We start from the raw sequence: 72089 nt of genomic DNA on the forward strand, positions 1-72089 counted from the left end.
TATGCAAATTTTTTCCCATTCTAAAGGTTGACTGTTTTGGTTGTTGTTTCTTTATCTGTATGGAAGCTTTTCAGTTTAATTAAGCCCCATTTGGTTATTTTTATTGTTGTTGCAATTGCCACAGAAGTCTTCTTCATAAAATCTTTTCCCAGGCCAATACCATGAAGTATTTTCACCAACATTATTTGAGGAATTTTATTGTTTCATGTCTTAAATTTACATCTTTTATCTATCTTGAATCAATTTTTGTAACTGGTGAGAGCTGTGGGTCCACTTTCAGTCTTTTGTATGTGGTTATCCAGTTCTCCTGGCACCATTTATTGAATAGGGATTGTTTTCCCCAGTGTATGTTCTTGATTGGTTTATCAAAGATCAGGTGGCTGTAAGATGTTAGTTTCATCTCATGGTTTTCTATTTAGTTCCAAATATCTATGTCTCTATTTTTGTGCCAGTACCATGCTGTTTTTATCACAATGGCCTTGTCATATAGCCAAAACTATGGTAGGGTGATACTCCCAGGTTTGTTTTTATTACTGAGAATTGCCTTGGCTATATGGCATTTCCTCTGGTTCCATACAAAACTAAGAATTATTTTTTTCCAAATCTGGAAAGTATGATTATGTACTTTTAATAGGGATTGCACTGAATCTGTAGATTGCTTTGGGTAGTACAGACATTTTCACAATGTTAATTCTTCCCAGCCATGAGCATGGTATATTCTTCCATTTGTTAATATCCTCTATTTCTTTTCTTATGGTTTCACAATTTTATTTATAGAGATCCTTCACCTCTTTTGTTAGGTATATTCCTAGGTATTTTATTTTCTTTAAAGCTACTGTGAAGGGAATTGTGTCCTTGATTAGCTTCTCATTTTGGCTGATATTGGCATATACAAAGGCTACTTGACTTGTGGACATTGATTTTATATCCCAAGACATTATTGTATTTTTTGATCACTTCCAGGAGTTGATTCTTTGGGATTCTCTGAATTTTTTCCCATTTGGATGCCCTTTATTTCCTTCTGATCGTATTGGCTAAAACTTCCAGCACTATGTTGAATAGTAGTGGTGATAGAGGACAACCTTGTCTGGTTCCAGTTCTAAGTGGAAAAGATTTCAATTTTACTATATTCAGTATAATATTAGCTGTGGGTTTGTTGTAGATGGCTTTGATCAGATTAAGAAATGTGCCACCTATGCCTAAACTCTTAAGTGTTCTAATTAGAAAGGGATGCTGAGTTTTATCAAATGCTTTTTCTGCTTCAATTGAGAGAATCATATGGTCTTTGTTTTTGCTTCTGTTGATATATTGAATTATGTTTATAGACTTGTGTAAGTTAAACCAGCTTTGCCTCCCTTGGATGAAACCTACTTGATCATGACAAATGATTTTTTAATGTGTAGCTGTAATCTATTGGCTAGGATTTTATTGAGACTCCTTGTATATATTCATTAGTGAAATTGGTCTGAAATTCTCCTTTTTAGTTGGATCTCTTTCTGGTTTTGATAACCAGGTGATGTTTTCTTCATAGAATGTGTTGAGGAAAATTCCTTCCTTCTCAATTTTTTGGAATAATTTCTGCATTAAGCTCATCTTTGAAAGTTTGATAGAATTCTGGTATGAAGCCTTCTGGACCAGGACGTTTTTGTGTTGGGAGATTTTTTTTATTGTTTCTTTGATCTCAGTTCTTGAAGTCAGTCTGTTCAAGAGATCTATCTCTTCTTGGTTAAGCCTAGGGAGAGGGTGTGATTCCAATTATTTATCCATTTCTTCCACATTGTCAAATTTCTGGGCATAGAGTTTCTTGTAGTACTCAAGAGATAATTTTTTGTATCTCTGTGGCACATGGTGTTATTTCCCTTTTATTGTTTCTGTTTGAGGTATTTAGAAATTTTACTTTTCTGTTTCCAGCCAATCTAGAGAAAGGTTTATCAATTTTATTTACATTTTCAAAAAACAAACATTTTATTTCCTAAGTTTTCTGAATGATTTTTTTTTCAATTTTATTAGTATCTGATTTAATTTTAGTTATTTCTTTTCTTCTGCTGGGTTGGGGATTAGATTGTTCTTCTTTTTCCAATTTCATAAGATGGTTCATGAGTTTGTGGGTGCATTCTCTTTCTGTTTTTGAATGTAGATATCTAATGTGATAAATTTCCCTCTTAAGACTGCTTTTGCTATATCCTACAGATTTTGGTTGCTTATGCCTTTATTGTTGTCATGTTTGAGGAATTTAATGATTTCCTCTTTTATCTCTTCCTGAATGCACTGTCATTCAACATAAGGTTGTTTCCAAGTCTTTGTAAGTTGGGTGCATAAATATTTAAAATTGAAATGTCTTCTTGTTATATTGTTCTTTTGACCAGTATAAAGTGTCCATCTTTGTCATTCTTAACTTTAGTTGCTTTAAATCCACTGTTATCCGAAAATACAACTACAACCCCTCCTTTCTTTTGATTTCCATTTGCTTGTTATACTGTTTTCCATCCCTTAACCCTGAGTCTTGATTTGTCCTTCAAGGCTAGTGTGTCTCCTGGAGACAGCATATAAATGTCTTGTGCTTTTTTTATCCAATCAGGCCCCTGTGTCTGTTCAGTGTTCTATTCATCTTATTTTGTGAATGCCTGTTGTGTAGTTTTATCCTTTACTCCCTTGTGGAAGCTAAGTTTTGACCATTAGTTTTTGGGTGTTTACTTTGCTGGTGGTCCATTGTGGTGGTAGGTGTTGAGAGTAAGTCTAAGTATTTCCTGTAGAGATGGTCTTGTTGTGGCAAATTTCCTCAGTGCTTATATATCTGCAGAAGATTTTATTTCTCCATCAATTTTGAAGCTTAGTTTAACAGGGTACAGAATTCTTGGCTTAATGCTCTTCTGGCTTAGAAGGTTTGAGTCAATAAACCTGCTGTCATCCTAATGGCTTGGTCTCTGTAGGTCAGTTCACGCTACTCCTGGATGCTTGAAGAATTTTTTTTTTTTCATCTTGACTTTTGACAAGTTCATTACAATGAGTCTTGGAGAGGCTCTGTCTGAATTGAGATAACTGGGGTTTGATATCCTTGTTAAAGGAGTGTGTCGGGATCTTTAGTAAAACTTGGGAAGTTTTCATTTATGATAGTCTCCAGTAGGTCTTCCATTCCTTTGAGACAATCTTCTTCCCCCTCAGGAATCCCTGTTATTCATATGTTTGAATGCTTCATGGACTGTCATAGTTCTCTAAGCTCCTGTTGTGCTTTGTCTCTCTTCTTTTCTGCCTCTTTAACTACCTGGGTTAACTTGAAATATTTATCCTCTAGCTCTGAGATTATTTTTTCTCTCACGGACTAAGTATTATTGATACTTTCTGCTACATCTTTAAATTCCCTGATTGTCTTCTTTATTTCCTTAAGCTCTGCCATAGACTTTCTATATTCTACATATCTCTTGTCTGACTTTTGGTTCTGTTTTTCCATTTTCTCATCCATTCTTTTTGTTATCTTTAACATCCATATTTTAAATTCCATTTCTGTCAAGTCCATTAATTCTATATAGATGGTTTCTTGGGGAAGTTCCTCTGTTTTGGTTTTTCATGTTGCTGGAATTTTTCTGTTGGTTCCTCGTGTGTTCTTCTTGTTCACCTTCTTGTGCTCCCTTTTCCTTCTCACTGCCTCCTTTGCTTCAAGTTACCTTGTCTCAGAACTTAGGTCTTGAAGTGGCTCATCCTGAGCAAACCAAGGTTTTCTCATGGCCAAAAGAACAGAAATCCTAGCTCTTGATGACAGTATGTTGCAATATGGCACTGGGGCACCAGGTGGCACTGTGGTTTTTTAGGAGACAGAGAGCACAGCCAGGAATCTCTTTGGTCCTTATTCCAAACTTAGTTGCCTTCATTGATCACCTGATTGTTTCCTCAGCATTCAGACCCAACTGGGTTGGAATCTTAAAGCTCATAAGAATCCCCCAAGGGCAGATCTCACAGTGCCCCCTGAAACTAGTTCCCAAGAGGTGCTTGTACCCCTAGCTTGTCCCAAGAGTGGAGTTCTGATCCCAGCAGGCAGAATTAAGATGGCTGTGCTGTAAGGGCCTTTCTAAGACCTTCTCATAATCTTCCCACAATGGCAGCCCCCTGGCCGTATATTCTCAGTATGGATCCCTCAGCAGCCACCAAACCTATGGCAAATCTACTTCATCAGGCATTCAAAATTGGTTGCCGTATACTGTTTGAGTCTGCCCACTTTCCCAAGCTTTCCACTCAATGCACTGTTTCTCTCAACCACTGAAAATTCTGGAAAGGCTTCCTTCTATTCTGGACTTTGTGGGTGGCCAAGCTGATCCCAGCCAGTCTCAATTACTTACCAATTTCATCATATTTCCACAGCTCCTGATCATACACTGTGTCTAGCTCACCACCTCCTGGCAGTGCTCCCTGAGCTATGAATCTGTGTAAGGTCCCTGTGCCAGGTATGATTTGATTTTCTCTTTTTCCCCAGTCACTCTTGGAGAGCTCAACTGAACGATCCTTATGGTCCATCATCTTGCTCCAACCCAACCCTTTAGTTTTTTATTTTATATATTTTTTTAAGTTTCTATTTAAAGTTTTCAGGGAAAACATGAGAAGATACTGGTCATGATTTTCAGAAAAAGGGTTTTATCTAAAATTCTCTATTCTGAGAGAAAGATAATTCTGAGTGAAATAATAAGGTATATAAATGACATAATTAAAACAGATAGTCAGAAAAGTAGAACCTTTATCTGTAAATTGACCACTAAGGAACTGTAACAAACTGTTTAACATATGGAGGTGGTCAATATAAGGACCTAGGTCTACTGGTGTATACCTACCATACTATATGAGGTGCATGTCCATTCTTTGAAAATTAGTTCAACTTCAGGAGGCAGTCGATGTAAGGAAGTGGAGAGCTTTAAAAGTTATACTATATTAAATCTCATAATTTGGAAAGATCATGCCAGTCATTTAGATCAGTCTCATTGTCATTTTCTCCATGCAACACAAGTCGTCATACTTAGTATATTCAACACCTATGTGGATCAATTGCTTATTCTCTCATTTCTTTGACCTCTTCGGCTATGAACATTACTTCCATTCAATTTTATTTTTTTACTTCTATGGCCACTGCCCAAATTTTATTAGCACCATTATCTACATTTTAAAATCAGGAGCCCAACCTTCCACTTGTTTCTATAACTATCTCTTCTTTTTCTAACTCACTGATTTGGTTTGGAATTTATCTTCACTTATAAAGAGCTTCATTTTACTCCTTCTATATATCTCTCACCCCTTCACAGCTCCATTTTACACCCAGGATTCTTATCCACATATGTCATAACTAATAAATACAATCAGCTTTAGTACTCCACTCTCCAATCATTATACTATCAAATAAAAATCACACTGTTACCTGTCTTTTTGATGTCTATATACATGTTTAAATGAAAACTGCTTGAGGCTGTGGTTCATTCAGGCAGATGATTTGGGCAAGTTACTCTATTACTCATTATCACCAACTTAAAGTGAATGTATAACAGTTTATAGTAATACTATCCCACTATATTTTCTAAATTTACTCTCTCATTATCACTAATGCATTTGCATATTACTCCCCTCCTTCAACCTCAACAATCTAGATAACTGGGATGAAGATCTTTACTCATAAAATAAAAGCTATGAGACAAACTCATCATCCTACCATGACCATCTATATCTAATTTCCTCTTACTCCTTCATTTCAAGAGACAGTTACCCTGCTTCCATCAGAGGTCAGTTTCTCCAAATGTGGACCTTAGTTTCTCAACAAATTTGTCCATTCACTGTAGCATCTTTACATCTCTCTGTCAGCTAGATAAATCACACTGACAAATAGGTCATAGTAACTCATATCTTTAAAATAATATATGTTTCATGTATTTTTAATTCTCTTTTCTTACTATTTTTTCTCAGAAACCTTTGTAGGCCACATTTACCAGAACTCCAAAAATTACAACTCTTATTTTCCCCCTGCACTCTCCTAGAAAACTTATATAATCTAACTATCTTGCACCCTTCCTTCATGTGCCTTTTTAAAGAAATATAACTAATTTCCATACACAGTAAAACCTCTGTAAGTTGACCATCCGAAGTACAGTAACAAACTGATCAACATATTGAGGTGGTTAATATAAGAAATTAGGCCCACTATACTAATATGTACATGTGGGGCATTTCAATCTATGAAAATTAAGCGAACTTGATTTTAGTATTATAGAATTATCTAAGATTCAATAAAATTCCTTAAAAGATAGTCCATTTTACTGGTGCCAGCCTTATATGTAAACACAGCTGATTTTAATTTGTGATCCTAAATATTGTAGAGAAAGTGCACTGGATTCAGATTAAGAAAACCCTTTGTTTGAATCTAATTATTTCCATGATAGTGTGGATACTTAGGTAAAATTCTTAAGTTATTTATTTTTTGTTTGTTTGTTTTTATTATGTTTTTTTTTTCTTTTGATTGGTTGGTTTCAGGTTACTGTTTTAGATCCTTTCCTGCTAAGTGGTACTTTTACCCCCTTATACACAATCTTAATATTTTTTCTCAAAAATATTTCACCATTTCATCACAACATTTTACATTTTCTTCTCTAACATGTTTACATAAATTCACATTAAGATGAAATGCATTTAGATAATCAGCTCAGTGGAGTTATTAATAACTGTTGGCATCATCAGGAAGGCTATAAATTTTCTCTGTAGAGCAGCCTTTTTAATGTTTTTATTAAGTCTTTTAATTTTTATTAAGTCTTTTTTTAATTTTTTCATTAAGTCTTTATAGATCATAAATACATTTATGCCATTTTCAATTTGTTGATTATTTGTACAAATTGGAGTGCTTACATCATACTAATCAACATAGCTTTCACCTCATTTACCCAATTCTTAAGTTATTTAGCTGGTGCTTTAGGTTGGGTTTCAAGGAGAATAGAGCCATAGTCACAGGGTTCATACTCTATTCTTTCATAATGGATTGCTATCCAAATGACAAAAGTAATAAATAAGGACAATAATTCAGCGAGGAAGCCCAGTAGAATTACAAAAAGATATGTCATCAATGTAGTTGGCTACTAAGTGAATCCAGTTTCACAGTTTGATGGAATTGTCCCCTATAGAATAAGGTCAATGATATCTTAATACTATGTATCAAAGGGGAGAAAGGGAAGAAATAATTAATTACATATTTCATATTGGTCAAAAATTTGCCACTACTTTTTCTGGACTATGATTAAGGACTAACAAAGGCATCAACAAGGAAGCATAGGAGAGAGAAAAATGGCCAGAGACATGGGTATGAAGTAAGAAACTAATTCACACCTTGTTGGGAGACCAAACCAAGCTGGAGCAAAGCTGAGGAAACTTCTTTAACAAAAGACATGTAAGCCCAAGAGGATTGGAAGTGGTACATACACTTTACATTTCTAAACTGTAAAATAGTGATATATTATCTATGGTTCTGATTGTTATAAATATTAAATAAAGTAAAAAGGGCTCGGTGTCTGCAGCTCAGTGGTTAGGATGCCAGCCACATGAACCAGGGCTGGCAGGTTCAAACCCAGCCCAGGCCTGCCACACAACAACAACTACTACTACTACTACAACAACTGGACAGGGATTGAGTACCTGTAGTACTGTAGTCCCTGTGAGTACCTGTAGTCCCAGCTACTTGGAAGGCTGAGGCAAGAGAATAACTTAAACCCAAGAGTTTGAGGTTGCTGTAAGCTTTGATACCATGACACTCTACTGAGGGCAACACAGTGAGACTCTATTTCAAAAAATAAAATAAAATAGAACAAAATAAAATAAAATAAATGAGTAATAAGTGGCACACTTGTAAAGCAAATTCTTAATAAATATTTAATATGCCTCTCATTGACCTTTTTCATCAAGAAAAAATTTCTAAAATTTGTGTAAGGATCTAGAAGAAATGAGATTGGCTATATTTTAATCATCATTGAAGCTACAAGGTGATAAGAGATATATGATGTATCATATCTTTATTTTGCCATGTATGTCTGAAATTTTTATAGACATAGTAATAAAAGTAATTTTTTTTTTTTTTGCTACAATCCTTCTGAACCCCTAGAGCAAAATGAATTTGTTATGTGGTATACTGATATCCTTTGAAGGACAATAAATCAAGTTATAATAGAAGGAATACTTAAACAGATAAAAAAGTCATTAATAATTTTTCAATATAAAAAAAGATTTTGTTAAAATTTATAAAATAAAAACAACTCTAATTTCAAAGGTAAATCAGTAGACTTTAGTCATCAGAATATCAATGATCATCTCATCCCCTTCTTATTGGTCAAAATTATAATAAATCTTTCCATTTCCCAGTCTTCACTTTGTACAATGCTGAATTAATTATTTATCCTTCTCTGAGCCTGCATATTACTGCCACTAAATATTATTGTGATATCTTATATTTCAAGTATATACACATATATATGCATAAATATATGTATATATATATTCATCACTTTTCAATTATATTGCAAACAAATTTCATAGTCTAGAACTTCATCTTTTTTATCCAACCACTGATACAGTATTTCATCAGATGATAGATCAATAAATTTTGTGCTGTTCTTTTGAGACTTTCTGGTACATGGGAAGAGGTACTTTATTGAAGCTTTAGTTTGCAGTAATGAGGTTGAGTGTTTTTCTGTTTCCATATTCAGATATTTCTTCTGTGAAGTACATTCAAAGGTTTGGCCAACTTGTTTTTATCCTAAGATCATAATAATTTCTAGCTATTTTATCTTGCAGAAGCTGAATTATCTTCCCTTTCATATATAAGATTACAATGTTAAATTTTTTTGTGTGTGTTATATACAAACGTGTTAATATCAAGTTTCATTCATCTTTTCAAATTATACTAGTTATAACAATACTATAAGTATATAGAAAAAAATATTTTTCACTGCTGCTTTGCAATGGTAATTTTGATGTAAACGAAGTAACTATACATACCCAGGCCAGTTTATGGATTCCTTCTTTGTGTTTTATTGGTTTGTTTGTATATATTTGGGCCCATGTAACATTATCATAGTTATTAGAACAAATAAAATAGAAAACACCATTTTAGCAAATTCTTCAATTTGGATTTATTATTTTTGCCTTTTACATTTCTATACACATTTTACAATCAGTTTCTATATACATTTGATATCAATTTGCCAATGCTGATACTTTGCGATTTCAGTGAACATTGAGTACAAAGATCAATATGGAGAGTACTGACGTTTTTATTTTTATTTTTATAAAATTTATATATTATTAAATCATAGCTGTGTACATTAATGCAATCATGGGGCATCATGCACTGGTTTTATATAACATTCAACATATTTCCATCACAATGCTTAACATAGCCTTCCTGGCATTTTCTTAGTTATTGTGTTAAGACATTTATATTCTACATTTAGTAAGTTTCACATGTACACTCGTAAGATGCAACATAGATGTGGTCCCAGTAGTGTAATGTTGATGCTGCTTCAATTGCCTGGGGGGTCCTCCTCAAAAAATATTCGCCCAGACCGATTTCTTTAAGAGTTTTCCCTGCACTTTATTCTAGTATTTTTATAGTTTCATGTCTTAAGTGTAAATCTGTAATCCAGTGAGTCTATCTTAGTTAATGGTGAAAGGTGTAGGTCCAATTTCAGTCTTCTACAAATCGCCAGCCAGTTAACCCATCACCATTTGTTAAATAGGAAATCTTTTCCCCACTGAATATTTTTAATTGGCTTGTCAACGTTCCAATAATGGTAAGTAGCTGGATTCATCTCTTGGTTCTCTATTCTGTTCCATACATCTACCTCTCTGTATTTGTGCCAGTACCACACTGTTCTGATCACTATTGATTTATAGTATAGTCTGAGGTCTCATAGCATGATTCCTCCTGCTTTGTCTTTATTTCTGAGTAATGTCTTGGCTATTCGAGGTTTTGTTGGATTCCATATGAAATGAAGTATTATTTTTTTAAAGATCTTTAAAGTATGACAGTGAAGCTTTAATAGGGATTACATGAAAATTGTATATTACTTTGGGTAGTATGGATATTTTAACAATGTTGATTCTTCCCAGCCATGAGAATGGTATGTTTTTCCATTTGTTAATATCTTCAGCTATTTCTTTTCTTAGAGTTTCATAGTTCTCTTTATAGAGATCTTTCACGTCCTTTGTTAGATAAACTCCCAAATATTTCATCTTCTGTGGCACTACTGTGAATGGAATAGAGTCCTTGAATGTTTTTTCAGCTTGACTATTGTTGGTATATGTAAAGGCTACCAATTTATGTATGTTGATTTTGTAACCTGAGATGCTGCTGTATTCCTTGTTTACTTCTAAGAGTCTTGTGGTAGAATCCCTGCTATTTTCCAGATATACAATCATATTATCTGCAAAGAGTGAAAGTTTGATCTCTTCTGACGCTATATGGATCCCCTTGATTGCCTTCTCTTCCCTAATTGTGATGGCTAAAACTTCCATAAGAATGGTAAAGTACAGTGGAGACAATGAGAAACCTTGCCTGGTTCCTGATCTGAGTGGAAATGATTTCAATTTAACTCCATTCAATACAATATTGGCTGTGGGTTTGCTAAGAAGGTCTCTATCAGTTTAAGAAATGTCTCTTCTATATCAATGTTCTTAAGTGTTCTGATTATGAAGGGATGCTGGATATTATCAGAAGCTTTTTCTGCATAAATTGAGAGAATCATATGGTCTTTATTTTTTAATTTTTTTATGTGCTGAATTATATTTCTAGATTTATGTATATTGAACCAGCCTTGAGACCCTGGGATAAACCCCACTTGGTCATGATATAATTTGATTGATGTGTTGCTGGATTCTGTTTGTTAGGATCTTGTTGAATATTTTTACATCCATATTCTTTAGTGATGTTGGTCTATAATTTTCTATTCTTGTTGTGTCTTTTCCTGGTTTGGGGATGTGTTATGTAGTATTCCTTCTTTTTCTATATTTTGAAAAAGGTTGAATTATATAGATACTAGTTCCTCTTTAAAGGTTTAGTAGAAATCTGACATGGGGCCATCTGGTCCCGGGCTTTTTTTTCTAGGGAGATTTTATATGGTTGATGCTATTTCAGAACTTGATAAAGGCCTGTTCAATATTTCCAGTTGATTCTGGCTAAGTCTTGGAAGCCAGCGTGCTTCCAAGTATTGGTCAATTTCCTTAAGATTTTCATATTTCTCAGAATAATGTTTCTTGTAATATTCATTGAGGATTTTTTGAATTTCTGAGGAGTCAGTTGTAATTTCATCATTGTCATTTCTGACTGATAAAAATGGAGATGTTAGTCTTTTTTTTCCTGGTTAGATTAGCCAAAGGTTTATTTATTTTATTGACCTTTTCAAAAAAAACAATTTTTTGATTAGTTTATCTGTTGTATAATCCGTTTGTTTTCATTTTCATTTAATTCTGCCCAAATTTTGGTTATTTCTTTTCCTCTGCTGGGTTTGAAGTTGGAATGTTCTTCCTTTTCCATTTGCTTGAGATGTACAATTAAGTTGATAACTTCCTCTCTCTTCATTCTCTTGAGGAAGGTTTGCAGTGCTATAAATTTTCCTCTTAGGATTGACTTTGCGGTATCCCAGAGGTTCTGATAATTCATGTCTTCATTGTCATTTTGTTCCAAAAATTTGGTAATTTCCTTCTTAATCTCACCTATGACCCTACTATCATTCAACATAAGATTATTTAACTTCTATGTTTTTGTAGGAGTATGCAGAATCCTGTTGTTATTGAGTTATAGATTCCTTTTATTCCATAGTGGTCCAAGAAGTTGCAAGGAATAATTTCTATTCCTTTAAATATACTGAGATTAGACTTGTTACCTAAGATGTGATCAATTTTGTAATATGTTCCATGGGCTCCTGAGAGGAAAGTGTATTCAGTTTTGGGGGGATGAAATGTTCCATAGATGTCTGTTAAATCCAAATATTGAATGGTTAAGATTAAATCTAAAATTTCTTTGCTCAGCTTCTTATTGGAGGATCTATCCAACACTGCCAGAAGGGTGTTAAAATCTCAGACTATTGTGGAGCTGGAGGAAATCAAATTGCTCATGTCTGTTAGAGTTTCTGTTATAAATTGAGGTGCATTCTGGTTGGGTGAATAAATATTATTAATTGAAATCTCATCATACTATTACCCTTAACATATATGAAGGGACCATTGTTATCCTTCCTTACTTTTGTTGGTTTAAAGCCTATTGTATCTGCAAATAGAATTGCAACACCTGTTTTTTTCTGATTTCCATTGCCTGGAATACAGATGACCATCCCTTCACCATGGATCTATATTTATCTTTAAAGGTAAGATGAGAATCTTATATGCAGCAGATATCTAGCCTGAGTTTTTGTATCCAGTCAGCCAACCTATGGCCTCTTTAGAGGACAATTTATTCCATTCACATTAATGAAGAATATTAATGAACCTGGTAGATTTTTGGGTTTCAAGTTTTTTGAAAGTTCAGTGGACATTTTGCTCATTTCCCCACTGTGGAAGTTGGAGTTTGATCAAAAGTTTCTGAGTGAGTTTACTTTTGTCATGGAGGATTGCACTTGACATGGAGGATAGGTCTAAGAATATCCTGAAGAGCTGATTTAGTTATAGCAAATTTATTTAATTTCTCCATCATAAATAAAACTCAGTTTAGCTGGATACAGGATCCCGGGATGAAAGTTATTATTATTATTTTTTAGAAGATTAAAAGTCCATGACCACCCTCCTCTAGCTTGAAAGGTTTCAGAAGAGAGATCTGCAGTCATTCTACTATTTTTCCCCTTGTAGGTTATGGTTTTCTTACATCTGGCTGCTTTCAGAATTTTCACGTACATATTAACTTTAGTGAAATTGATTATGATGTGCCTGGGGGATGTGTTATTCAGCTTGAGTCATACTGGGGTTCTGAAACTGTCTGCTATCTGAATTTCAGAATCTCTTGGCATGTCTGGAAAATTCTCTTTCAAATTTCATGGACAAGAGCCTCTGTACCTTGCAAAGCTGCTTCATCACTTTCAGAGATTCCTATGAGTTGAATATTAGCCTTCTTCGAATTATCCCAGAGTCTCTGAGAGACTGATCTGTTTTTGTTTTCCATTTCTCTTCCTCTTTGAGTGTTTGGGAGCATTCAAAAGCTTTGTCTTCAATCTCAAAATGCCTTTCTTCTGCTTGCTCCACTCTTTTACTGAGGGATTCTACTGTATTTCTCAGATTCTGAGGACTGTAAATTCTTGTCTCAATGTGTCAAAATCTTTGGCGATTTTATCTTTGAATTCATTGAATTCCTCAGACAACTTTTGAATTGCTCCTGGAATTTCTAATTCCAACTTTTCCTCCATTTTATTAATCTTGTTTGCAATCAAACTTCTGAATTAGATTTCTGATACCTTGCCCATCTGTTTATGAATGGATCTTCAGTTGCATCTGCCATATCTCTCCTTAGGGGTGTTTATCTACTCTGGTTATTCATTTTACCAAAGTTTTTCCACCTATTCCAGCCCATGATTATTTTACACCATTTTACTAGATGAGCAGATAAAGAGAAATTGGGTTGGGGGCTCCAGGATTAATGATTAACTGGCCCTTTGCCCAAAAGGTGGGACTGGTGTCTGTACCTTTTCCCTAGATCTTTGCCAAGGACTTGTACAGTGCTATGGCCTGAGAACTGGGGACCTGCTTGGTGTGGTGGGGCTAAGTGGCTTTGTCTTGTTTTCACCTGGTTTCTTTTGAATCAGTTACTCTGGGTTGAATTCTCAGCTGTGGAGAAATACCAGCAATTAAGTTGCCCCATCCCCCACAGCAACAATTGGAAACAGAAAATCAAACCTTCCCACAACCACACACCTAGGGTACCACTTGGATAGTCCTTGGGCGATTGGCCCAGTTCAAGTGGTCCAAATCAATTGTCTCAGTCAGCACCTGTCTCAGGTGAGAGAGTTCAAAAGGTCTCTGGCAACTAGATCGCAGGGATCTGCTGACAACTCAAATATGACTCACTCTGGTGCTCTGTGAGGTCAGGAAGACCCACCCAGAAAATATATTAGTCTGGAAAGTTTGATGCCTCCTTCCCCACCTTGCACCTCTTTCACTCCTAGGGGTATGATCCAGTTCTCTCCAATGAGCAGATACTCCAGGTGTTTGAACTTGCCCGAATCATAGGGAGATCTATGTCTCCTCAGCCATGCTGCTTCTCTCTGCCACTTTTTGGCAGGGGTAGGTGAGGCCTGACAATCTCGGGTGCTTAATGGAGGCTGGGGCAGTTCACTCAGTTCCAGCCCTGCTCCTGATTGATATTACTGAAAGAACAGAACAACTTCACAGAATTTGTTTCTGTGGAGGATATTTTGCCATGCAGAACAGACACTAAGTTCACAGAACCTGCAACTCAGGTCCTGTGTGAGCCGCTGCCTGGTCTTGGCTGCAGTTTGTATTGGAGCGACATGGTTAGTTGTCAGTTCCAGCCTCTGCCTGCCCTCCTTTCTCTCAGCTAATGATCCCCTGAGGGCCAGGTGCATCTTAGGCTCAGTAAAGCAGTCCTCTGGGTCAGCCCACCCTGGAAATCTGTCAGTTCTGGGCATGTGTATTCTAGTTCCCGTGCTCTGCCCAGGCCAGTACTGTCTCAGGCAAACCCTTTACTCACGGGGCCTGTGTTTTAATCCCAGATCTGTTCTACCAGTGGCTGCAACCAGAGAAGATGCTCGGCCTCCTCTGGATGACTGGAGAGACAGGGAGTGTGACTCCGGAATATCCAGGGTTGACCCTTATTGTTGCTGCTGTGGCTGCTGCTCTGTGCCTCGAACCACCATACCTCTATGGTTCCCTCTCAGCTGACTGTCCTCTCCTTACTCCTGTGCTGCAGAATTAGCACTGACCAGCAGCAGTCCATGCCCTGTTTATACCTCTTGAGAAAATACTCAAGAATCTGGACTCCTGGGGAACAGGCTTCCAGACCTCAGTGAAGGGGATTGCTGGGAGTTCAGAATTGCAGGTAGAGAATATATACAGTTTTATATACATTTTTGCTTGGCAGGAGAGTGCCATAGCACTCTAGTTGGGAAAATAGGTCCAGTTTTTAGAGGGTCTCTCCCATGGGATATAATGGGAAGACTTTTGAACTCTGCTCACTTGTTTGTATGGAGTACTGTGAGCCATTCTCATGGAGGAAGGGACTCCTATCTGCTTGGCAATGGATTTTGTACCTTTTGTTTGCACCCTTGGAGTCATAGCTTGCCTCAGCAGGGTTGATATGCATTCTTCAACCTTCCTTCTTGGCTCAGCTCTGATCCACCGGGTTACTTGCTAAACTTCTGTTCTTTAACTCTCATTCTGGACAGGACCCTCTGTGGAAAGTTGTCTTCAGTCAGCCATCTTGCCTCCACCTCTACTGACATCTTTAAAATGTTGAGTTTTTCAGTCCATGAACAGGAAATAGTTTTCTAATTACTCAGGATTTCATTAGTTTTTCTTTATAAATAAATATAATTTCCTCACCAGAGGTCTTCACTCTTCACATGTTTTGTTAAATTTCACCCTTGTGGTTTTTTTGCATTATATAAAAATACATATATTTTTTAAATTGGCCTTCCTTTTAGTTGTTGATTCATAAAAATGCAATCTCTTTTTAAATATTCAATTCAGATATTAGTTTTCTGTTGTTATAACAAATTGCATAAATTTAGTGGCTTAAAGCAACACCCATTTGTTATCTCACAGTTTAATCAGTCAGAAGTCTGGATAAGGCATTGCTCAGTTGATCTTTTTCTAGAGCAGCAGTTATCAATCTGTATGTCGCAGGGGTCATATAGGGGGTGAATTGCTTGAACTAAGGATTTTGAGACCAATCTGAGCAAGAAAAAGTGAGACATCTTCTCTAAAAAAAAAATAGATGAACATTGTGGCAGTCACTCTGTAGGCCCCACTAATCAGGAGGCTGAGGCAAGAGGATAGCTTGGACCCAAGAGTAAAAGGCACTCTACCCAAGGAGACAGAATGAGACTTTGTGTCCAATCTAAAAAAAAAAAAAAGTAATTCACCTTTCTTTTTCTTTTGTAAATTTTTTATTTATTTATTTATTATTATTTTTTAGACAGTCTCACTCTGTTGTCCTTGGAAGAGTGCCGTAGCATCATAGCTCACAGTAACCTCAAACTCTTGGACTCAAGTGATCCTCTTTTCTCAGCCTCTCAAGTAGATGTGGGTCTCACTTTTGTGCAAGCTGATCTCCAACTCTGAGTTTAGGTGATCCACTTACTCCACTGTCCCAGAGTGCTAACATTACAGGCCTGAGTCTCTAGCCCTGGCCTTTCTTTTGTAAACTTACTGCATGGCTTTGAAGTTCAGCAAGGAATATGGATTTAGATGTTCACCCCATTCTCTTCTCTTCCTCTCTTTTTCTCATCCTTCTTGGAAATGGGTAACTATCAGAAGTTTGAAGAAGAGCTGGCATACAAAAGATAGCAGCAACATAAAAAAAGATCTTTAGCACACACATTTGTTGTCCAAACTTCTATAAGCAGTTTATATTTAAAATATCCCTGAATAGAGATTTGAACTTTGATTTCAACCATTTGAAACTATTCTTAAAATACTTACAATTCCAAACACTATATTTCTGTCTCTTCCATAAACAAATAATATAACAGTACAGTAAGCAATTCATGACTAGGTCTTTCTGAATCCAAAAACATGTTCATATACACTATTCAATTATGTCTTTTTTTATTATACCTTTGTAAGTTCTAGGGGTCTGTTTCCTCCTCAGGAATAGCCCTCCCCGTGTTTCTACATCCCAATGGCCACATAAGAAATACTTCATGTTTCCTACTTTAGGGTGGATCCCATGATAATTCTAATTCTCAATGATCTTTTCCTATGAGATGGAATAGCACTCAAATCTCACAGACTGTTCTATGTACCTGGTGGATTTATGTTCTGTCTGGTAATCATTGTCTGGTGTATCTTTACTTCATATATGCTAATCCTGAATCTATAGAAAGTTATTTTTAAGATTACTGAGACAGCATTTTCTTACCCAATTTTGTGTTAAGTTCTATAGCAGCAAGAAAATACTGACACACAGTAGGCATTCAAATAAAATATGTGCTATTGAATGAAATTGATTTGAGTGGAACAAGATTTCAATGAAAATGTCAATCTTGTGAAAAGTGACAAATTACACCTACTCAAGGCATGAAGGGAGATCAGGCATTCTTGTTTAAGTTTTATGTCCAATTTGTTCCAGTTCCAAACCCCATGACAAAAACAAAATCTCTTAATCTGTTTGCAAAATATTCCCTCCTTCCTCCGATATTGCCACTGCTACTCAGTGAAATATTGCCCCTGCCTATTACCTTTTTATAGTTGTTTTGTTAAAGTTCATACCGCAAAGATCTGTAAAAAAAAGTTTATAGCTCTAGGGATTTCAGAAAATTCTAAATAACCATAACAGGAACATGAAGCATTAATTAAAGTTACTAGAGTCTAAGTTATAACAGGAATCCTGACATTTAAGGTCCTGGTACCATTTAAATTTAAAATGATATGACAAACAGAGAGTAATTTGATGGTCATAAGGTTATAATGGATACCTTAATACCTTTGTAAAGAAAAAATGACTGTCCTTTCTCTAACCCCTACCCGGGGGCTTCAGGGGCCTCCTTCATAAAACACGATGATGCCTAAATATTTTTGCAATAACTCATATATAAGCCAATCTTTTCTTTAAGAATACTGAAAATTAAGTATCACCCCCCCCAACATCCACACACCAATTTCTAAATAAAGCAGTTTAATATTTAACAGATTTTTTTGCTGAAATTTGTGTTTTCCTTAGTTTACTGCAGGACTGCTTTTAAAGCCAGGAGATCAAGGTACATGCACAAAAGTATCTTTCCCCAAGAAGAATATGCTGATTCTTGTGTAAAGGCAGAAGTTGATATTCCTAACTCACTCCTCCAAAACAAGCAATGTAAAATGCTTTACCTAATTTGAAAAATAAACTGGAATATCAGAGGTTCAATTTCTTTTATGTATCCAATCCTAGTGCCCTTCCTAGGATGTTAAAAGTCCAAGTTATATATATTTGTTAAATGAATATTTTAAAAAGGAATAAAAATTGATCCCCAAAGCTCAAGTTCAGTTTAGAATAGGGTATAATTCTATGGCCCATTCCCACCTGGAACTTCATGAATTCTTTCTCAGCAGGGAAGATTGTTTTTACTTTATGAAATTCCACAGGATATGCGTAGAGTAACATTCATTCATAATATACCATATTTTGTCTTATAATGCTAGAGTTTGTGTGTATAGTCTTAATTCTCAAGTAAATTGCAAGCTCAGGAGCTGTAATTCAGAAATTGTTGTCTACAACACTTGGCACTTGTTTTGAATATATTAGGGTCTTAATAAATATTTGTTGGTTAATTAATCAATTTACTGCAACTGCTAATTACAAATTGACATCATTTGTCATTAACAGACACATACATGGATTACAGAAAAATCATGTGAATTTGCATATAATTAGATTAAGCCCCAAATTAGCACCAGAGAGGCCAGCCACCCTCTCCTTCAGCCCCTCCTCATGTTTTATATCTACTTATTCCTCACTTATAATTCAGCTACTAGCTTGCCTTCTATTGCTTTTCAGCTTTATGCTGTTATTTAATATCTCACCAGTTGTGTAATTTCAGCTCCTAAATTGAATAAGACATTCCCTCCAGTGAAACCCTCACCTTGACAAATATCCAAATAGTAATTATTATTCCTTTCAGGGGGTGAGCTATGGAATCATGCCTGCAATAGCCAAGGCTTGAGTGTCTAGAAATTTATGGTATACTTCTCAATGTTGTAGTTTCCATCTGTGATCATACTTCAAGCTCTCTCATTTTTTTAAAATATGATTAAGATAATTTCTTTATGAAGTTGGAAGCTCAGAGAGACATTCAGAAAGAAACTTTGTTTCATACTTTTGCAAACTTGCAAAAATTTCCTTTCCTATAATTTCAGCCACACTGAGAGGGAAAATTAATTTTGCAATGATCTCTAATTTTTTTCTAAATGTGTGACCTCCATATTAATAGGAGCAAGAGTACTCATTCATAATATCTGGTCACTGTGAAACTGACATTTACAGGGTGGAATGTTTCTTGCTCAGGACAAATGGGTATCATTTGTAAAACATGCCTCACCCAATCGTAGGCTCCTATGGATCTCCAACTACATTTTTAAACAACCATATAAACCATTCCCCAAACTGAAAGGTCTTTTCAAATATTTACTGCCTACCTATGGAATTTTTATTCTGCTGGCTGCTGCCATTAATAATACTAGGAGCTTGGAGCTAAGTGTTGTGTATGACCTCCAAGGAAAGTCTTAGTACTGCAAAAAGGAGGAGGTGGGTTCAGCATCCCATGTCCTTCCTTCTGTCAACTTCTAAGGCCTATTATAGAGGAAATGATAGAGGACTTACTTTTACATTAATTGTGATAGCCTTCAACTCTTGTATTTGAAAGCAAGTTCGCTGGAAGGATTTTTTTCCGACATAAAATGAAATATTTGTTCCTATTTTCTCCACAAAAACTTTGGATTACTCCAGTCCACTGTGATTTTTCATCTGATATCTTGCTTTTATGTTTTCTAAAACTAAGTTGTGAGTTCAATCCTCCTGTCACTGGGTGATCTTACCTCATGCTTCTAATTCTGTAGTTCAGACAAGACCAAACTTTTTCCCTAAGGTATCTGCAAATTGTGAACTTTTTTATTTCTTGCAATATTATAGTTCTATAATAAATTCACATTTTATTTTTCCCCATATCAGTGAGGGCAAACATTAAACTTTTCAAATGGTTTCCACAAAAATGTACAATCACTACACTAAAAACTTTGTGAGCTTCAATAGTATTATTGAAAAGTTTCAGATCCCCCTCTCCATCTTTCCCTTCTTTCCCTTCTCTCTCTCTCCTTCATTCTTCTCCCTCCTTATCAAAAGCAAATATGTCTATCTTTTTTCTTGCCTCCTGTAGAATATTTTTAATCCCCTTCTTGAAATACAGACACAGCTCAACTTCCTTGATCTTGCAGGATTCCATAACCTAATAGAGATTTTATTAAAAAAAAAAAACAAAAAAAAAAAAACAACTGTGTTCTTCCTCAGGGGAATTTATAAAGTGGTAAGACAGTAGAATTGCATTAATCTTATGTCATTCCTTGAGAATTCTACTTCTTTCAATTAAAGTTTAATTGCTCTGTTCTGAACAAACAAATGGTTAGTCAGACAGATAGCTTACGGTGACCTGTATCTCTTACTAGTTATAAGCCTAACTTGAGGTCAGAATTTTGACATTTTAATCTAGTACTGGACATAATAGTAAACAAATAAAGATATCTACATCACAAAGATTTGTAGTATAACTTTCAGAAGTTTTACCCCAAATCCTTGAGTCATTTTACAGAAAAATCTGTAATAATACCTCTATAAAAGGGCAAATGCTAGGATGAAAAGAGTTAGTACCAATAACGTCCTCTGGATGCTCTCTGTCACTCTCATCCCCAACATTTACTAACTGTTATCTGTAGCCTTGGGCAGGACCTGAACACTAAAACATCTTGAATCTTCATAATAACAACAGTGCAAATAGCTGTTTTCACCAATTCACAGAGTAAGACACTTAGGTATTGTGGGTTATCAAGCACCTTTTTAAAAAAAAAATCCAGGCAACATGTAGAGGAGCCAGAATTACAATGTGACTATTTATGAACTTAAGGTCCCCTGACTTTTATGCATGGCTTTTAAAGTATAGAAGAATATATATACAGCTAATTTCATGAAACATTGATATAGACCTTTATTTTTATAAAAAGCTGTCCCTTGCCTAGTCATCAAGATTTACAGAAATAGATTATTCTGTAATCTTTAGAAGCTTCCTAGTGACCTTCCTCTTCATGAAAACTACCCAACCTTAAAACGCAGTATCATAAGACATATCAATCTTATACATTTACCTGTACATTTACCAAATACTATACATTTTTAAATAACACAGACTTTTTTTCCTGTTTGGGAATATTATATAATTGAAATCATAGAATTCTTAATTGCTACCTTTGCCATAAATCAAATTTTAAATGTCTACAAATAGATAAATTATTCTGAATTTTCTATTTTCTTCTGTTGGTCTATTAAGTTACCGTAAAGCAATAATCAATTTTAAAAAAACTATTTTAATTAACAGAGTTTTACAGTAGAATTTATTTTCTGAATTTTAATTTCAACCATCTTATTATTTCTTCTCTAAGAATGTATGAATAATTTTCTATATTTTGCCTTATCACATGTATTTTAAAACCATTTTGATAACCTTTTAAATGCTGTCAAAATATAATACTGAGATTATTTAGATTTTGTTTGGTGTTTCATGGTTCTATAAATTAAGGATAATTGAGATCTATAAAATATTAATCTCTCAATTTGTAAAACTTGATCAATTTTTGTTACACTCAGATTATCTTGATTATGTCTCAGTAGTAATTCTTGGTTGTCTCTATAGAGGTTTAGCACACAATATGCTAAATTATTTTTGTAAGTTTAATGTTTATGGTGTTCTAGATAGCAAAATCTTGAAGTTTCATCTGTATGTTCTGTAAACATGCAAAACATGCAAAATACAATTAATTTTTTGATACTAATAACTTGGTGAAATGCTTATTAAATATAATAGTTTCTATAGATTCTTTTGGACTTTCAGTATATAAAACTCAAACAATATGAGTTTTACTTCTTTTTACTTCCTTATACATCATTTCTTATTCATTTGTGTGGTTATGCAAATATATGCATATTTATGCATACACATGTATGTATCTCATTTCACTGCCTCATATTATCCAAATTTAATTCTTAGTTTCTTGGGGAATGCTCTTTGTTAACAGTATGATTTTTATGATGTGTTATTGTGTATCTGTTACCTTTTTATAGAGAACCTTTATTAAACAAAGGCAGTATAGTCCAGATTAATTCTTTTCTAATTTAAATTTGTTATTATGAGTGGCTTTTAAATGTATCAGTTTTCTCCATATTTATTCATATATTTGTGTGTATGTTTGTATATCACATATTCTCTTTAATTAAAAAAAAGAAAAATTTGATTGATTTATTTTAAATATTATCAATATTTTGCCATGTATAATGTACACTTCTGCCCAAATTTTTGAGGCAAAAATAAGGATTCTCATTTATAAGTGAGTGGGACTAAGATTGTATCTATATAAATATTTATAATATTTTTATTTATGTTTATGTGTTAAAAGTGCAACTCTAGAGAGCATCAATGATATCTGTATGTAAAATAACATCCTGGAATATGATAATTTGTTTTATTGAACTTATGAATTTGCAACAAAAGAATATTTTGGCCAGTGAAGGGTGACGTATGTCTCTCTGTACACATTAGACAGGATCTAGCAATCTTGCAGATATTTACCTTTAGAATACAAAAGCAAGTGCCCATATATAAACAAATAAAATTTTTAATTAAAAAACTAAAATGAAGTCTTTTCCTGAAAGTTTGAACCAAAAATGTGGGTGTGTGTTACACTCAGGAGCATGTTACACATGGCAAAATATGGTACTCTGACCTTACATTCCTGAGGTGAAATGAATTTGTTAATGATCCTTTGCTGCTTTTATGTATTATTCAATACAGTTTTCTAACATTTTGTTATTTTTTCAAATTGTATTTGTGAGATATATTGCCTTTACTTTTTCTTCTTTTGAATTGTCATAAATTTTAGTATCAAGATTAGGATAGTTTACTAAAAGATATTATGGAATGCACCTTGTTTTTCCATTCTCTTGATAAGTCATAATAATACTGGAATTATTAAATATAATAATTTCTATTATAATATTTCTATTATAGAGGTTTAATAGAATAAAAGAAGTAGGCTCAGATTCTGGATGCTTTTTTATCTTTTTCATTATAAAATTATATTTAATTATAAATTTAATATTTTTAAGAATTGGAAGGTGATTATACATTATAATTATGCTTTAGTATGCTTTGGTTAGTAATTAAATTTATCTACTTATCATCACTTTCAATTCATTAACATAACTTTGTTCATAATGCCCTGTTATTGTTTAGTGTCCATAAAGTCTATGTCTGTGGTGAAATCTCACTTATTATTTCTGGAATAAGTTAATTAAGCTTTTGTCTTTATTAAAGAGTATTGTCCGAAGTTATTAGTCTATTCATAGAACAGTTCTGGGCTTTGACAAAACTTTATAATGCAATAAATAATTTATATTGTATTAATTTATGCTCTATATTTACATTTATTATTTTATTTTATTTTTGTATTTTGCTATTCTTTTATAGAATCCTTGAGAGTCATGCTTGCCTCATTAATTTGTAGTATTTCTTGTTTGTAATGTATGCACTGAAAAATATGTATTACTCTTTAAGTTTCTTATAAAGTTAAACACTTATTAAATGACTCAACTTTCTTTGGCTTAGACAACAAGACAAATGGGAAAGTGTCAAATTTACACAGTTCTGTTATTCAAAAATATTTCAAGTTATATAAAACTCAGCAAAAAATATATATGTAACTATCCCTGAGAGAAGTTATTTGCAAAATACATAGGTAATTAAGGACTTGTATTCAGAATACGTGAATTATTTTACAATTTAGTAATAAGAATATTATCTGATTTTTACATTAGCAAAACAATAGCATAAGCACCTCTTCAAAGAAGTTATATGAACAATATAAATGCATGTTGAAATAATTTCACATCATTAGCCATAAAAAATTAAAATCATAATAAAATAAAATTTATACACAGCAGAATGGACAATAAAAAAACAAATAGAAAATACCAAATGTTTCTGAGTATATGGAAAACGTAGAATTTTAATATGCTAGTGGGGGAGAAAATGAATTTGTAAATAGTTTTAGAAAACTGCTTGGCAATTTCTCATAAAATTTTATACATTTTGTATAATCTATGAATCCCACTCCTAGGCATTTTCCAAGATGAACAAAAATATATGTTCAAACAAAAAGATATACTAAATTGGCCTAATAACTTTATTATAATAGCAAAGATGCAAACACTAGAACCACCTCAACGCTGATCACCTGTTGAAGGGATTAATAAATTGTGGCATATTTATTAAATGGTATATTACTAAGCAATTAAAAAGAATGAACTATCAATAGATAGCTGAATCTCTGGAGCTTTATACTAAATAAAGAAGAAAAACGTAACGGATAAAACATCTGTTTCCATTATTTTGATATTAACGAATACTAAAACTGTAGGGATTGTGAACTGGTCAGTTGTTAACAGACACTGAAGGAGGGAAGGAAGCTGAGCAAAGGGGCACCAGGGAATTTGCAGGGAGATTCAGAAAAATTCTCTATCTGATTATGGTGGTCTTTATATGACACAGTGAAATAAATGTGATTATGAAAAGTATTTCATTATTATACTTCAGGAGGTAGGTCAATGTAGGTAAATAATAGTGAATACACAGGAAATAATGTTAGATAACTCACTATTTTTATAAATTTTCAGAAAATATTTTTAATGTTCTATATGGGTTCTAACAGAGTAGAAAAATAGAGTTGATATGTGTTGAAGCAAACTAATCTTTTTTGTTTCATTAAATCATAGCTGTGTACATTAATGTGATCATGGGGCAAAATACACTAGTTTCATAGACCATTTGACATATTTTCATCATACTGGTTAACATAGCCTTCCTGGCATTTTCTTAGTTACTGTGCTAAGACATTTATATTCCACATTTACTAAGTTTGACATATAGCCTTGTAAGACGCACCACAGGTGTAATCCCACCAATCCCCCTCCCTCTGCCACCTCCCCCCGCCCTCCCTTCCCTTTCTCCCTTCCCCCTATTCTCAGGTTGTAAAGGGGTTATAGCTTTCATGTGAAAGCCATAAATTAGTTTCATAGTAGGGCTGAGTACATTGGATACTTTTTCTTCCATCCTTGGGATACTTTACTAAGAAGAATATGCTCCAGCTCCATCCATATAAACATGAAAGAGGTAAAGTCTCCATCTTTCTTTAAGGCTGCATAATATTCCATGGTGTACATACACCACAATTTATTAATCCATTCGTGGATTAATGGGCACATGGGCTTTTTCCATGACTTAGCAATTATGAATAGGGCTGCAATAAACATTCTGGTACAAATATCTTTGTTGTGATGTGATTTTTGGTCTTCTGGGTATATGCCTAGTAGAAGAATTATAGGATTGAATGGCAGATTTATTTTTAGATTTCTAAGTGTTCTCCAAACATCTTTCCAAAAGGAATGTATTAATTTGCATTCCCACCAGCAGTGTAGAAGTGTTCCCTTTTCTCCACATCCATGCCAACATCTCTGGTATTGGGATTTTGTGATATAGGCTAGTCTTACTGGAGTTAGATGATATCTCAAAGTAGTTTTGATTTGCATTTCTCTGATGATTACAGATAATGAGCATTTTTTCATGTCTGTAGGCCTTGTGCCTGTCTTCTTCAGAGAAGTTTCTCTTCAAGTCCCTTGCCCACACTGTGATGGGATCACTTGTTCTTTTCTTACTTATACATTTGAGTTCTCTGTGGATTCTGGTTATTAAACGTTTGTCGGAGACATAACCTGCAAATATCTTCTCCCATTCTGAGGGCTGTTTGCTTGCTTTACTTACTGTGTACTTGGCTGTGCAGAAGCTTTTTAGTTTGATCAGGTCCTAGTAGTGTATTTTTGAAGCTGCTTCAATTGCCCGGGGGGGTCCTCCTCATAAAATGCTCACCCAGGACAATTTCTTCAAGGGTTTTTCCTGCACTCTCTTCTAGTATTTTTATAATTTCATGTCTTAAGTTTAAATCTTTAATCCAGTGGTGAGAGTCTATCTTAGCAACACATCAAACAAATTATACATCATGACCAAGTCAGTTTTATCCCAGGGTCTCAAGGCTGGTTCAATATACGTAAATCTATAAATGTAATCCAGCACATAAACAAATTAAAAAACAAAGACCATATGATTCTCTCAATCGATTCAGAAAAAGCTTTTGACAATATCCAGCATCCCTTCATTATCAAAACACTTAAGAAAATTGGTATAGAAGGGACATTTCTTTTTTTTTTTTTTTTTTTTTGTAGAGACAGAGTCTCACTGCACCGCCCTCGGGTAGAGTGCCGTGGCGTCACACGGTTCACAGCAACCTCTAACTCTTGAGCTTACGCAATTCTCTTGCCTCAGCCTCCCGAGTAGCTGGGACTACAGGCGCCCGCCACAACGCCTGGCTAAGAAGGGACATTTCTTAAACTGATAGAGGCCATCTACAGCAAAACCACAGCCAATATCATTTTGAATGGAGTTAAATTAAATCATTTCCACTCAGATCAGGAACCAGACAAGGATGCCCATTGTCTCCATTGCTCTTTAACATTGTAATGGAAGTTTTCGCCACCGCAATTAGGGAAGAAAAGGCAATTAAGGGTATCCATATAGGATCAGAAGAGATCAAACTTTCACTCTTCGCAGATGGTATGATGGTAAATCTGGAAAACACTAGGGATTCTATTCAAAAACTCTTAGAAGTGATCAAGGAATACAGCAGCGTCTCAGGTTACAAAATCAACATTCATAAATCGGTAGCCTTTATATATACCAACAATAGTCAAGTTGAAAAAACAGTTAAGGACTCTATCCCATTCACAGTAGTGCCAAAGAAGATGAAATATTTGGGAGTTTATCTAACAAAGGACGTGAAAGATCTCTATAAAGAGAACTATGAAACTCTAAGAAAAGAAATAGCTGAAAATATTAACAAATGGACAAACATACCATGCTCATGGCTGTGAAGAATCAACATCATTAAAATGTCCATACTACCCAAAGCAATATATAATTTCAACGCAATCCCTATTAAAGCTCCACTGTCATACTTTAAAGATCTTGAAAAAACAATACTTTGTTTTATATGGAATCAGAAAAAACCTTGAATAGCCAAAACATTACTCAGAAATAAAAACAAAGCAGGAGGAATTACGCTACCAGACCTCAGACTTTACTACAAATCGATAGTGATCAAAACAGCATGGTATTGGCATAAAAACAGAGAAGTAGATGTCTGGAACAGAATAGAGAACCAAGAGATGAATCCAGCTACTTACCATTATTTAATTTTTTACAAGCCTATTAAAACCATTCAGTGGGGAAAAGATTCCCTATTTAACAAATGGTGCTGGGTGAACTGGCTGGCAACCTGCAGAAGACTGAAACTGGACCCACACCTTTCACCATTAATCTTACATAATTCCTTCCTATCACTTCTTGGCCTTTTGGCTAAAATCAAATGCATAATTCACTCCTAAGCTTCTATGATACCATAGACATAATGGTTTACTTTTTACCATAATGAATTGATGCCTTTAATATCTATTTGTTTTTGACTCAGTTACAATACTATAACAGAATTTAGGTCTGTGTTTCCTTTCATCAATTACTTACTAACAAAAATTTCTTCTAAGTAGCAGTTTCAATAAATGGAATCTAAGAACATGATTTCAACTAACTGGGCATTCTATTCAACCCAAGGTATAGCAACTGTGGTAGTTTGTGTCACATCAACTTGGTTTGTTTGGAATTACACCTCTTGAAACACTGTCCCTGTATGGTGCCAGATCAGAGTTGCCTGAAAAGAGGAAATTACATTAAAGTTGGGAGGGGGAAGAGAAGCATCTGCCATTATGCTCTGAAAAGTAATGGTTACATTTGGTGAGAGGCAGGTGCAGAGGTGGTGGTAGACTCTAGCTGTTCTTTTTTTTTTAACTCACATCTATCACTTTTTCTTCACAATTGACTTTGTTGATCAACATTATCCTAAGGCCCATATCCATGTGCGTGGGGGCACACCTATAGAAATATGGTTATATCTCAATTTTGATGTATTTTTCTTTATTGTGCTTTGCAGATACCACATTATTTTACAAACTAAAGATTTGTGGCTTCCTTGTATCAAGTAAATCTATCACCACAAATTTTCTAACAGCATGTGCTGACTCCATGTATCTATGTCACATTTTGGTAATTCTTACGATATTTTAAACTTTTTAATTATTATTTTATCTGATGTAGTGATCTGTGATTGGTGATCTTTGATGTTACTATTGTTAATTGAATATCATGAATCAAATAAGATGGCAAACTTAATTGATAAATGTTATTTGTATTCTAAACACTCCACTAACTGGCTATTTCCCCATCTCTCTCCCTCTCAGTGGGTCTCCTTATTCCCTGAGATATGACAATAAGGCCAATAAGAAGCCCCCCACAGTCTATAAGCGTTCAAGTGAAATGAAGATCACACATCTCTCGCTTTCAATCAAAAGTTAGAAACAATAAAGCTCCATGAGGAAGGTATATTGAAAGCTGAGACAGGCCAAGAGCTTGGCCTCTTGCACCAAACTGTTAGCAAAGTTGTGAGTGCAAAGTAAAAGTTCTTGAAGCAAATTAAAAATGTTATGTGTTCTATTTGAACACATAAATGATAACATTTATTACTAATATGGAGAAAGTTAGAGTGGTCTGGAAGAAAGTAAAACCAGCTACACTGTCCCCTCAAGCCAAATTCTTATCCAACACAAAGTCTTAATGCTCTTCAATTGTGGGGAAGCTGAATGAGATGAGGAAGCTGCAGAAGAAAAGTTATCAGCATAGTCCATGAAGTTTAGGGAAAGAAGCCATCTCTATAACATGAAAGTGGAAAGTGCAAGGGGAAGCATCAAGTGCGATGTGGAAACCATAGCAAATTATTCAGAAGATCTAGCTGAGAGGGTTGAAGAAGGCAGCTACACTAAACAAGACTTTCATTGTACTAGCCTTATCCTGGAAGAAGATGTCACCTAAAACTCTCATAGCTAGACAGGATAAGTCAATTTCTGACTTCGAAGCTTCAAAGGAATAAGCTGACTCTCTTGTTAGGGGATAATGCAGCTTGTAACTCTAAGTTGAAGAAAATTATATGGTCTTACCCAGTGATATAAGGGATTGTTGGCTCTTTTATGTTGATTAATTTGAGTTCTCTGTAGATCCTAGTTATCAAGCTTTTGTCTGAATCATAATATAAAAATATCTGAAGATATCACCTAACCCCAGTGAGAATGTCCCACATCACAAAATCTCAAAACTACAGATGCTGGCATGGATGTGGAGAGAAGGGAACACTTTTACATTGCTAGTGGCACTGCAAACTAATACAACCTTTTTGGCAGAAAATATGGAGAACCCTCTAAGAACTCAAACTAGACCTCCCATTTGATCCTGCAATCCCATACTAGGCATCTACCCAGAAGGAAAAATTCTTTTATAATAAGGACATTTACACTAGATGTTTATCACAGCTCAATTTACAATTGCCAAAATGTGGAAATAACCTAAATGTCCACCAACCCCGGAATGGTTTCACAAGCTGTGGTAGATGTATACCATGGAATACTATTCAGCCGTTGAAAAAGATGGAGACTTTATATCATTTGTATTAACGTGTATGGAAGTGGAACACATTATTCTTAGTAAAGAATCACAAGAATGGAGAAGCAAGAATCCTATGTACTCAATCTTGATATGAGGACAACAGGTGACCTAATATAGGGTGGCGAGGAAGGGGTGCATGAAGAGGGAAGGAGGGAGGGGATGGGGAGTCATAGTGTGTGACATTCTTTCTGGGGATGGGACACAATTATAAGAGGGACTTTACCTATCAAATGCAATCAATGTCACCTGGTTCTTTGTACCCTCAATGAATCCCCAACAACAATAAAAAAAAAATTATATGGCTTTTAAGATTAGCTAAAACTACTCTGCTTTTGCTCTATGGATGAAACAACAAAGCCCTGATGATGGCATACTTTTTTTTTTTTTCTTTTTTATTGTTGGGGATTCATTGAGGGTACAATAAGCCAGGTTACACTGATTGTAATTGTTAGGTAAAGTTCCTCTTGCCATCATGTCTTGCCCCCATAAAGTTTGACACACACCAACGCCCCACCCCCCTCCCTCCGTCCCTCTTTCTGCTTCCCCCCCCATAACCTTAAGACATTATTCTTAGTAAAGCATCACAAGAATGGAGAAGCATGAACCCTATGTACTCAATTTTGATATGAGGACAATTAATGGCATACCTTTTTATGGCATGGTTTACTTAGTACTTTAAGCCCACTGGTGAGACCTATTGCTCAGAAAAACTACATTTTCTTTAAAAACATTATTGCTCATTGATAATGTGCCTCATCACCGAAGAGCTCTCACGAGATGTTCGTGGAGACTCACGGGGTTTGCATGCCTGCTAACACACTATCCATTCTGTGGTCCGTGAATCAAGGAATAACTTTGACTTTAAGTCTCATAATTCAATGTATTTACATTTTATAATAAGCTATAGCTGCCATATATAGTGACTCCCCTGATGGAGCTGGGCAAAGTAAATTAAAAACTTTCTTGAAAGGATTTACCATTCTTAATGCCATTAAAAACCTTTTTGAAGATGAGAAGATCAAAATAGCAACATTAATAGGAAGAAGTTGATGCCAACCCCCATGTAAAACTTTAAAGGGGCTCAAGACTTCAGGGAAGGAAGTAATTGCAGATGTGGTGAAAATAGAAAGAGAACTAGAATTAGAGTTGGAGCCTGACGATGTGACTGAGTTGCTACAATCTCATGCTATAATTTGAACAAATAAATATTTGCTTCTTTTTTTTAATTTATTTATTTTTGTAGAGACAGAGCCTCACTTTTTTTGCACTCGGGTGAGTGCCGTGGCATCCTACAGCTCACAGCAACCTCCAACTCCTGGGCTTAGGTGATTCTCTTGCCTCAGACTCCTGAGTAGCTGGGACTACAGGTGCCTGCCACAACACCCGGCTATTTTTTGTTGTTGCATTTTGGCCGGGGCCAGGTTTGAACCTGCCACCCTGGGTATATGGGGCCGGTGCCCTACTCACTGAAACACAGGTGCTACCCAAATATTTGCTTCTTCTTTTTTTTTTTTTTTATTGTTGGGGATTCATTGAGGGTACAATAAGCCAGGTTACACTGATTGCAATTGTTAGGTAAAGTCCCTCTTGCAATCATGTCTTGCCCCCATAAAGTGTGACATACAGATGAGCAAAGCAAGTGTTTTATTGAGAGAGAATCCTGGTAAAATCTAATTATAATTCTATGGACACTGATGAAATAACAACAAATGATCTACAATACTAAATAAACATAGTTGATAAATTAATGATATGGTTAAAGAAGATTGACTCCAATTTTGAAAGAAATTCTAGTGTGGGTAAAATGCAATCAAACAGCATCAGGTCTTACAAAAAACTCATTTGTGAAAATAAGACTCAATTGATCTGGCAAAAGTCATCCTTGTCTTATTTTTTTTTTTTTTTTGTAGAGACAGAGTCTCACTTTATGGCCCTCGGTAGAGTGCCGTGGCCTCACACAGCTCACAGCAACCTCCAACTCCTGGGCTTAAGCGATTCTCTTGCCTCGGCCTCCCGAATAGCTGGGACTACAGGCGCCCGCCACCACGCCCGGCTATTTTTTGGTTGCAGTTTGGCCGGGGCTGCGTTTGAACCGGTCACCCTCGGTATATGGGGCCGGCGCCTTACCGACTGAGCCACAGGCGCCGCCCATCCTTGTCTTATTTTTAAAAGTTGCTGACTCCACCCAATCTTCAGTAGCTATCATCTTGTTCAGTCAATCAGCTATCAACTGTGCAGCAAAGCTTTTCACTGGTGAAAAGATTACTACTGGCTGAAGTCCCAAATGATCATTAGCATTTTTTAGCAATGATGTATTTTTCAATTAAAGTATTAATTAAGCACATTATTTTTTAGACATGATGCTAAAGCACACTTAATAGTGTAGTAGTATAGTATAAACATAACTTTTATATGCACAAAGAAATAATAATTTTGTGTGACTTGCTTTATTGAGATGGTCTGGAACCATTCAGGCCCTCAATATCCCCAAGGGATACTATGTCCCAAAGACCTACATATTGGCCTTGCGTCCACTGTTCCCTCTGGTGGCTTGTCATCTCAGATTAATTGATTGGTGACTCTTTTTTTAATTCTCTACTTACCCTCCTGTACCTTCCCCTGTGCAGCTCCTCCCACAATTCAATAAGATGTAATTCTTATAATCACTTACCTTATAACTCATACAAGCTCTGCTTTAATGATTGACCTTGACAAATATGGTGACTTCAGATATCTAAGACTATTGCACTATTTCAAAGAAATCCATAATATTTAGGCCTTCCTTTCTTTTCTTGTCAATTTCAGCATCATTTGAATGGAGAAATTATCAAATGACATGAGTGGACTCCATGACAATGCAAAGATTACATCATCAAGCAAAGAAGGCTTCACTCTCCCATTTATTCTCTTAAATCTGTATTATTTAGTCTAAAACTTGGTTAATGACAAAACTCACATTTTATCTTCATTATATACTAAGTTTGGAGTTTTCAAATGGCTGATGCTATTTGGTGAATAAATATTTCAATGTATTTTTATCCTCTAAAGAATTCTACCTCTGGATCATATCACAAAGTTGTGTGTGCATGTATGAGTGCTTTATGTTGCTACCTTTGTTAGCCCACTGACCCTCCAGGGCACTGTCTTCTAAGATGTTAGTTGGCAGGGCAGCACTTGCGGCTCAAAGGAATAGGGCACTGGCCCCATGTACTGGAGGTGGCGGGTTCAAACCTGGACCTGGCCAAAAACTGCAAAAAAAAAAGTTAGTTGGCAGTGGAAGTCTTTGCAGTGAGGCCAAACTGGGCATGCAGAGCCATCAGCTCTACCAGATCAGGTTTTTCCTAACCTCCTAAATTTCTTTACTCAACTTTTGGGAACTAGATTTGTAAATCATTGTTCAGATGTGGAAATTCCTTCCACTACCTACTCCCTCCTCCAGTTTTCACCTGGTGATGGGTCTTACTGGTTTAAATCATTAGCTCTCAAAATATGATTTGGATCTCCTCACTTGGCTTCTTTGTATTCAATGCTAACCCTAATATCCCTCTGATAATAGAATTTTGGGTTTTCTGATTTATTTTTGGCTCAGGTGGCCAAAAATGGTCTAAACATCATCAGTTATCTCTGGAGAGAAGCCCCAAACCTCCAACTTCTGGCTGTCAAAATGCAACCTCTAAATCTAATCTTGGTTCATATCTGTATTGGAGAGGATGATGTTGTTATTCCCTACAAAGCATAAACTCCACTTAAACAAAGACTATGCATGTTATGTTTTCTATGGTATTCCCAGCATCTATCACAATGTCAAGATATCATAAAAATACATTGATTGGTAGGGTGATAAATTTATACATGATTCATTAATTGGGAAATTTCACCTTTATATCCAACTAGGTAAGCTGTACTTGGAATAGATTGTATAACGAAGTACTATGTCTATTTTGTTCATTAGTTTATATCCATTTCTAGCACACTGCCTATTCCAGTGTAAGTATAAATATGTGCTTTTTCGATAAATAAATTAATAGATATGCAACTGTTTTCACTGATTACTGAATCTATAGAGATAGCTATCTATGCGGCTTAGAGGAAACAAGGGCCTGGTGATTTATTCTGTGGAGAATCTGCATTAATCTTTTATATCTAAGCATCTATGTATTGCTAAAGGTCAAGTGAAAGAAAATGATATGTTGATAATTTATTGTGATATAAAATATTTTCACTTTATCAGTATAAAAATGCATTCTTTTTTTTTTCTGTGTGTATTTTGTTTTGTTTTTTTATTTTTATTAAATCATATCTGTGTACATTAGTATGATCATGGGGCACCATACACTTGGTTCATAGATCGTTTGACACATTTTCATCACACTAGTTAACATAGCTTTCGTAGCATTTTCTTAGTTATTTTGCTAAGACCTTTACATTCCACATTTACTAGGATTCACATATACCCTTGTAAGATACACCGCAGGTGTAATCCCATTAATCCCCCTCCCTCCACCCACCTTCCCCCTTCTCCCTATTCTTAGGTTGTAACTGGGTTATAGCTTTCATGTGAAGGTCCTACATTAGTTTCATAATAAGGGTGAGTACATTGGGTACTTTTTCTTCCATTCTTGAGACACTTTACTAAGAAGAATATGTTCCAGCTCCATCCATGTAAACATGAAAGAGGTAATGCATTCTAAAAATTCACATTTATCGAAGGAACATTTGTGTATGTTAAAAATTGATTGTCTATATCAGTTAGCATTCACTGCAACACAATCTCAAAATTTAATAACTTCTTATAAAAGCAATTATTTATTTAACTATTTTTGGTTGACTATTATACGAATTGAAATGATGGGCTATTATCAGGTAGCTGGACCTTGTGACTGTTAAGATGACAAGAGACTGATTGGTCTAGAATGGACCTTGCATGTGTCCTTTTAAACCTAGTCCACATTGTCTTTTATTTTCCATTAGATTAGCACACAATGGTCAAGATAATAGTAGAGTTCCAAAAGGATGAAGAGAAGCATGCAAAGCCTCTTGCGGTATAGGCTCAAAATCACACAACTTTCTCTTCTTGCATTCCGTTGGATAACACAATTCACAAAGTCAACCCAGATTCAAGAGTGGAGAAACCAATTCTGTTGCTTAATGAAAAAAATTCAAGCTTTTTCAGCTGTACCACAGTATTTGCAAAGTATCAGAGTATTTTTCATAGTGAGTTATTTTTTGAGTGGGATAGAAAAAGCAGATTGAAAAGAAAAAAGTATGTTTAGTAGATGAATGATTTCTAATTGAGTTCAGCCCTTCTCCACCTTGGGAGAAAAATTAGAAGTTCTTCTTCCTGTCCTACAGTTCAATTTCTCACCTCCTCTATCACTGCACTCTCAACCTCCTGCCCCCACATTCTACTCTAAACTAACATACATAATAGGTGTTAGAGAAAATTTTGGAAAAAAGAGAAACTACATTAATCTTTTCTATATACTTCCTTGCCTATTATTGAACCTAAAATTTATGCCCACTCAGAGTGGAATAAACAAAAGTCTGAGTTTGTTTGATAACTTAATGGCTTTCTCTCTACCTGTGTCAGCAGTGATGACTCTAAAACAAAGACTTTCAAATCTCACTGATGAGTAGATAAGATACAGCCAGGGATTTTGAGCCACAACCCCATACACACTGACATAAAAGCTTTATGAATATGGTCAAATGTTGTTTTTTTTTTTAACAACATTGATAAATAAAGAACATATGCTATAAATAATTCAAGTTATTTTGTTCAAAATCAACACCCATCCTTGAAAAAGCCAGCACCAAACTCTGAGAATCTGGACTTCAGACCAATTTCTCAATTCACTGAGTATTCACATGGAATTAAATTCACTTTATTCATATTGGAATCTTTTAATGAAATTCCAAATAACTCTGATAACCTGTCTTTGATTATACATCATTAATGTGATATGATACAGCAGAATTCCAGAATATATTATCTAAAGGTAATCTGCCATCCATGTATATTGATTTTGCAACTTTTAATCTTTGCTCTGGTTCTATACCTAAAGGTATTTTCTGGAAATTTACCATGATTGGAAAAATTTAATAGACCTATGATATGACATGCTAAATTTATTATTTATATGATACCTTTTAAATAGAAAAGACAAAATATTGTAACTTAGGTTACTTTGGACTATTTTCAATATTGTCAGTGTCTGACAGAGTCTTGCCCTCTTTCTCTTTCACTTTCATTCCCTATCCTTCAAGTAAAATTGCCCTTTTATTCATTTTTTCTCTACCCAAGACTGGCAGCTGTTTTTGAAGTGTCGGACCATTATTGGTTTTTTTTTTTTTTTTGGATGTTACCATTTATTGCAAGGAGGATAAAATCAATGTAACATTTCCAGAACAATGATAGATGACAATAGTGAGTGGTCTTTAAATGCAGAGGATTAATTTTTAAAAATGTCACCAGTGTACTATTTCAGATGTTGTCAAAGATAAGGCAGTAAAACTTATAGACCTAAAAACTAATAATATTTCACCATGTTACTTGCAGATAAAGATTCTATAGCTACATTGGTATAGGTCTATCTAAATGCTTTCCTACTACTAGGTAGGATAACTATAGCTGTAATATCATAGATGTCCACTGATTTGGGCCATTCAAAACCAAAATTATAGATGTTTTACTTCAGTAAGTGTGAGTGTGTGTGTGTGTGCGGGAGTGCGTGTGCGCACACATGCCTATATAAATATGACATGGATAGGAGAGATTTAAACCTGTATACATGGAAATAAATAATTTTTCCCTCTCATTATCTGAATGACACTGTGTAAGCTACACACCCTCCCTTTGCTTCTCTATCCTGGACTTCCAAACAAACATATCACTGAAAATTAACCCACTAGTTGGATGAGAAAGATATACAATAATCTTGGAACAGTGCCTGGTACACAGTAAGCACTCAATACATGTAGCTATTATTGCCATTTTATTATTAATATTGTTATAAAATGGTGCAACAATGTTGATGCTCAATTGTTCCTACTAGCCTAGATTCTTATGTTACCATTTTGATATCATTGTTGTAATTGCTGTTTATATTTATTTCATGCAGTGCCTAGTTCACCTGTGTTTTAGTGAGTCTAGAGTAAAAATTTGTGTGTCTTCTGAGAACTCCTAGACTGATAGTCAAGACATAGTTTAACAGAAAACCAGGAAGGAACTTCTTGGTTCCCATTGGTGATTCATTTTTAGAAAGTTGACATGTAGTATGGAGAAATTAAGAGCAATTGAAGGTCCACTGTTTTACTAGGATAGTTAAAAGATAGACCTGCTGGTCAAAAGATAAAGTGTGCAAAAGGTGAGCAAGCCAAACAAAAAGAAACAGATTTGTTGTAATACCTGCTGAAAAGTTGCCTGGTAGGAGAAATCTGGACATATTACCAACTCATGACCCATACAGAAATTCTAAAAAGAGTCCAGACATTTTAATGAAAACCTTACCTCTTTTAATGAAAGCCTTACCTCTAACATTCTGGCACAATTGAAAAAAAAAAAAAACTAAACTAAATAAACACACACACACACATTTTTCTGTCCTTTATGATTTACTCCACTGATAAAAGCCAGGTCATGAGAGCCACCCATAATGCCCACAGGAGAACCAAGACAAACAGTTCGAGGAAGATTGCTGCACATTTCTCAGCCACAGTGGACTTCTTCTTTTTTTTTTCTTTTTAGCATTAGTAAAGTGGGTTGAATGATGGCTTTCTAAAAAAATGTTCTCATGTCACAATCTCCAGGACCTAAGAATGGTACTTTACTGTGGATGGGACAAGAAGTGGCATGGTAGAAGTTTACATTAAGAATTTGTAAATTAGGAGGTCACCCTGGATTTTCTGGATAGGTCTTAAACTCTTTATCTAATGGCAAATTTTCTTATGGGAATAATACAGGGAGAATTTGAGATAAAAAATGACAAGACACAGAGATGAGGAGGAGGCAATATAGCTATGGATGCAGAGATGGACATGACACAGCCAAAAGTCATGAGAAACTGAGCCAGAAAAGGCAAGGATAAGAATCTCCCCTAGAGCATTCAGGTGAATAGCAGCCCTTCAACTCCTTGATTTTTGATTTCTGGCTTCCAGAGCATTGAGAGAATAAATGTCTACTGTTTTATGCCATCAGTTTATGATAATTTGTTATAGTATCCTTAGGAAACTAAAAGGTCAAGTGGAAACCTAACTTTGAAAACATCCTATGATTATTTTATTGTAACATTATTGGAGACAAATCTGACCACTAGAAAAAGGATAAAGGTGAACTATCTCTAATGTTCTCCACCCATTCACAGAGCCACCTCTATGTCTGGGTATGGTTCAACCTCTTAACACTGTGACATACTCCTTGCTGCATCTTTCCAAGCAAAGGTGTGACCATCACCCAAAGATTGACAACATTAAAATAAATCATAAATTATCAACTCTTTTGCAAATATTTGGTAGCCACTAATGATTATCATTTTGTTTTTTTTTATTATCTCTTTCTCTGTATTTGATAAGTAAATAAATTATTGAAGCAAAAAGAAACAGAGCCATTAGAAGTCCAAGGTTTGTTTGAGTCTAAACAGCTCAAGTTCTCTTTTAGAAGCACCAATTCTTGCAAATATTAAGCCTCATGTTTCATTTATCTAATTAAAAGTCTTCATGTATTTGGCTTTCAAACCCATTAAAATAATTTTGTAGACATAAATTTCTCTTTCCAAATTCTTATGTTTTCATCTAAAAACATCTTGACGTAAGTTGGAAAGGATGTTGTTTTCAATCTATTGTAAAATTTGACATTTCAAAATAGTATACACTTTGATTTGTATTTAAATGCATCTAATGAAATCTCAATATCATTTGGGATAGTTTTATTTAAAAATACATGAAAGGGGGGCAGAGGCAAGATGGATGACTGGAGCCAGCTTTCCACAGAAGCTCCCATCCAGAAGGACAGTTAAATGACAGAATTTTAGCAAGTAAGCTGATGGTTTGGTGCTGAGCCAAGAGAGAAGGTTGAAGAATTCACATCAACCCTACTGAGTCAAGTTGCAACCTCAAGGATACAAATAAAAAGTACAAAATCCATCACCAAGTGGATGGGATTCCCCTCTCCCATGAGAAGGTCTCACAGCACTCCATAAAAACAAGCAAGCAGAGTTCAAAAGTCCTCCCATTTTACCCCATGGGAGAGACCCTCTGAAAACCAGACCTACTTCCCCTGCTAGGGTGCCATAGTGCTCTCCTGCCAGGCATAAAACATTATAAAATTGTATATATTCTCTATCTGCAATTCTGAACTCTCAGCACTCCTCTCCACTCTCACCCTGAAGTCTGGAAGCCTGTCCCCCATGGAGTCCAGATTCTTGGGTATTTTCTCAAGAGGTGTGGACAGGACATGGACTGCTGCTGGTCAGTGCTGATTCTGTGGCACCAAAGTAGAAAGAAGAGGGTAAGCTGAGAGAGAATCATACAGAAGCGGCAATGCACCTAGGCACAAAGCAGCAGCCATGGTGGAAACAATAAAGCTCACAACCCTTGGGTTATTCTGGAGTCACATTGTGTCTCTCTGGGCAACCAGAGGAGGCTGGGCATATTCTCTGGTGGCAGGCACTGGTGAAACATATCTGGGACAGAAACACAGACCATGTGAGTAAAGCATACACCTAAGGCAGTACCAGCCTGGGTGGAGCGCGGGGACTAGAATATGCACACGCAGAGACACCAGACTCCCAGGGTGGGGTTGACCTAGAGGACTGCTTTACTGAGCCTAAGACATACCCAGCCCTCAGGGGATCATAGCTGAAACAAAGGTGGGCAGGCAGAGGCTGTAACTGACAGCTGAGTCTGAGCATAACTGGCCCACCCCAACACAAACAGCAGCTGAGACTGGGCAGCAGCACAGACTGGGGCTGAGTCACAGTTTCTGTGAACGTAAACAGCATCTGATCTGCTGGGGAATACAGCCAGGACAAAAACAAATTCTGTGAAGTTGTTGTGTTCTGCCCGCAACATCCATCAGTGGTGGGGCTGGAACTGAGTGAAACACCCAGGCCTCCATTAAGCACCTGAGGTTGTCAGGCCCCTCCTCCCCCTGCCAGATAGTGGCAAAGAACAGCAGCCTGGCAGAGGAGACATAGATCTCCCTGTGACTCAGGCAGGAGCAAATCCCTAGACCATCTGCTCATTGGAGGGTCACAGCCCTGTGGGGTTATCAGTGACTGGGAGTGACAGAGGTGCAAGGTGGGGAAGGAGTCATCAACCTTCCCAGACTAATCTATTTACTGGGTGTGTCCTCCTGACCTCACGGAGAACCAGAGCGAGTCATATTTGAGTTGTCAACAGACCCCTGCAATCTAGTTACCAGAGACCTTTTGAACTCCCCACCTGAGACAGGTGCTGACTGAGACAATTGATTTGGACCACTTGAACTGGGCCAATCGCCCAAGGACTATCCAAGTAGTACCCTGGGTGTGTGGTTGTGGGAAGGTTTGATTTTCTGTTTCCAGTTGCTGCCTGTGGGGGATGGGGTGACATAATTGCTGGTAGTTCTCCACGGCTGAGACTTCAACCCAGAGTAACTGATTCACTAGGGTCAGAAAGAAACCAGGTGAAAACAAGACAGAGCCACTTAGCCCCACCACACCAATCAGGTTCCCAGGCCATAGCACCATTTGAGTCCTTGGCAAAGCTCTAGGGGAAAATGTACAGACACCAGTCTCAGCTTTTGGGCAAAGGACTGGTTAATCACTAATCCTGGAGCCCCCAACCCAACTTCTCTTTATCTGCTTATCTAGTGAAAATGGTGTAAAATAATTATGGGGTGGAATAAGTGGAAAAACTGGTAATATGAATAACCAGAGTAGATAAACCCCCCCAGGGAAAGATATGGCAGATGCAACTGAAGATCCCATTCATAAACAGATAGGCAAGATCTGTTTGATTTCTGTTAGATTCAGAAATCTAATTTAGAGTTTGGATTGTAAAAAAGATTAATAGAATAGAGGAAAAGTTGGAATTAGAAATTCCAGGAGCATTTCAAAAGTTGTCTGAGGAATTCAATGAATTCAAAGACAAAATCACCAAATATTTTGACACATTGAGACAAGAATTTGCAGCCCTCAAAGAGCTGAAAAATACAGTACAGTCCCTCAGTAACAGAGTGGAGTAAGCAGAAGAAAGGATTTCTGAGTTTGAAGACAAAGCTTTTGAACACTCCAAAACTCTCAAAGAAGAAGAGAAATGGAGAATAAAAAGGATTCATTCTCTCAGAGAGCTCTGGGATCATTTGAAGAAAACTAGTATTTGCCTCATAGGAATTCCTGAAGGTGATGAAGTGGCTTTGCAAGGCACAGAGGTTCTTCTTCATGAAATTATGAAAGAGAACTTTCTGGACATGCCAAGAGTTTCTGAAATTCAGAAAGAAGACAGTTTCAGAAACCCAGCACAACTCAACATGAATAAGACATCCCCCAAGCACATCACAATTAACTTCACTAAAGAGAAGATTATGAAAGTTGCCAGAAGTAAGAAAACCATAACCTAGAAGGGGGAAAATAGTAGAATGACTGCAGATCTCTCTGCTGAAACCTTTCTAGGTGGAAGAAGTTGGTCATTGACTTTTAATCTCCTAAAACTAAATGACTTTCAACCCAGGATCCTGTATCTAGCTAAATTGAGTTTCATTTATGATGGAGAAATTAAATACATTTGCCATAACTAAACCAGCTCTCTAGGATGTTCTCAGACCTATCTTCCATAATGACCAGTGCAATCGTCCATGACAAAAGTAAACTTACACAGAAAGTTTTGATCAAACTCCAACTTCCCCAGTGGCGAAAAAATTAAAAATGTTTACTGTACTTCAAAAAACTCAATACCCCAAATTCTACCATGTTTATCAATATTCTCCATTACTGTGAATGGATTAAAGTCTCCTCTAAAGAGGAACAGGTTGGCAGACTGTATACCAAAAACTCAGGCCTGATATCTGCTGCATTCAAGAAACTCATCTTACCTTTAAAGATAAATATAGAATCAGGGTGAAGGAATGGTCATCTATATTCTAGGCAAATGGAAATCAGAAAAAAGCAGGTGTAGCAATTTTATTTGCAGATACAATAGGATTTAAAACAACAAAAGTAAAGAGGATAAGAATGGTCATTTCATATTTGTTAAGGGTAATACTCACTATGATGAGATTTCAATTATTAACATTTATACACCCAACCAGAATGCGCCTCAATTTATAAGAGGAACTCTAACAGATATGAGCAGCTTGATTTCCTCCATATGCATTATATTCAGAGATTTTAACAGTACTATGGAGATGTTGGATAGATCCTCCAATAAGAAGCTAAGCAAAGAAATTTTAAATTTAAATTTAACCATTAAACATTTGGATTTAACAGACATCTGCATAACATTTCATCCCAACAAAACTGAATACATTTTCTATTCAACAGCCCATGGAACATACTCCAAAATCAGTCACATCATAGGTCACAAGTCTAATCTCAGTAAATTTAAAGGATAGAAATTATTCCTTGCATCTTCTCAGACCACCATGGAATAAAAGTTGAACTCAGCAAAAAACGAAATCTGCATACTCATACAAAAACATGGAAGCTAACTTTATGTTGAATGATAGCAGGGTCATAGGTGAGATCAAGAAGAAAATTACAAATTTGTTGGAACAAAATGAAGACAGGAATTATCTGAAATTCTTAGATACCACAAAGGCAGTCCTAAGAGGGAAATTTATAGCACTGCAAGCCTTCCTCAAGAGAATGGAAAGAGAGGAAGTTAACACCTTAATGGGACATATCAAGCAACTGGAAAAGGAAGAACATTCTAATCCCAAAGACAGCAGAAGAAAAGAAATAACCAAATTAGAGCAGAATTAAATGAAGTTGAAACAAAATGATAATACAACAGATCAACCAATCAAAATGTTGTTTTTTTGAAAAGATCAATAAAATAGATAAACCTTTGGCTAACCTAACCAGAAAAAAATAGAGTAAAATATCTAATTTCATCAATCAGAAATGGTAAAGATGAAATAACAACAGACTCCTTGGAAATTCAAAAAATCCTTAATGAATATTATAAGAAATTATTCTGAGAAATATGAAAATCTGAAGGAAATTGACCAATACTTGGAACCACGCCATCTTCTAAGACTTAGCCAGAATCAACTGGAAATGTTGAACAGGCATTTATCAAGTTCTGAAATAGCATCAACCATACAAAATCTCCATTAAAAAAAAAAAAAAAAAGTCCGGAACTGGATGGATTCACATCACAATTCTACGAAACCTTTAAGGAGGAACTAGTATCTATATTACTCAACCTTTTCCAAAATATAGAAAAAGAAGGAATACTACCCAACACATTCTATGATGCAGACATCACCCTGATCCCCAAACCAGGAAAAGACCCAATGAGAAAAGAAAATTATAGATCAACATCACTAATGAATAGAGATGCAAAAATATTCAACAAGTTCCTAACAAACAGAATCCAGCAACACATCAAACAAATTTTTTTTCTTTTTTTTTTTTTTGGACAGGGCTGGGTTTGAACCCACGACCCCCGGCATATGGGACTGAAGCCCTACTCCTTGAGCCACAGGCGCCGCCCACATCAAACAAATTATACATCATGACCAAGTTGGTTTTATCCCAGGGTCTCAAGGCTAGTTCAATAGACGTAAATCTATAAGTATAATTCAGCACATAAACAAATTAAAAAACAAAGACCATATGATTCTCTCAATTGATGCAAAAAAAGCTTTTCATAATATCCAGCATCTCTTCATGATCAGAACACTTAAGAAAATTGGTATAGAAGGGACATTTCTTAAACTGATAGAGGCCATCTACAGCAAACCCACAGCCAATATCAAATTGAATGGAGTTAAATTGAAATCATTTCCACTCAGATCAAAACCAGGCAAGGTTGCCCATTATTTCCACTGCTCTTTAACATTGTAATGGAAGTTTTAGCCATCACAATTAGGGAAGAAAAGGCGATCAAGGTTATCCATATAGGGTTAGAAGAGACCAAACTTTTATTCTTCGTACATGATATGATTGTATATCTGGAAAACACCAGGAATTATACTACAAAACTGTTAGAAGTAAACAAGGAACACAGCAGCGTCTCAGGTTACAAAATCAACATTCATAAATCAGTAGCCTTTATATATACTGACAATAATCAAGCTAAAAAAGCAATCAAGGACTCTATTCCATTCACAGTAGTGCCAAAGAAGATGAAATATTTGGGAGTTTACATAACCAAGGACATGAAAGATCTCTATAATGAGAACTATGAAACTATAAGAAAAGAAATAGCTGAAGGTGTTAACAAATGGAAAAACATACCATTCTCATGGCTGGGAACAATCAACATTGTTAAGATGTCAATACTACCCAAAGCAATATACAATTTTAATGCAATCCCTATTAAATCTCCACTGTCATACTTTAAAGATCTCGAAAAAATAATACTTAATTTTATATGGAATCAGAAGAAACCTCGAATAGCCAAGACATTACTAATAAATAAAAACAAAGCAGGAGGAATCATGCTACTAGACCTCAGACTATACTATAAATTGATAGTGATGAAAACAGCATGGTACTGGAACAAAGATAGAGAGGTGATATATGGAACTGAATAGAGAACCAAGAAAACAACCCAGCTACTTACCATTATTTGATCTTTGACAAGGCAATTAAAAACATTCAGCAGGGAAAAGATACCCTATTTAACAAATGGTGCTGGGTGAACTGGCTGGCAACCTGTAGAAGACTCAAACTGGACCCACACCTTTCACATAGACTCTTGCTGGATTAAAGATTTAAACTTAAGACATGAAACTATAAAAATACTAAAAGAAAGTACAGGGAAGACTCTCGAAGAAATCAGCCTGGGTGAATATTTTATGAAGAGGACCCTTCAGGCAATTGAAGCAGCATGAAAAATACACTACTGGGACCTGATCCAACTATAAAGCTTCTGCACGGCCAAAAACACAGTTAAGTAAAGCAAGCAGAAAGCCCTCAGAATGGGAGATGATATTTGCAGGTTATTTCTCTGACAAAGGTTTAATAACCAGAATCCACAGAGAACTCAAACATATTAGCAAGAAAAGAACATCTCAGGGTGGACAAGGGACTTGAAGAGAAAATTCTCTGAAGAAGACAAATGCATGGCCTACAGACATATGAAAAAATGCTCATCATCCTTTATCATCAGAGAAATGCAAATCAAAACTACATTGAGATATCATCTAAGTCCAATAAGATTAGCGCAAAATCCCAAAACCAGAGATGTTGGTGTGGGTGTGGAGAAAAGGGAACACTTCTACACTGCTTGTGGGAATGCAAAGTAATATGTTCCTTTTGGAAAGATGTTTGGAGAACACTTAGAGTTCTAAAAATAGACCTTCCATTCAATCCTACAATTCCCGTACCAGGTATGTATCCAGGAGATCAAAAATCACATTATAACAAAGTTATTTGTACCAGAATGTTTATTGTAGCCCAGTTCATAATTGCTAAACCGTGGAAGAAGCCCAAGTGCCCATCAACCCACAAATAGATTAACAAATTGTGGTATATGTACACCATGCAATATTATGCAGCCTTAAAGAAAGATGGAGACTTTACCTCTTGCATGTTAACGTGGATTATGCTAGAGCATATTGTTCTTAGCAAGGTATCTCAAGAAAGGAAGAAAAAGTATCCAATGAACTCAGCCCTGCAATGAAAGCTATAACCCAAGAATATGGGGAAAGGGGATAGGGAGGGGAGCGGATGAGGGAGGATGAGTGGAGGGAGGGAAATTGGTGGGACCACACCTACGATGCATCTTACAAGTGTACATGTGAAACTTACTAAATATAATACCTTAACACAATAACTAAGAAAATGCTGGGAAGGCTATGGTAACCAGTTTGATGACAATATTTCAAATTGTACATAAAAGCAGTGCATGATACCCCATGATTGCATTAATGTACACTTCTATGATTTAATGATAAAAAAATTAAGCATTGTAAAAAATAAATAAATAAATAAAATAAAAATACATGAGAAATCTTTTAAGAGTTGGAGAGGCTACATATTTTTCTTTTTACCCATTCTGCTACACTCACCACATATTTTCATATATAAATATATTTTGTATTTTATATTATTATTATTAAAATATATTATGTTATACTGAAAAAACTATTATTTATTATCTTATCATATCACAAATTATACACAATATATAAATTGATATATAATATTTTCTGTATACAACCATATTTCTAAGTGCTATGCGATTTATTTTAATAGAGTTAGACAGCTGTTAATAGATAATTGTTCATAATTCAAACAATATCATAAATTTTAATAAATAAATGTTAATCTTTACAATTTAAATATTACTTACTGTCTTTTCTCTACCAGTAAGATAGATAAAGCTACTTCCCTAGATGACTGTTATTCATCATTATTTCTATTCTTTTATTTTTCTTTATTTTTATTAGCATAGTATGTAGAAACAGAGCACCAATTAGAAAAAAGCAGCTATTGAGAGGGAATTAGCAACCTCAAAGTTTTAGTGGCTATCACAAGTAAGCAAGCAAAGAAAAAAACAAAACTATCAATTTCTTTCACACAAATGTATTCTATTCATTTGTGAGTTCTGGTTCACATCTTTTGACCCAGAATTCAGGCTGTGAGAGTTGCTACCACCTGAAAAGTTGCTAGAGTGGCAAAAGAAAAAATATTACAAGCAATAAATGTTCCATCCCAGAATGATGTGTGTCACTTTGATTTCCAAATCATTGGCAAGATGGAATCCCTAGTACATGCTTGATGTTGGGCCTCTGCGAATTCTCCGTGAATTAACATTCTGGTAGTAATAATTCATTCTTTTGGCCACTAGAATTTGGCTCACTCTCTCTTTCACAAGCAAAATACTCTCATAACTTTTCTAAAGCACAAAACTTGGAATTATATTTATTAGGTTTGGGGTTAATGAGAAATATTACTTTCTTTTGTAAATTAAAAAAGGTATGACTATGAAAGAGAAAATAGGAAAGGAGAAACTGAATGAGTCTCTAATTGTAGTTGCCTATTTGGAGAGAAAGCAATGCTTACAATTTGAAAATTTGACTACTGATTTTCTTAAAATTCCCCATGGCCAGGTGCCCTCCAGATAGTCTTCACAGAGCTGAAGATAAAATGAGAAGTTTGATGAATACCGTTTCTAGCCAATGGAAAGGAAAGCAGCAACATGTGAGTTTGAGGCTTTCCATATGCTGTCTTTTGTTTTTAAAAATTAAAAAATAAATCATAAATTTTGAAAAAGTAAATAATTTTTCAAAATCTCATGATGAATGATCTATAAACTGTCATGCAAAAAAGTGAGATTAGCATGTTTTATTATAGGTGTGTATTTGTGTGAAAAATGGAGACAGAGAGACAAATAGATACAGACAGAAAAGCATAAACTAAGAAAAATATGTAGATAGGTAGATGACACATAAATAATTTTTAGTTGTTGAATTCATAATTCCTAATGTTTTTCTTTAGCAAAATGACTTTCTTTCACAACGGCATCTTGATTCCAGAAGGTATGGCTGAACACAAAGCACACCCACCATCATACCATAATGTATCATATGCATAAGATGCTATAATACTATCACCATCCTACAAGCCAAAATTCTTCTCCAGACCTACATTTGTCTGGTTGGAATGGTGAGGCAATGTGACATTTAAAAAACTTTTCTTTAATTATCTGTGTTTTTTATTATTATGAGTAAGCAAGTACATACCTTTGTCAGTTCCCCCATTTTCTCCCTGAATTATTGCTAAAACAGCAGGTGCCTGCAAAGCAAGACTTAGGGCAATGACTTCCCGCCATAATATAAAGCATTCATAATTGTTTCCTTGAGTGTTTCAGGACCCTAGCTCCCAAGATCATCTATTATCTGCACTTGCCATCTGAACATTTATCTAGTGTATTGGGATTGTCACTTCAAAGAACTGACTTTGCATTTTGATGATGCAACTACATATGAAAAAGTAAAGAAACTTTTCTTAAGGATGAGTAAATTGCTGATGTAGAAATATAAGAAAAAAGTATTAATTGCATGTAAGCAAGTTATTATTTATCTATCCATAGGTCTCTATGGTTTAAGTTTTAAAATAAACTGACAAGGTTTGACAGATGCAGAACTGCTGGAAACTTTTATTAGTAGGTAAGGATGAATCATTTTTCTTTTTGTTACAGGAAAATACTCTCCCCATAGGGGGGAAAATGACCTCATTTCAAACGACAAGATCAATAGGCCAAAAAGAAAAAAAAAAAAAGAAAAAAAGTTAAGAAAAATTCAATGGTCCATATTTCACATAGGAAAATGGTGCCACTGATGTATTATCAATAATACATGCTCTTTGAACTTCTTTACTAGGGAGAGAAAGTTTTCAGTATATTACCCATAGTTAATTCATTTACTTTCTTTTTGTTGAACAGAGTCTTTCTTAAGCTGGCAACATCATTCTCTATGCAAATTAAATCAATTATCTTCATTAATTTAACTCTAATCCATTGATCCTGCAAGACCCAGTAAGTGCCCCACCTTCTCCATGTTATCTTATATGGATGAAAAGTCCACTGAGTTCCTATGTAGTTATACTTGGTAATCTAATATGCTGCTTGCTTTTAATTACCTTGTTTTGTTTACTAACTGATCGTATGTACTCTAAATGTGGAAACCATCTCAATCTTTTGAATTGAGCACAGATACATAGTGTCACCACAAGAAAAGCAGCTTACATTTTCTAGCTAGTTTCCCAAACTCCTAAAGGGTCTCCTACCAAGTCAGATTGGAGAGAAAGCAACAGTGAGCTGGGAAGGCCTGGAATAAAGAGGGATGAAAGATTGACTCCTGTTCTCTGAACCTCACCCCAAGACCCCCTTGACCTAATAAGGATGTGTCACCAAAGTAGGTTGAGTTAAGACACTTAATTGCTACATTATCTTTAAGGGAATGATGAGTTATATCCCCAAAATCCTCTTCATATAGAGAAGTGTTGTAGTGTCTAGCTCCTTCTATCATCTTCCCTTGTATCATTAAGGTATAAGGTGCACACTATGTATAAATGCTTTTATTTAATCATCTTTTCTTATATTCTATTATTCATATCAAAGTGTTCATCCAAAATCTGAAATAGCATATATTTATCTTTGCTTTGCTTTTTGTTCCTACTCTCAAGAATCCTTAAGAATTCTTAAGAGTAAGAGGAAACAGATGCAGGAGGTTGAGGCAGAAGGATTGCTTGAGCCCAGGAATTTGAGGCTGTAGTGAACTATGGGCCTACCACTGCACTCCAGGCTGGGCATCAAAGTGAGACCAAAAGAATAGTAAACAAGCCTGTTTCACTTCCAATTGTACATCCACTTCTAACTCAGCATCTGATGCCATAGCATTACAATGAAAATGTGGTAAATAAATGACTAAATGTATAAATGAACCCTTCATATATTAGAGCATCTCTGTATTATTGAGGCCTCTCTAGAATTTTGATGAACTCATACCATGCTTCCATATTACATCCGTTCACATACCTCAGTTAATTGACTAGTTTGTCCTATGTTTTAATAGAATTCTGTCTTTTTCTTTCAAATAAAGAGATCAAGATCAGTATCAGATAAAGTCTAACGAAGGTGTACAAAAGAATGACCTATTTATTAATCTATTTGCCTGAAACTGCAGAGAACAGCATCTCACATTCATAACTGGATGTTTCTTTTTTTCAATATTGTACACAGGAGCTTCTAAAATGATGTAGGATTTTTGCGTAATTACTAGCATTTTCTGATCCTTAGGATATAAAGTGCATACCTAAGAATGACTTGGGAAGTTATTACATTATATACACATCAATATCCAAAACCAGGTGCTGGATTCAGATTTAAAAGGGAGCATCAAAAATGATTCCAATAATCACTAACAGATAGACAGTATTACAAATGAAATGATGAATAACCATATAGTTTTGTTTCCCATTTTAAATTACACCCAGATATATTACTCAACAATGCCCATGTTATTAATCTTTATAAAAAATTCAGCCTTTTTAATTTTATTTTGAATACTTGTTGGGATAAGGTCGTGGTTTTTAATTACCAAATGTTTGTTGGAGATTTGCATTTTTTAATTTCAACAATTTCTAATTTTATCTTTATTAATTTTTCCCTATTCACTCTTTATGTTTATCTTTTATAGTTCTTTATAAATCAAATAAAACTGCATATATTTTCAATTTTTCTTCTTTATTATATATATACTTTTTAAAATGAATATACTTAAAACTATAAAAGTATCTTTTAATATTGCTTTGACTGAACAAAGTAGGCATTTAATATGTATTTCTATTTTTCATAATGTTATTTTTGCTTTTTTATTTATTTCCAGATATTTGTTTTTATTTATTGTTTCGACTTATTATTTTGTTGTACTGAACAAAGCATTATGATGTCAAATCTTTGTACACATTCGATATTTCCTTTAGGGAGTGGTAAACTTTTTCCATGATTTTGTTGAGCACGATGTCTTAGTATTATGTTTTCTGTCTAAATTTCAACAATATTCTTACTTCAGATCTACTTATCTGTTAGTTTCTAATTATGTTTTGTAGATTTTTAGATCTTTCTTTGCTGTTCAGGTTTTTGCCTTTTATATTTCTTATCTCAAAACTATTTTGTTAGATAAGTAAAGGAGTTTATTTGTGGATTAGATTTTAATCCAAATTAACTATCCATTTCCACTCTTTTTAATACTTTTCGCACAAATGTACTGTGCTTTTTAGTAATACAACCATTTGGGGCTTCTTTATGTCCTTTTACTTTTTTTCACTCTTACTAGCCTACATTCTGATCATCAATCATGCTGTTTTAAGACAGAAATATATTCTATGTAGTTACTTATTTTTCATAGTTTTCATTTCTATTGCTATTATAACAAATTACCATAAACTGAGTAGATAAGACAATACAAACTTATTGTTTCAACTTCCATTAGTCAAAGTCCTGGGTGCTAGGCAAGGTATGGTGCTTGAGATTGATGATGTGAATATCAAGGCATTGGCTGGCCTGTGGTACTTGCTGGAAGATAAGGGAAGAAGTCACTTCCAGGCTCATTCAGGTTGCCAGAATTCAGTTCCTAGTGGCAGTAGGTCTAGAGTCCTTGTTTCATTGAAAACGGTCTGCCAAGGACAACCTCTAGAGGTTGTCCACCTCACCAGGCTCATGAGCTGCTTCCTCTTCTAAGCTACCAAGTGAGTGAAGCATTTTTCACAGTTTTAATCTTTTGGACTTCCACTTCTGTTTCACCTCTCCTGACTCCAGCTGGAAAAAGTTCTATGCTTTCAAGGACTCATGTGATTGTTTACCCTTGATTATACTTGCAAAGTCCTTTCAGCCTAAAACTCGGGGTATTCACACATTTCAGTGATTAGGATGTACATACCTTTTGTTATTATTATTATTAAGTCATAGCTGTGTACATTAATGTGATCGTGGGGCACCATATACTGGTTTTATAAACAGTTTGACACATTTTCATCACACTGGTTCACATAGCCTTCCTGGCATTTTCTTAGTTATTGTGTTAAGACATTTATATTCTACATTTACTAAGTTTCACATGTACCCATGTAAGATGCACCACTTTGGGGGACCATTTTGTTTAGTAGCGTCTTTAACTTTAAAACTATATAGCTTCGTCAGAAAACATATAATGGTATTACTCTAACATTAGTCTCCTATGTGTCTTATAATTCTAATGTCTTAGAGTTCACCTATAACAATTATTCACCAAACCTACAAGCCAATATGTGTATATATATATTAATTTAAGTAACATTAAATTAGACCAAAATCTGCTAAACAGAAGTTAAAAAGGAAAAGCCTACAGAATAGATATAAAATCCTAAATATTGTCAGATAAATTAATACATCTAGATAATACAGGTTATGATTACTCCTATAAAATATATTCCAATTTTCTTAAACAATGTTAATTTTAAAATAAAACTTTTCTTTCCATAACTCAAGATATCACAAAAGTTAGGCCAATATTTCTGTTTTTTAGCCATATAATAGAAAAAATTAGTTTATTTGCTAGAATGAACTGGGAAAAAATGAGAAAAAAATAATGGAAAAAGAAAGGCTTTATATTTTCAACTTTTCAGTCCTTGTGTAAAGTTTGTAGAAACTTAAAAATAAAATAGGGCAAAACTTTCATCAAGAGGTTATATTTCCTATCTCAATTGTGATTGGGAACATTACTCACAGAATTGTCTAACAAATTGCTGTTAGAGATGTTACGTTTACTTCATGAAGAGACAACCTGTATCTTCAATTGCTCAAATGAAGGTTTTTTTATTCTCTTTCTGTTTTGAGGTTTAATATCTCATAATCTGAAAATAACAATTAGCATCAATTTTTCACTATCCAATAATTACATTGGGTATACCTAAAAATGTTGTATGAAGTGTTATAAGCAGAAATTTTCTTGTTCTTATTTATTAGTGATAATGGCTATAATATTTCTATATTAAATATAGTGGTTGGTATGCAGATTTTATATTATTCTTAATATTTAGGGATTTATATGTAAATTTCACCAAATGCTTTTAGAATCTCTTGAGACAATAATATGTTTTCTAGTTTAGGCGTATGAAAATGATAAATTATGTGAACAGAGTTACCTTTTGCTTATTGAGATTTATTTCTCTTCTGTCATTGTGAATTATCTGGAAGTATTCGTTTATTTGGCAATATTTTATTTAGGATTTCTACATCTATTCTGTTAGCTTTTCCTTTTTAACTTCTATTTAGCAGAATTTCCTATCACTTCATCCAACCCATTTATTAATTTAATAATGCTTAAATTAATATATACATATGCACATTAGGAGGATTTCCCACTTATTCTCAACTCCAGAAATGTTTGAATCACATGAAAACTATATATTATTTTAAAATATTACATAAAGTATTCATAATTCAAAAGTATGGAGCTGTGAGATTATCTGGATTATAAATTTTTGGTGGGGGGTTCATAAATTGCAAATATTGGCAAGTGATTTTAATAATTATATTTCATCAAAATATTAAAATTACAATTTTTCTTTTAGGCACTATTTACTTGCATCCTTTTTTTAATACATTCTATATTTATTACCATATCTTCTAAATATTTCCTGATTTCTTTTGTAAACTTTATTTATATGGAGGTCATCTAAAAGTGTGACATTTATTTGGCAGTCATTTGGAGCTTTTCTGAGTCCATACTAGTAGTTTCTTATTTTATTTTATGAATGTCAGAAAATATTCTGTACATAATTTCTTATTTTTAAAATACATTGAGCCTTACTTTGTGTATTAGCATATGATATATTTTGGTAAAAACACCATGTGCATTTTGTAAAGTGTGCATTTTGCAGTTATTTTCTATGAATGTCAAATAAATCTTAGTGCCTGTGATATTCATTATTTCAATCTTCATGGAAGTTACATGTCTAATTATTCTATATTAATTACTGAGAGAAATGTGTTAAAATATTTAATTATAATTTTATATATTAATCTATCTTTTTTACATTTATTTTAAAATTCTGTAATTAAATGTATATATTTTTATAATTGTTACACATTCTTTTTTTTTTTTTTTTTTTTTTTTGTAGAGACAGAGTCTCACTTTATGGCCCTCGGTAGAGTGCCGTGGCCTCACACAGCTCACAGCAACCTCCAACTCCTGGGCTTAAGTGATTCTCTTGCCTCAGCCTCCCGAGTAGCTGGGACTACAGGCGCCCGCCACAACGCCCGGCTATTTTTTGGTTGCAGTTTGGCCGGGGCCGAGTTTGAACCCGCCACCCTCGGTATATGGGGCCGGCGCCTTACCGACTGAGCCACAGGCGCCGCCCTGTTACACATTCTTAAGTAAATTTTATTATTATGTGTTTTTTCTTTATCTCTTGCAATAATGTTTGTCTAGTATTTTTTTAATCTAATTATTAGGATAGTATTCCAACTGTGGGAAGCCCAAGACCAGCCTTTTTACATTTTCATTGGTTGCCTTTTTTTGTTCTTTTATTTTCAAACTATCTATTTCATATTTTAGAATGCACTGAGATGAATGTTGACTTATATCCAGTTTTGGAATATGTACCCTATAACTGTAGTTTTACCTCAATTATGTACTGTGTTTTTATTGATACTGTTGTATATAATTTTTCTATTTTACTACTTATTTCTAATTTTTTTATTCATCTATTCCACTTTCTTTTGAGCAAAAACAATATCACTTTTATATTATATTGTAATCTGTCCATTGGACTTTAGCTACAACTCATTGCAATCTTTAGAATTGTTCTGGAAATTCTAAAGTTAATCTTTAACTAATTGAATACTATTTAGAGTAAATATTGTAGAACTTTATGTATTATAGGAAATGTAGATGGTATTGTTACACTGACCACTGCTTTTACTCTTTGTGCTAATGTTGTCATATGCATCACATATATATATATATATGTTAGAAACTTCATCACTCACAAAAGATTAATACGTATTTTTTATAAACTGTCACACGTTCTTTAAGAAATTATTTCATCTGAAGAGAATATCTGATGAAAATACGAATCTATAAAAATGCATGAAGAACGCTAACAATTGAATATGAAAGAATACGATCTGTTAATCTTATTAATTTATTTTCTTCAGATGTATGCCAAATCCATCCAAAGATTTTTTTTCCTCAAACATACTTTTCTTTCTTTTTTTTGAGGCAGAGCCTCAAGCTGTCACCCTAGGTAGAGGGCGGCAGCATCACAGCTCACAGCAACCTCCAACTCCTGGGCTCAAGCAATTCTCCTACCTCCGCCTCCCAAGTAGCTGGGACTACAGGTGCCTGCCACAACACCTGGCTATTTTTTCTTTTGGTTGCAGCCCTCATTGTTTTTTGGCGGCCCCAGGCTGGATTCGAACCCCCCAGCTCAGGTGTATGTGGCTAGCTCCTTAGCCATTTGAGCCACAGGCACCAAGCCCTCTCAAACATACCCTGTTTCTCCAAAAATAAGATAGTGTCTTATTTTAAGGTGTGCTCCCAAAGATGCGCTAGGTCTTATTTTCAGGGGACGCCTTATCTTTCCTGTAAGTAGGTCTTATTTTCGGTGGATGTCTTATTTTCGGGAAAACAGGGTACTTTTCATTCTGGCAATTCCCATTTCTTTTCTTTTCTTAGACATGTACTTTCTGGGTTTTTTTTGTTTTTTTTTGTAGAGACAGAGTCTCACTTTATGGCCCTCAGTAGAGTGCCATGGCCTCACACAGCTCACAGCAACCTCCAACTCCTGGGCTTAAGCGATTCTCTTGCCTCAGCCTCCCGAGTAGCTGGGACTACATGCGCCCGCCACAACGCTCGGCTATTTTTTGGTTGCAGTTCAGCCGGGGCGGGGTTTGAACCCACCACCCTCGGTATATGGGGCCGGCACCTTACCGACTGAGCCACAGGCGCCGCCCGTACTTTCTGTTTATACTTACCATTCTCTTTGAGATTCCTCATCTGATCATTCATTAAAATCACATTTGCATTTAATTCCTTGAGCATGTTCATAATAGCAACTTTAATATTTTCGGCTATTAATTTCAAAGTCTGGGTCATTTCAGCATTACGTTCTAGTACCTACCTTTGCTCTAGAAAATTGGTCACATTTTATTGTTTCCTCAGATATTTAGAATTATAGATTGAATAGTAGAAAATGTGTATATATTTTAAAGACTCTGTATTTTGACATTTCTTCTGAAACATTTTAATTTTTAATCTAATGGATGGTTAACCTGACTGTATCTAAATTCCAAACTCTTGTCATCTTTGTGGTGATCAGTAGCTAAAGTTTCTGTTCACTGCTTTTAGCTGCTCTTTTCTGCTTTCCACCTGGGTTCTTCTCTGTATATCTATAAGGTAAAAGTCACTTACAAAGTTAAGTTGAGGTTCATGCAAATTTGAAGACATCTATCTCTGTAGCCACTTTCTTTCTGAGATATACCCCTACATTTCCACACACTTTGGCAACCCTGATTTTTGTTTTCTTACTGCTCCTTCCAATATGAATGTGTTTCTGCTTTAGTCCCAGCCTCTTAACATATCAGAGAATTTTATTCTCAAATACGTTATGGCATGTGTGTGAAATTAATGACTACATAACTTCAATCACGCAAATAAAGAGGCTAGAAAGTTGTGTAAAATATTTTCAAGTTACTGGTCATTAATATCATCATTACAGCAGGAGGAAGTATCTTTAAAAGCTATATCACATCTTCTTATATGTACAGTAATTTATAATTATGCAGTATATGCACATATAATATAATATGTAAAATAATTTATAAGAAAATGAATTTTTAAGATCTATAAGGAAACAAAAACTAACATATACATTTTTTATAAAGTTGAGTTTGTTAACTTGGGGAATAGAGAATGGAAGTTTGGAAGAGAGGTTTCAGTTAAGAAACTGTAAGGTTAGGGGACAATTTCTGAAAAAAACAGTCGGTACTTGTTCAGAAAATTAGCATCAAGTCATCATTGAGAGCAACTTACTACTTAACTTTATTCCACAGGATACCAATAACTAGATAATTCACTCTGTAAGTATACTACTGTAATTGCTATGTAATTTGAATAACCGCCCTTAGGGGATAAGATATATACTTATGCTAGGTTGTGATTTGACACAATAGTCAGCCTTGGCAATTTGGTCTTCATATGTTGAAAACTTAAGAATAGGTCGAGATTTCTTTTTAGCTTTAGCTACAGATATCTTTCTCATTTCTAAACTGACATTGTTTTAAAAGTTCTGTTGAGGTGCTTGATTCCAGAGTGTCTTATCACTATAACAACATCAGCCTTTGGGAGTGAATGTGCTAAAGCCACATTCACTCTCTCTATGTTATCACATCTCTCTATGTTATCAATATTTGTTTCTATTCAGTGTTTCTTCTAAAGTCTATTTATAATTCAGGCCTGGGAGGCGCCTGTGGCTCAGTGAGTAGGGTGCTGGCCTCATATACCAAGGGTAGCAGGTTCAGACCCTGCCCCAGCCAAACTGCAACAACAACGACAACAACAAAAATATCTGGGCATTGTGGTGGGTGCCTTAGTCCCAACTACTTGGGAGGCTGAGGCAAGAGAATTGCCTAAGCCCCAAAGCTGGAGGATGCTGTGAGCTGTGACACCATAGCACTCTACCGAGGGCGACAAAGTAAGACTCTGTCTCCAAAAAAAAAAAAATATATATATATATAAAATTCACGGCTGTCCAACTTTTTCTTCCCCCCACTCTGGGCACAGATTGGAAGAATAAGAGTTATCTTTGGCCACATGGTACCTGCACAAACACTAAAGGAAGCTGATTAGCAAAAAAAGAGAAAAAGGAAAAGAATGGTCCTTGTGTACTTTACATGACATCTGACACCCCAGACAAGCCAAAAGCTCTTCAAAAAATCAGTATGCAGCCAGCGGGCTACAAGTTGGACACCCCATTTGTACGCGTTTTGCTGCCAAATTTGTATATTTCTACTTTGACTTTTCTCCTGAGCTGCAGACTTAACTATTCCTATGTCTTCTCAATGTCTTCCACATAAACATCTGATAGGCATATCAGAATTAACTTGCCTAAATTTCTGTATTCCTCTTAACACATCCTAATGTATGTTTCCCACTCTCTTCCATAGCAATATATTATTTTTAACCCAGAAGCTTAGTTTCAAAAACTATAGATGATTTTTGGTTCTTTTATCTTTGTTCCCTCATTTTTGCATAAAATATGTAACCATATATGTCTCAAACCTGAAGAATTTTGCCATCTCTATTACTACTTACTTAAGTCTCTAGTTCTCTCTCTCTCTCTCTCTCCCCTGTTGGTGTCTCTTCCTGTCTCTCTCTCTCTCTTTGTTTGTTTGTTTTTACTACTAGAAAACAACTTTTAACTTTCTTTTGTCTTCAGTATTTCCCCTTTTATAGTCTTCTCTCCACTCAAATGGCCAATGACCCATAAAATACATAAATAGTATCACAAAGTTACCTGTTAAAAACCTACCATTTATTTCTCATAATATTGGAAATTAAGTTCTAATTTCTTATCATGGTCTAGAGACACCCATAATCATGCCTCTGCTTATTTCTATAACATCATGTCCTCATGACATACCTCTTGCTGTGCATAGTCACAATGTCTCCCTTCTAACTAGTTTTTTTAGAACACAATAACTTGATTCTGCCTTAGAGTTTTATGCTTCTGTTTTACCGCTTGAAATTCTTTTATTCTTTTCCCAATCTTTACCACCCTGCTTCCTTCAGTTTTATTTCTTTCAAATGTTAATACATAAGAGACACCTTCACTGTCTAGTTTCCCTGACCCCATCCTCTTCTATCAGGCTCCATTTACTATGGTCCCTCGTATTTTTAATCACAGAATTTGCAACTTGGTATTAAAGATAAATATATAGATGAATAGATGATAGATAGATAGATAGATAGATAAAGTAGACATAGTTTTGAAGTTTTGCTAAACTTATTCTTTTGAAACTCCCTTACTAGAATGTAAATTCCACAAAACCTTAAGCTTCGTCTTTAAGACAACTGTTTCCTCAGTTCCAAAGAGTAGGTAAGAAATAAGAGATTATGCATAATTCCTTTAAAAAATCAGAAAGAATTGTGAAATGTTTTGAGCAAAAAATTTAAGTGGATAATTAATAAGCAAAATTAATGTCTTCATATTAAAAAGTAGCATCAGTACCCAAATGGAAATCAAAGATAACCTCTGATTCATTTCTCCAAAACATGAAGATAAGAATTAAATAATCTGGCGCCGCCTTTGGCTCAGTGAGTAGGGCGCTGGTCCCATATACCGAGGGTGGCAGGTTCAAACCTGGCCCTGGTCAAACTGCAACAAAAAATAGCCAGGCATGGTGGTGGACACATGCAGTCTCAGCTACTTGGGAGCTGAGGCAAGAGAATCGCGTAACCCCAAGAGCTGGAGGTTGCTGTAAGCTATGACGCCAAGGGTGAAAAAGTGAGACTCTATCTCTAAAAAAAAAAAAAAAGAAAGAAATAATCCACCCACACATTTTCTTATTTAACATACACTATAGTTAATTTAGCACTATTCATATGTGCATATATGAATATATTAATATATATCAATAGCTTTTATAATTACAAATGTAATTTTCACTTGTAAAAAAAATTTCAAAAAATGTAAAACTGAGTAGAGCCAGGAGGAAGAAGAATGTAATCTCATGATTTAGAGATAACCAATGTTATAAAGGCCCTATATTTTTAGTAATTTTAATGCATTATTAGTAAATATTACAATACACATTAATTTTAATCCCATGTTATCAATGCAATTTTGTATCATAATCAGTGCCTTATGTGTTATAAGTTTTTTTTATACTTAAAGTATAAGTTTTGATGAAAATTACCCCATCATATCGATTTTATCTACCTCAATGCAATTTTGTATCATAATTAGTGCCTTATGTATTATGTTTTTTTTATACTTAAAGTATAAGTTTTGATGAAAATTACCCCATCGTATGGATTTTATCTACCTCTGTTTTTTTTCTCCTTTATTTAAGGGTATTTAGGTTGTTTCTAAATTTTTACAAGTGAGAATAGAAAAAACAATTTTTTTTTTTTTTTTTTTTTGCAGTTTTTGGCCAGGGCTGGGTTTGAACCCACCAAGCTCTGGCATATGGAGCTGGCACCTTACTCCTTTGAGCCACAGGGACACCCTAAAAAAAAAAAACAAATAAAAACAAATTTTAATAAATCTTCCTAAGAATGTGTATTTGTGAAAACTTAATTGAAATTATTAGTTTATTCTGAATGTCAATATTAAAGTACATGTAAATGTGCATATGCACACAAATATGTGTGTGTCCATGTACATATTATTTTACAATAAACCTCACATTTCTAATTAGGTTGAAGAAATGAGAGTCCAATCTTTTTAACTTAAGCTTGTTGGAATTTGCTGATTTTTAAGTGACTTACAAGTGACAGGACCTTGATGAATAGCATCTTTATTTGTATTGTTACTTGTGGGCATATGCCTTTTATTCGCCTGGCCCTTAGTAACCTTTTGTCTGTCACTTAGATGAGAATTTGCCAAATATTGAATAGTGGAAAAATACACAACATTTTTCTGTAGTTTCTACTCATAATCATAAATGCCTTACCTTATTTGTTAAAAATTGAAATAGACATTCTTCTTTCATAAACGTGCAATTCTTCTTGCATGTTTCATGCAACATGAAAATTCTTTCCCTCTATGAAGCTATATTTGATTTAAATATAAGAAAATAGAAATAGGAAATAACAGATTTTTTTTTCCACCTAGGCTCTCAATGAACAATAACTTTCCTATGTTTCTTACACCTGCTGAATACTATTCCAAAGTTTTAGACATCATATGCTAAATTTTATAAATGCAATTCTAACCTAAAGCCTTGGAAACAAAAAGATGCAAACAATATATTGTGTTTATTATAATGATGATCCTGTAATGTTTAATTTCCAAAAGCTCTATTGAGTTATGTATGAGATTATACATCAGTTTTATGCTTTTCATGATATTTCATCAGTAGCAATTTGTTTATCAATATATCAATATTAACCTAGTTACACCTGACTCAACATAACTGTGAAGTAAATAAAGAACTTAAATATCAACAAAAGGATATAAAGGAACCCCACTGAGCTAAAATGTGTGTTTTACACTGTGGGATGCTCTGTGCTAATAGAGCTTGGAGAGGAGTCTATATATAATCTCTGAAGAAGCCAGTGAATTATGTTGAAATGAAACCAAAAAATCATCTTTATGATGATGATGAAATCTGAGAATCTATTGGGTCTCTAAGTTTTGCTTCTTCGGAGAAGGTTTTGACAGATCACATTTATGACACATTGCAGGTCTCTCTGTACATGATGCCTATTTGCCTCTTTTCTAAGGCAAGTTGCAGGCCTGGTTGCATCAGAAATAAGGTTTGCAAATTTTGGAGCTCTCCTATGTTATGTTCTAGTTAAGTGGTTCCCTACACATAAGTTTCTCTAGAGTGGCTCAATGACACATAATGTGTCTGCAGTTAGGTCAGGAATTATGCAGAATGATGGGAAATTGAGCTTTCCTTCTCTCACTCCAAGGCAGAGCCTAACAAAGACACCTAACGCAACTCTTTCCAGTGGGTCTTCTTTTCCCTGATTGACTATTTTGAACATCTGTGTAAGACCCTAAAATACACAAATCACTATTGCAGTGTTTAGATTTTTATATCATGTGTATGACAATGAAAAACTTCTTAGGTTCATCATTTCAGTAAAATACCATATGAATTCAGACAACAGTAGTCAAAATGATTGAATGCATTGATTATCACTTGAGCGAGTGGCTGACTTATTTCTTTTTTACAATAGAAATTAATACAATTAACACAGGATTTCATGGCCCCAGGCACATTATATTAAATTGCAATGTGAGCTATATCAGTAAGATCTGAAAGGGAATGCAATAATATTAGTAGTTGAAAAAAAAACCCACAGTTCTCTGTACAATACAATCCTTACCTCTTACTAATTCTGCTTACTGTACTTCTGGAGAGTCTTTTAATTTATTAATCTACTAAAGGTTTTCATGTATTCTTTATTTCCAATAACAACATCAATAAAAAGTCATGTTTAAGAGTGTATAATTAGATAAGAAACAAATTGAAAAACTAAAAAAAAAAAAAAAAAAAAAAAACTGTCTCCTTACTTAAAGAATTGGTACAGATGAGATGAAACGAGCTAGTTTATGGTATTCCAAGTGCCAATGTAATTTTCTTTTAAATTTTGAATTTTTTTTTTAGTTTTATAAAGCTAAATTAAAACTGCAGTAATTCACCATGTTGAAAAGCTAAAAGCTAAAACAATTGCAGAATTAGAGATATGAAGATTCAGAATACATCTGAGGAAAATTATCAGTTTAAAAAAGCAAGAAATATGGTCATTACTGATTTCTCTTGCCTGTCCTACCCATGGTTTCTGCCATGAAAGAGAAATATGTGACTTAAATTCATCAAATCATTGAAAAAAGATAAATTCATCAAATTTTATTGATTTTTTTCCCCTTAAAAATGTTTTGTTTTCATGGTAGTGACAGAAAAATGACTTACTAAAAATCATAGGTAGTAAGCATAGAAAGCAGCAATTTGGGGGAAAACATTTTCACCTTCACCATTTGTTTTTGCCATTCTCCTCCAATGATTGACTTAACAGTTCTACAAAATGACCATCACAAAAGTGGGCAGTTCTGAAATAAAACCATATGGTTAGCCTAATTTCTGGTACAGACCCACAAAATTAACAAATGACTTCTGTCAAATGGGTCCTACTGTGCACTGATCTGCTGCTCCTGAAATAACCACAGTAACCTTCTAGAAAACGCCGACTTCTTCTGATGGTATCTTCAGCACTGCAACAGGACACACATATATGTCAACCAAATTATTCAGAATACCTGATACGTAGAGATAGCACTCAAAGAATTCTAATTGGCTTTTGCCAGCTGCTCCGGGCCTTTCCCTCAACTTGCTTGGAGGCCTTGGAAGTTCAAGAGTACATTCTATTCACTACTTCCTCTCCCAACAAGAACAAAGAAAAATGCATAATGTACGATAATGGTCAAACTAGTAAGAATTAAAGTAAATGGTGTGATATAAAAAGGGTTTCAAACAGGATTAATAATTCTGCAATTTGTTATACCAAGTCAATTTTTTCCACTTGCAGAGCAAAGTTGCCCAGTGGGTTTATTGGTTCAGTCATTATTAGGTATATATCACTTTTATTGTTTTACATTTTTATACTTTATTAAAAAAAGACATTATTCATGAATAAAACATTTTGGCTTCAGGCTGTCGTACACTGAGGTTGGTCAGAGAGATTATACCATCTCTGATTTAAAATAATAAGCAAAGCACAAAGTAGAAATTGCATATGATAACAGTAGAGCAGTGTAGAGGGGGAGACTCTCACGTACAAAGACAAGCTTGTGTTTCATGTGGGTTTCACAGGGTGACTCTACGCTGCTATACTGTCATCATATGCAATTTCTACTTTGTGCTTTGTGACTCTGTTTCTTTTCCTCATTCACTCCCTGGACAAGACATCCTCAAATGTAGCTTCTATATCTTTCCTCAACATTGACAGTGCCAAGGATAATAAAACCAGGGCCTAAAGTGCCCTTGTGATTACCCTGCACCCAATACACACCACTGTGGATTATAATTAACATATTTAATTATGTTTTTCTTTATGACATGGTGAATTCCTTTAAAGAACAGCACTTGTGGTTTTCATCCAAGTATCCCCAGAGTTTAGCACAATGAATGACACGTCACATAGCATGTGTTCAATATACATTTGTAATATTTATAAATAAAAGGACTTGTCCATTACAAAACAAAACCACATGTTGATCTATGTGAAGAGAAATGATGAAGAGAATGATGAAGAGAAAACTAACAACATAATATCACCCAAATTAAGCTATCAACTTTATGTTTTAAGATGGAGCATCTCAAATACTTGGGATTGAGAAGAGAAGGAATTTGGCCAGTTCATTGACATTAATGAGGATTTTCACATCAGCTTCTGGATTACTGGGACTATAGTCTTCTTAAAAGAAGCTTAAGCATCTTGAAGCTTAGCAGAAGGGAAAAACTAAGTTTTAGCAGCCATACTAGGAATGATTTTGAAAGTTCAATGTGTCCCATAATCAGAAATGTGTATTTAGATGGCAAACATTGAACAAATCTACTGAAAATACGTTGCTGCAGAACTAGTTAACAAGTTAATGTATTCATATAATACTACGAATAAAGTCCAAGAACACATACCCCATATCTAAGATTTGTCCCTATTATAATATCAGACCTTCCCGGATATAGAAACCTTTCTGGAATGAGCATTGGGTCTCAGTCATTATGCCATTCCTCCTGTCCTCATGCAACACAGAGCATCTTTCCCATGCCTCTTGCTTTCTTAAATGTCTCAGTCCTGGACTTCAATTGTCTCTTCTTCATCCAGTGGAAACTTGGATGGAAAAAGAGAAGATATTTTCCAGCATCACACATACACACTCACACAAATGCACACATACCTACATACTTTGCAATCTAATAATATGTAAGGTGCAGGGTTGATCTGACTTTTCAGAATAGAATTTGTGAGAAAGATACTACAGCAAATAAACAATATTCTATAGCAGCCTAAAAGGTACAGATTTACTCATTTTACTTTCTAACATTCATTGCCAAACAGCTGGGGTAGAGAAACATAAGCACCTTCATTTTAATGACGGCCTTGAGAAGGTATTTATTTAACTTTCCAAAGAGACAGACGTGAGGATGACATTCATTTGCATGAACTGCTAAAGATTTAAGGGCCTGAATATATTCCTTGATTGGTTTCATTTTTGCATCTGATAGTTTTCTATATCCCACGTTGGCCACCATCAGGGTATCCTGAGGAAGGGACAGAGCTAAATAATGTAAGACAGTGACTTTGCCCCTGGCCAGAGGTGGTTCAGCACCTTGTACCACCCACAACTAGAGTGATTTGCATGTATATTCCCCTGGATGGAGTGAGCAGCTGGCAATGCCTGATGCATATTAATCGCTCCTGGCACACTCGTCTGCTCAGGTACAACAAATATATTTTAAAACCTTTGGCATATCAATCATAGAAAAACCCTGTTATATTATTTGAGGAGTATTGACAAGTACTACTAAGTGATACATTAGAACTCTAAACTCTTTGAGGGATAGGTACTGGGGAGTCTGCCTTGCTGGAAGTTGAAGGATACCACGCTATTTTGTGGTAGCAAAACCAAAATGCTTTATGGTACTCAAAGTTCCTAAGGGGCTTATGATTAAACTCTGGATATTCTTTCTTTCTTTTTTTCATAATTTTTTTTATTAAATCATAGCTGTGTACATTAATGCAATCATGGGGTACAATGTGCTGGTTTTATATGCCATTTGAAATATTTTCAACAAACAGGAAGTTATTTCTTATCTACATTACTAGAGGAGTAGAATAGAAGGTATTTAATACTTTCCCTTTCAGGAAAGTTTGTAGCATTTCAAAGTCTTTTGTGTCTCCAGTTTCAACTAAATAGGTGGTATAGCCATAAAAAGATACCTCCTCCTCCACAAAGCTTTATATTGGCCATTTTAAAACTTCCTGCAGTGTGTAGCCTGGAGAATTTAAGACATTTTATGTGTTTGGACAATGAGCTTGGATTCAGAGCTTTATAAGGCTAGAAAGCTACATGAATTAGTAACCTTATAATTTTATCAACTCAGTAAGAAAGGTGGAGACATGGATCATAGCAAGAGAATTCATGACCTAGCTTTAAATTCCAGATTTGGGATGTCACTCCCACATGAGAGGATAGCACAAACACAAGCCATGGAGAAAATCACGTGTTGGAGTTATTTATAAATTAATTTCAGACCAAACTTTCTGAAACACTTCAATGAATTTAAACTGCATTTTTTCTTCCAGTGGCTTTATACCAGTGAAGGAAGAGACAGGTTTGGAGTAGTGAAATGTAGAGAAATATTTCCAACATCTCTAAAACCTGATTCTGTTTAACTGAACCTATTTGCTTCCTGTTCTCCTCCTGGTAGTCCACCCTCCTTTTTCATCAAGATGTACTTAATCCATCCATTCCCCTTGCCTCCCATGCAACACACTCATGGAGCACAGAACACATCCAGGTTCCCACTTTGTCTCATGTCTTCCTTGTGATGGTTCTTCTCCATTGAACTCTTTTCTCCTATAAATTAAACACACCCATTGCTTCTTTCTGGGGTCTTCTTAATCATAAGCAAAGCCTCACACATCAAGTATCTACTGACAACCTTCTATATGTAACCACACAAGTATATATTTTCAGGTAGTTATTATGGAATAAAATCTCAGATTATATCTACATAGATATAGATATGCGTATATGTGTATCTGGAGGAGAAGAATTTGTCTTTTATATGCTTCATAGGACAAAGTCTAAGAAGGTACACAAATTTTCTTTATTAAATACTTGCTGATTTAAATGATTAATTGTTCTATATGGCATTATCATGTTGTTATATGAGGAAAGTCTTTTTCAAAGCACGAGCTTTCCTTAACTAATAAAATTAGCATGTTTAGGTGAGTCAGAAAAGAAAACAAAAATTGAACACAAAAGAAATATTTTCAATTATATTTTTTTGGAAAGTCCAAATGGAGACAATATCAAAGTACGTTCCAACATCCTGCTTGATATCATAGAAGGCTAGAATATGTGTGCACTAATTGTCACCACTAAATCACAATGGCAGGATTGGTTACTGGGAAGGTGGAAATATTTGGATTATGGATATGAGCCATGGTTTACACTAGCCCAGATAAAGTTATAAATATTTGAAAAAGTAGCACATGTTGACATTTATGAATCATTTAATTTTACTTTAAACATTGTAACCAGTGAGATACCAGAATGAGGTTCTTCTTGCTTTGTAATATTCATAACAAAGGAAGGATGAATCTAATAAGTGTGCTTATTTCCCTCTTTACAATGTACTAGACGAGTTTAGGGGGGTAGTGAATCTTGACCTGTAAAATATTTATTTACATAAATTTGAATGTACATCAAAACAAAGTAAAACCTTGTGCATCTTAGACCACTAGCTATATAGGCAAGAAAAGGAGCCAAACAAAATTGGAATAATCTTGAAAAAGTTATGGACCTTGAAAATTATCAAGCTGGTATGTGTCTCACAGCAGAAGACAATGTAAGCAAGACTTTTGTCAAATATATCCACTCTGTATGATGGATTATTTAGTTCAGTTTTTCAAAGAAAATCATGGAGAAACTGTGCAATATCTCATTTGTTTATAATAGTATAAAATTATTGTGAGCTACAATGCTTTCTATTCAAAGACTTTAGTCATCACTGGCTATATCCTTGGAGAAAAACATCCATTTCCTTTTAAAAAAAATGACTGGAAGAATATATTGGTGGTAGGATTCTACTGGTACCATCATTGAAAAGCATTTCTTTTTGTGGATTTCTCTGCAAGTAGGAAGTCTGCAGATACCAAGATACATTTAAGATAAATCTGAGTACTTCCGTTTGGAGGACCTCACTGATATTTGTTGACACAGATCAACCCTTATTTCACAAAGTAAGATGTGAGAATTCTTACTATATTTACAGATAATGACTTTATCTTCTTAAATCTTGGGTTTCTATGTTTGCTGCTATTATAGGTAGGCTTAGCATTGATTGACTGTTAGGTAACATGTCAGTTTCTCTGTCAAAGATCATATGAAAATTTTAAAATTTCATTTTTAATTCAGGTTTTACTTTTAGTATAATTGCATCTTATCTTTTTATTTTATATGCATACTCTCATTTTATGCATTTATTTAAAAAATATTCATTTTAAATAAAGACGAGAGTAAGAGAAAAAATGCGTACCTAAAGAAAATGTCAAAAATTAAGATACTAATGAATTTTAATCCACAGAATAAAATGAGTATCTGTGAATACAACATACTCATATATCATAAATGCTGATATATATTTATATGTCTTTACAAATGAGTAAGAGATAAAGGGAAGTTCTTTCTTAGAGAAGGCATCCAATAGATAAACATTAAAGAAAAGAGACATAGGAAATTACTATTGTAACCACAGTAAAAAATGTCACAGATAAGTTTCACTGAAGTCTCAAATTAGTTGAAAAGTTTAAGGTGAAAGCATATACATGTCCTCAAAGTATATATCCCAATGCCTTAACTGTAATGAGAAAGAAAAGTTCATAATACAGAAATCCCTAAGACTGCACCATAATCAAGTGATTAAAATTAACACCACTTGTTCAATGTTAACATAATAAATTCTTGATAAGAGACACTGAGAAGGACGAAACATAATTTATGGGGTTTTATTGCTAAAAACATATGATTTCATTCCAATCATAAAAAAATCATAAAAATACAATTTTAGAGGCATTATATAAAATAAATGCTTGATACACTTAAAAGTGCTAACATCATGGAAGACAAAAAAGGTGAAGAAATGTTACAAATTGGAGACAATGAAAAATATTGATAAATACAGTATGGAAATCTAGACAGAATCTTAAACCAGAGCAATAGCATTAGAGGAAAAACTGGTAAAATTCAATGGTGTCAAGCCCTATAGTTTAATTAATAGTTTGATATTAGGATGGCACCTGTGGCTCAGTGAGTAGGTCTCAGGTCCCATATATGGCGGGTGGTGGGTTCAAACCAGCCCAGCCAAACTGCAACAATAAATAGCTGGGTGTTGTGATGGGCACCTGTACTCCCAGCTACTAGGGAGACTGAGGCAAGAGAATCGCCTAAGCCCAAGAGCTGGAGGTTGCTGTAAGCTGTGATGCCACGGCACTCTACCGAGGGTGATAAAGTGAAACTCTGTCTCTAAAATAAATAAATAAATAAATAAAATAGTTTGATATCAATTCTAATTTCCAGATTTGGAGCATCATGCAATTGTTTCATAAAATGTGCATATCAGGTGAAGCTAAGAAAAGATATATATGACCTCCTTATTATGTTTTAGGACATTCACTAGATTTTAGAAGTTGACTCAAAAAGTTTTAAAAATCACTTCTCTAAAATTTTAAGATAACCTTATTGGGTTTACAGAGCAACTTTCCACATTCTTCAATTTTTCTCAGTTTTTCCCTCAGTCCTCAAGTAATTTCTCATATTTGACCTTACAAATTGTTAAACCTAGTCCAATGAAGGAACTACAGATCAATTTGTATTTTATTATTTGTAATTTCCAGAATGGGTTGGAGTCTGAAAATACACATGGCTTGAGAGAAGGCCAAGTGCATCCACAACAAATTCTTTTGGTGTCAGAAAGCAAGGAAAGTCAATTATGAATCAGAACTCCTAGAATTCAGTTTTAGCTCTACCTCAATTTGCCTTTTAATGAAAAAAAAAATCTCTTGGCTCTTTCTACATTACTAAGAAACTTCCAACATCTTATAATTCTCCAATAGAAATGAGAAGTTAGAAAAAGAGCAGTGGTAAGTATCCAGTATTCGACAGTATCTCCATTTGGTATTATTAAAGATAAACCAAGTCAAAAACCAAATTAATAAAGTCTGAGGGGATTTCCTAATTGGTCCTTGGGTATATTCAGCAACACTTGGTTGTATGCAATATGACAGGCGAGCTATGTTATTGTCAAAAGAGAAAAAAGGTTGTTACATGTCAGGGTTAAGAGTTTTGTGGGATGGAACATGTTCTGGAACAAGCGGGAATTTGTCTAGTACTTTTATATGGTCAAACTATTTTTATTATTCTTATGGAATTTTTTGCCCTGTCAGGAATCTTCTCAGTGTCCTCTTTTGGTCATCAACTCAGGTTGATGACCTTGACTGTGTCATCATCTCCGATTATTTTAGTGTCAAAGTAGGTGCTGCTCTTGAGATTTTATTTGATTGTCTGGTTGGATGATAGTCTGCCATACAGACCTTTGAAATAGAAGCTCCCTGTAGCATTTAACACCCTGGAAATGACACACTGAATGACTGATGTGCACCTTTAAATGTAGTCCTGCATTTTTATCTTCAGGTTTAAGATAAGGCTTTCTTCCATGGCTCTTCTCATAAACTTTTGTTTGACAATCATGAAAAAACTCAGTGGAAGATGTTATTGGAGGGTGGCTTTAACCTTTTAGTAATAAATCTGGTATGATACAAGAGTTCCTTATGTGTTTGCCATGTCCACATGTGACAGAACACAGTCTAGCATGGGAGGAAAAGTTCCATATGCATCTATCTTCCCGTCATAAATTCATAGGGAGATAATCCACATGGGGGCTGAGATGTGGACAGACACAAAAGCTAGGCACTATACAGTTATTTAAGAGTTTCTGGAAACTTTAATTGTTTAGCTTAAAGTATCATTGGATCTTTCAACCTTTACAGAAGGCAGTGGGTGATAAGGGCAGTATAGCTTCTAAGGAAAAGATAACACTTTTCAGAGTTATTCTATAATAGTTTGTGTATAAAGTATACCTCTTATAATTGGTATAAAAGTTTGTATGTCTCGGGTGGCGCCTGTGGCTCAGTCGGTAAGGCGCCAGCCCCATATACCGAGGGTGGCGGGTTCAAACCCGCCCCGGCCAAATTGGAACCAAAAAATAGCCGGGCGTTGTGGCGGGCGCCTGTAGTCCCAGCTACTCGGGAGGCTGAGGCAAGAGAATCACTTAAGCCCAGGAGTTGGAGGTTGCTGTGAGCTGTGTGATGCCACGGCACTCTACCGAGGGCCATAAAGTGAGACTCTGTCGCTACAAAAAAAAAAAAAGTTTGTATGTCTCAAGTTGGAATCACAAAGTAAAAGAGCTTTTTAGCTCCCAAGAGGCTGTGGATTTTCAGCATAGAAATGCTTCAGTCCACTCATACCTTAGCATTTAAGTTGCTTACTAATATATAGATTAATTGATCCAAGTCTGGTAAGCTGGAGTAACAGACCATGAGGGAGATTCTATGTTTTCCACTGAGTTTTTGTCTGTTTTATCAGTATATAGGAAAACCCCTAATAATGGCTGTTAATTGTTCTCATGACTGAAGTTCAGTTGTGAAGAACATTCCACCTTCACATGTTGAATAGATTCATAAGGTGAATTGGCATAAACACTAGAAGGCTTGTGAGGAAAAGTTTCCAGAGAAGGAAATAAAGAAGGCTTGCCTAACAAGTTAGAAGCACAGCAAGAAGTGCCAGGGATAAAAAAGTTTATGTACACAGGAGCGTATGGTTTTAATGAGAAAAGACTCTTCCTTGTTAATATCATCAAACTCTTTTAGAGAAGCTAATTTGAGATTGAAATTTCACCTTTGAACCTCAGTGTATTAATTAAAAATCGTACTCATTGGGAATCAGAAATTCTGTTACTGATCTTAGTTTCTTATGAGTTTAAATGCTGTTTAGTCAGATAAAGGAGAATCATGAGGTCTGAGTTTGCTGTTTCAGCCATCTTCCTGGGCTGTGGAGTTTGTGGTTTTCCCCAGACCCATGTCCTCTGAATGCAGACTTTTCTTTTTTTTCCTAAGTCATCTTTCAAATTTGATTTTGATAAATCAAATGTTCCCTAGAGTTGTACTAAGGACCCACTTATTGAGATTCCCTATGGAGCAGTGGTGAAATTTTTGTCATTTAGAGAAATAAGCACAATAATTTGGATTATAGAGAGTATAGGTAAAAAGCAGGAGATTTTTTGGAGAAGTGGAGGAAGTTTTGATGAGAAGACCCAGTCACAGCTGGTTACAACCAGTTGAAAGTTCTACTCATGCATCTGGTGTCTCAAACTCCTGGTGTACAGGCCAGTTACCTCTGATCACAGGTCTAACACTCTCTACCTCATCCCACCCCCACCCTGTAGGTAGAAAATTAAAGAGTATGTTCTTTGTGGATTAAAACCGAACTCTTAGGATGAAGAATCAAATTGCTATAGGAGAATCTCATCCAGTTTTATTGGTAATCAACAGAAAAGTTTGCCTTCAGAAAAAAAGAAAACCACAAACTCCACAACCCAGGATGGTGGCTGAAACAGCAAACTCAGACCTCAGGACTCTCCTTTTTATGACTAAACAGCATTTAAATTCATAAAAAAAATAAATAAATAAGGCAGATCAGCAAGAATATAAACTCAACAGGGAAATTCCCACAGATGCAAATACTTAGGAGTTACACAAGGATAAAACAGCAGAGAGAGTTGTAGTGGACCCAGTGAAGAGTACTTACTGTTTTGAGCAGATGAAAGAGCTTGTATGAGTGGGTGCTACTCCAGTTCAAAGCCAAAGTCAGAGGCCAGCCACCAGCAGTCATGGGGGGTGGGGTGGGGATGTCAAAGTATAGCAGGGAAATAAGTGCCAAAGACAAAGTGAGTTGGACATAAAACTAAAGAAAGCCATTTATTCATAAACTTCCTGCCATGGAACCTGTCTTAAATCACTTAGGTTTCATAGGAGTTCAAAGTTGTTAGGAGAGTAGATTTTATAAAGCAAAAGGAAGCAATACTGAGATGGTCTCTGATTGGCAAGTGCCCTATTATAGTGGGATTTTTAGGAATGGGGAAGATATTGTAATGGATTTTCAGGAGCATTCAGTTGTCCTTAGTTGGGTGCAGGGAGGCAAACAAGCAGGTTGAGAATGTTTCAAAAGAGAAAAAAATTATTAGTAGAAC

This window comes from Nycticebus coucang, chromosome 19 (assembly GCF_027406575.1).
Source record: "Nycticebus coucang isolate mNycCou1 chromosome 19, mNycCou1.pri, whole genome shotgun sequence".
Classification (NCBI taxonomy): Eukaryota; Metazoa; Chordata; class Mammalia; order Primates; family Lorisidae; genus Nycticebus; species Nycticebus coucang.